The sequence below is a fragment of the Salvelinus fontinalis genome, chromosome 20 (assembly GCF_029448725.1).
Source record: "Salvelinus fontinalis isolate EN_2023a chromosome 20, ASM2944872v1, whole genome shotgun sequence".
Lineage (NCBI taxonomy): Eukaryota > Metazoa > Chordata > Actinopteri > Salmoniformes > Salmonidae > Salvelinus > Salvelinus fontinalis.
This window is the reverse complement of record NC_074684.1, coordinates 34,340,339-34,412,427: the sequence shown is the minus strand read 5'-3', so window position 1 is coordinate 34,412,427 and position 72,089 is coordinate 34,340,339. Positions and strand designations below refer to the sequence as shown.

At 45.1% G+C, this 72,089-nt stretch overlaps 2 protein-coding genes across 2 annotated transcripts; one reads left to right on the top strand and one right to left on the bottom strand.

The window, feature by feature from the left end:
* The first annotated feature begins 5,456 nt into the window (after positions 1 to 5,456).
* On the top strand, positions 5,457 to 9,911 carry LOC129817769 (ER membrane protein complex subunit 7-like). Its single transcript, XM_055873315.1, has 5 exons — positions 5,457 to 5,977; positions 6,569 to 6,688; positions 7,281 to 7,419; positions 8,568 to 8,648; positions 8,970 to 9,911. The coding sequence occupies exons 1-5, from the start codon at positions 5,742 to 5,744 to the stop codon at positions 9,123 to 9,125; spliced, it is 732 nt and encodes a 243-aa protein (XP_055729290.1). The 5' UTR covers positions 5,457 to 5,741; the 3' UTR covers positions 9,126 to 9,911.
* A 5,002-nt stretch (positions 9,912 to 14,913) lies between these two features.
* LOC129817768 (muscarinic acetylcholine receptor M5-like) lies at positions 14,914 to 42,383 on the bottom strand. Its single transcript, XM_055873313.1, has 2 exons — positions 41,855 to 42,383; positions 14,914 to 17,912 (listed from the first exon to the last, which is right to left on the bottom strand). The coding sequence occupies exon 2, from the start codon at positions 17,822 to 17,824 to the stop codon at positions 16,199 to 16,201; it is 1,626 nt and encodes a 541-aa protein (XP_055729288.1). The 5' UTR covers positions 17,825 to 17,912; positions 41,855 to 42,383; the 3' UTR covers positions 14,914 to 16,198.
* Positions 42,384 to 72,089: the final 29,706 nt, after the last annotated feature.

Here is a 72,089-nt window from a genome sequence, read left to right as displayed (position 1 = left end):
TGGGCTTTATGGTAGAGTGGCCAGATGGAAGCCACTCCTGAGAAAGAGGCACGTGAAAGAATCTGAGATAGTAAGGAAAAAGATTCCTCTGGTCTGATGAGACAAAACTTGAACTCCTTAATGCATAGTGCTGATGACCTTACATGCTGACAACGCATGTTGATTTTGTCCCCCCCACACCAGATGACCTTACATGCTGACAACGCATGTTGATTTTGTCCCCCCCACACCAGATGACCTTACATGCTGACAACGCATGTTGATTTTGTCCCCCCCCCACACCAGATGACCTTACATGCTGACAACGCATGTTGATTTTGTCCCCCCCCACACCAGGTGACCTTACATGCTGACAACGCATGTTGATTTTGTCCCCCCCCACACCAGATGACCTTACATGCTGACAACGCATGTTGATTTTGTCCCCCCCCCCACACCAGATGACCTTACATTCTGACAACGCATGTTGATTTTGTGTCCCCCCCACACCAGATGACCTTACATGCTGACAACGCATGTTGATTTTGTCCCCCCCCCACACCAGATGACCTTACATGCTGACAACGCATGTTGATTTTGCCCCCCCCCCCACACCAGATGACCTTACATGCTGACAACGCATATTGATTTCCCCCCCTCACACCAGATGACCTTACATGCTGACAACGCATGTTGATTTTGTCCCCCCCCCACACCAGATGACCTTACATGCTGACAACGCATGTTGATTTTGTCCCCCCCCCACACCAGGTGACCTTACATGCTGACAACGCATGTTGATTTTGTCCCCCCCACACCAGATGACCTTACATGCTGACAACGCATGTTGATTTTGTCCCCCCCACACCAGATGCGAGCAGAACATGCAGGTTGAAGTATCAAAATTAACTCTGGACCAATTATATTAATTTGGCGACAGGTCGATAAGCAAACATTTATGGAAATTTAGCTAGTTTGCTGTTGCTAGCTAATTTGTCCTGGGATATAAACGTTGGGTTGTTATTTTACCTGAAATGCACAAGGTCCTCTACTCTGACAACTAATCCACAGAATAAAGGGTAAACCAAGTTCGTTTCTAGTAATCTCTCCTTCAGGCTTCTTCTTCTTTGGACTTTATATGGTGGTTGGCAACCAACTTTACAGTGCATTACCACTACAAACTGGACTGGAGTGTAGACCTCAGTTCATCTTTCAATCACCCATGTAAGTATATGCTCCTAAAAACCAATGAGGAGATGGGAGAGGTGGGACTTGCAACGCATCAAGCGTCACAAATAGAACCAAGTTCTATTTCAGCGCCTGGCTACGCAGTTGCTCGTAGACGCGTGTGAGCAGTGTGGGTGCAATGGTTGAATAACATGTACAGTGGGGCAAAAAATAATTTAGTCAGCCACCAATTGTGCAAGTTCTCCCACTTAAAAAGATGAGAGAGGCCTGTCATTTTCATCATATGTACACTTCAACTATGACAGACAAAATGAGAAAAAAAAATCCAGAAAATCACATTGTAGGATTTTTAATGAATTTATTTGCAAATTATGGTGGAAAATAAGTATTTGGTCACCTACAAACAAGCAAGATTTCTGGCTCTCACAGACCTGTAACTTCTTCTTTAAGAGGCTCCTCTGTCCTCCACTCGTTACCTGTATTAATGGCACCTGTTTGAACTTGTTATCAGTATAAAAGACACCTGTCCACAACCTCAAACAGTCACACTCCAAACTCCACTATGGCCAAGACCAAAGAGCTGTCAAAGGACACCAGAAACTAAATTGTAGACCTGCACCAGGCTGGGAAGACTGAATTTGCAATAGGTAAGCAGCTTGGTTTGAAGAAATCAACTGTGGGAGCAATTATTAGGAAATGGAAGACATACAAGACCACTGATAATCTCCCTCGATCTGGGGCTCCACGCAAGATCTCACCCCGTGGGGTCAAAAGGATCACAAGAACGGGGAGCAAAAATCCCAGAACTACACGGGGGGGCCTAGTGAATGACCTGCAGAGAGCTGGGACCAAAGTAACAAAGCCTACCATCAGTAACACACTACGCCGCCAGGGACTCAAATCCTGCTTAAGCCAGTACATGTCCAGGCCCGTCTGAAGTTTGCTAGAGAGCATTTGGATGATCCAGAAGAAGATTGGGAGAATGTCATTTGGTCAGATGAAACCAAAATAGAACTTTTTGGTAAAAACTCAACTCGTCGTGTTTGGAGGACAAAGACTGCTGAGTTGCATCCAAAGAACACCATACCCACTGTGAAGCATGTGCAAAGGGACCAGGACGACTGATCCGTGTAAAGGAAAGAATGAATGGGGCCATGTATCGTGAGATTTTGAGTGAAAACCTTCTTCCATCAGCAAGGGCATTGAAGATGAATCGTGGCTGGGTCTTTCAGCATGACATTGATCCCAAACACACCGCCCGGGCAACAAAGGAGTGGCTTCGTAAGAAGCATTTCAAGGTCCTGGAGTGGCCTAGCCAGTCTCCAGATCTCAACCCCATAGAACATCTTTGGAGGGAGTTGAAAGTCCGTGTTGCCCAGCAACAGCCCCAAAACATCACTGCTCTAGAGGAGATCTGCATGGAGGAATGGGCCAAAATACCAGCAACAGTGTGTGAAAACCTTGTGAAGACTTACAGAAAACATTTGACCTCTGTCATTGCCAACAAAGGGTATATAACAAAGTATTGAGAAACTTTTGTTATTGAACAAATATTTATTTTCCACCATATTTTGCAAATAAATTCATAAAAAATCCTCCAATGTGATTTTCTGGATTTATTTTTCTCATTTTGTCTGTCATAGTTTAAGTGTACCTATGATGAAAATTACAGGCCTCTCTCATCTTTTTAAGTGGGAGAACTTGGACAATTGCTGGCTGACTAAATACTTTTTTGCCCCACTGTACGTGTACATTTATTTTGCAGCGCATGCGACACGAGCGGTGTGGTAAGAATGTAAGCATACAGACAATGCAATACTGGAATGGCTTCAGAACAAGAATGTGAAAGTCCTTGAGTGGCCCAGCCAAAGCCCAGACTTGAATCCCATTGAATATCTTTGGGAAGACTTCAAGATTGCTGTTCACCATCGCTCCCCATCTACCTGAACAGGGCTTGAGAAAATCTGCAAATCCAGATGTGCAAACCTAATACTGACATACCCAAAGCTGTAATCGCCGTCAAAGGTGCTTCTACAAAGTACAGACTCAGGGGTGTGAATACTCATGTAAATTAGGTTTTTGTTTTTCATTTTAAATACATTTGCAAACATTTTTAAAAACATGTTTTCACTTAGTCATTATGGGGTATTCTGTGTAGATGGGTTAGAAAATTGTTTATGTCATCCATTTTGAATTCAGGCTGTACCACAACAAAATGTGGACTAAGTCAAGGGGTATGAATACTTTCTGAAGGCACTGTATATGGTGATATGAGAGGGCACTGTATATGGTGATATGAGAGGCACTGTATTTGGTGTTATGAGGGCAAATGTACTGTATATGGTGATATGAGAGTCACTGTATATGGTGATATGAGAGGACACTGTATATGGTGATTTGAGAGGGCACTGTATATGGTGATATGAGAGGGCACTGTATATGGTGATATGAGAGGACACTGTATATGGTGATATGAGAGTCACTGTATATGGTGATATGAGATTCACTGTATATGGTGATATGAGAGGACACTGTATATGGTGATATGAGAGGACACTGTATATGGTGATATGAGAGGACACTGTATATGGTGATATGAGAGTCACTGTATATGGTAATATGAGAGGACACTGTATATGGTGATATGAGAGGACACTGTATATGGTAATATGAGAGGACACTGTATATGGTGATATGAGAGGACACTGTATATGGTGATATGAGAGTCACTGTATATGGTAATATGAGAGGACACTGTATATGGTGATATGAGAGTCACTGTATATGGTGATATGAGATGACACTGTATATGGTGATATGAGAGGACACTGTATATGGTGATATGAGAGTCACTGTATATGGTGATATGAGAGTCACTGTATATGGTGATATGAGAGGACACTGTATATGGTGATATGAGAGGACACTGCATATGGTGATATGAGAGTCACTGTATATGGTGATATGAGAGAACACTGTATATGGTGATATGAGGGCAAATGCACTGTATATGGTGATATGAGAGGACACTGCATATGATGATGAGGGCAAATGCACTGTATATGGTGATATGAGGGCAAATGCACTGTTATGGTGATATGAGAGGACACTGGATATGGTGATATGAGAGGACACTGTTATGGTGATATGAGAGGACACTGTATATGGTGATATGAGAGGACACTGTATATGGTGATATGAGAGGACACTGTATATGGTGATATGAGAGGGGAAATGCATGTGACATGAATAGGTCTGTGTAAAAACATAAACGCCTGGCCCGAGGCATTTTTGTTTAGTTTCTGAGAACAGATATTGCTGGGAAAAGAGACTCACTGCACTCGTTTTAGCTTCTGTTTATGAAAATACCTCAATGGGAAAAGATGTCCATCTGAATCATGCTATACCAATCTGTGTTGACTGCCATGACAAAAAAAGTTTGCACTCTGATAGGAAGAAAATGCACTCTTATGGCTCAGGCAGTAACGTTTGTCATTAAACAACCTCGGATAACGGGACTGTAGCTAGGTGTCCATCCAATTGACGACATTTTCATGCGAATATTCTGAAATCCGCATTTAAGAAATATGCCCATTTCCCCCACTAGTGGCGTTTCCACCAAAGGACTTGTTCCATTTTTTTTTAACAGTTCATGATGACGTAGGGCACACAAAATGTACTTTTTCGCTTAAGTTTACATATACCTTGTAAAAAAAAATCACAAGTTCCGTGTGTTTCCTCTGTTTTCAACTCTACCGATAGTTTTGTCACAAAAACACCTTGCGTTAAATAGCAAATGTGGCTACTCTGGTCTTGACACGTGCGATCTAGCCAACTGGCAGATAGTGCAGGTGGACTGGTCTACATGATGAGATTATTATGGATAAAATACATTTGTATTTGTCAAACCGCACGACACTTGCATTGATCATCATATCACCAGAATCAGACCCTCTATATTAACTGGAAAGGCGCATCAAGATCACCATGCACTTTCATCATAATGTATCTGTCGCCTAATAAACTGCATGATTTCCTGAGTCGTAGTGGGAGGACCACACACGATATCATCACGTGACTCCAAACTTACTTCGATATGATGGTTATTATATTAATATTTGGCCATGGTGGCGTTTTCACTGCCATTTATCGCATCATTAATTTTACCGAACAAAAATATCCCACGATGTCGAACGAACAAATTGTCGGCATTTCCACTTCCTGTTTCCATCACAGCTGTCGTGATTTTTCTTTATACGGTATGGCTTTACTCGCATAAAAACTGTATGGAAACCTGGTTAATGTCTTTGATCTTGAGGGAAAAACAAACTAGCACGTAAATGGCCATTATCATAGACGCTTTGACTATCGACAGATCTCTGTTTAGACAGGGAAGATGCGTATTTCCGGGTGTCAGTAAGTTTTGTTTTTTTATGTAGCAAGGTGACGTCAATATTTCCCGACGGCAGAGACAGCTGATGCAAAACGTACACCTGCTTGTCGGCTACATGATTTCAGCTACTCTATTATAGTTATATAGAAAACGTATCCTTGTTGAAATACTGAAAGTAAACATGTTGCTGCATGGCAGACTATCAGAATTGTGTATTTTTCTACAGGCTATGTTTGTTTTAGCGTGCTGTTTTAGCGATATAGAATCGGGGCCTATCGCGACGAGTGGATCTGCTCAACCAAACGGGGATCGTTTCAAACTCGAGGGTCGGGCAATCGTTCCTGGAGTGAAAACACAAGACTGGATTTCATCAGCCCGAGTCACGGTAGAGGGAGAAGAGTATATAGGCTTTATGAGGTAAGACTTGAGGCTTGAACGAAGAAAAAAAACTAATAGTTACAGCTGTCGGAATGTTGTGCAATTTAAGGGCTAACACTAGCCGGGGCCCTGTGCTGTGGTCACTACTAGCAACCAGCCTCGATGTTGCTAGGTTAGTTTGTTGTGGTACTTTTTACCACAATTTCGTGATATCCAATTGGTAGTTAGTCTTGTCCCATCGCTAGTTTGTAGTTGACAGCTAGCTAACGACGTTATCGGTGTCATCATCCTAGTCTATTTGCAGTCTGGCTTATCAAATGCCTGATAATTGAGATGAAGAATAACTAATTGAGACTTTGCTGAGTGTCCAACTTTTTCATGTGGTAAATTCCAAGTTCCACAGTGCATTGTCAAGGGGTTTAAGTAAATGTTTGCTAGTTAACTAGCAGCACACACAGACTTTGTTAGTTCCCACTCTGGCCAAGGGCCCAATTTGCCAAGGACTCCCAACACCTGTTTATAATGCTACATCAAACTGAACATGGCTGTTACTGTATAATGTTCATTGATTCCTTAGTAAATCCCTAACCTGCAACTTAGAATTTCTCAATCCTCTCTGTCTCTCTGCAGAACTGATGGCAGCTTTGTCGTCAATGATGTTCCCTCGGGATCTTACGTTGTGGAAGTGATCTCACCTGGATACAAATTTGAAGCAGTCCGTGTGGACATCACGTCTAAAGGAAAAATGAGGTACAGTTGTTTTGTTCAGGGTGTGTGAGTCGTTGAGGGAGGTGAACAAAACTGCATTTTTGTACCCTATCAGCATATCTTCATTCATGATCTTCCACATGTATTGTCCACATACTTGGGGCCGATTTCCCAGTGACATTATGAGACTAGTCTTATTCTGTGTCTGGCAGAAGTGCCCTTGATGTCTTGCCTCTTTGCCAGGCTCATAGCTAGTGTACATGGCAGGCTCATAGCTAGTGTACTTGGCAGGCTCATAGCTAGTCTACATGGCAGGCTCATAGCTAGTGTACATGGCAGGCTCATAGCTAGTGTACATGGCAGGCTCATAGCTAGTGTACATGGCAGGCTCATAGCTAGTGTACATGGCAGGCTCATAGCTAGTGTACATGGCAGGCTCATAGATAGTGTACATGCCAGGCTCATAGCTAGTGTACATGCCAGGCTCATAGCTAGTGTACATGGCAGGCGTATAGCTAGTGTACATGGTAGGGAAGGAGACGACTTGATGTCTTGCCTCTTTGCCAGGCTCATAGTTAGTGTACATGGTAGGGAAGGAGAAGACTTGTTGTCTAAGCGGTGGTTGACTTCACAGGGCCCGCCTGGTGAACTTCATCAAGACGTCTGAGGTGATCCGCCAGCCGTACCCGCTCCAGCTGAGGTCCTCTGGGCCACACACCTACTTCATGAAGAGAGAGACCTGGGGGTGGACTGACTTCCTCATGAATCCCATGGTGAGATGATCAGATGTGAATGATGCATAGAATAGTGTTTACTGTGTCCCTTGGCACTTATTCTGAAAGAGGGCCATGCTGTGTCATCAGATTCTAAGTAAATGTGAAGTTGCCGCTTTGTGATTGGAGGAGAGTCCTACTGTGGTAATAGTGTAGTATTAGTGTATTGTAATTGCTTTACTGTCCCATGCAAAGGTATCATACCGGTCCTTCAACACGCATGCCTCCCTAACAGGTGTCATTTAACTAGTGCCTTTTTTTGCATGGTGTTTGTACTAGTGAGTAATACAATAAAAGTCTAGCCAATATCAGAAAAATAATAGGTGGTGCCCTCTGCTGTTTAACATTTGACTGTCATCAAGGCAAAGGGTGGCTACTTTGAAGAATCTCAAATATAATATATATTTAGATTGGTTTAACCCTTTTTTTGTTTACTATGTCATCCCATGTGTGTTATTTCATAGTTTTGATGTCTTCACTATTATTCTACAATGTAGAAAATAGTAAAAAAAATAAAAATAAAGGAAAACCCTGGAATGAGTGGTACTGTGTATGTAACATACACTACCGTTCAAAAGTTTGGGGTCACTTAGAAATGTCCTTATTTTTTAAAGAAAGGCATATAGATACTCAACTAGTCTAAAGAAGGCCAGTTTTATTGTTTCTTTAATCAGCACAATAGTTTTCAGCTAACATAATTTGCAATGGGTTTTCTAATGATCAATTAGCCTTTTAAAATTATAAACTTAGATTAGCTAGCACAATGTGCCATTGGAACACAGGAGTGATGGTTGCTGATAATGGGCCTCTGTACGCCTATGTAGATATTCCATAAAATATCAGCCGTTTCCAGCTACAATAGTCATTTACAACATTAACAATGTCTACACTTTTTCTGATCAATTTTATGTTTTTTTAATGGACAAAAAATGTGCTTTATGTTAAAAAACAGTGACATTTTTAAGTGACCCCAAACTTTTGAGTGTGTGTGTGGATAGAGAGATATTGTAGATATCATTTTTATTTTATTTTACTCTGCATTGTTGGAAAAGGACCCGTAAGTAAGCCTTTCACTGTTAGTCGACACCTGTTGTTTACGAAGCGTGTGACAAATATTTGATTGATTTGATGCGTGTCTGATTCCCCAGGTCCTGATGATGGTCCTTCCTCTGCTCATTATCGTCCTGCTCCCTAAGGTTGTCAACACCAACGACCCTGAGATGAGAAAGGTAAACAAGGACAGCTGTACTCTGACACTATATCTCTCTCTCTCTCTGACACATCTCTAGTCACCTGTCGTGAGTTGTCTGCCATCCAGTACATTCAGTGTTGTTCCATTTAGATAAACTTGCTCATAATCTAAGTGTATATTTCATAGTAAGGGAACTCGCCTCATCCACCACCAATGTGAAGCACCTACATAATCTGTTTGTGCTGTCTTGCCAACTCTCATCGTCATGCCATAGCAGAAACAGATCTGAGACCAGACTATAGGTCAAACCAGTGTCATACTAACTAATCTGGTGTGTTTATTCACTCTACCTTCCCAGGAAATGGAGCAGTCAATGAACATGCTGAACCCCAACCCTGAGCTACCTGACGTGTCTGAGTTCATGACCAAGCTGTTCTCCGGCTCCAAGAGCTCCAGCAGCAAGGCTGTAGGTGGCAGCAAGGCTAGTGGCCGCCCAGCAGTCAAGAGGAGGTAGTACCAGAACATTACATGTACCCCCGGGGCCTGAGGAACCACTCTAACTAGTCATGCCATGGAAATAATACAATTTTTAAAGAGATTTTTCATTTGTCTGTTGTACAGTTGTTTTTTGAGAGGGGTCTTTTCATTTTGGTCTGAAATACAAGTCTGGCTGTCTGATAGTAAGTGGAATGACTGAGGATATGAGAAGGCTTGAGGTTTAATTAGAATTTTTTTTTGCACTGCACTGTTGAAACCCATTTTACTCTTCATTTGATGTTTTGCATTGTACCTGTGAGTGACGTTGTTGTGCCTGCTTGGTCCCTGCTTAAACTCCTTGTTTAACCCTTGTCTCCTTGGATAGATGGGATAACTGTCTCTAACAACCCTTGGGTGTGTGTACTACTTTACTGCGGCATCATACATATATGTCAATTCTAATTCTTCCACTACTTGAATATGAGAGTGCATTAATATTCAGAGATTTTATTTTTTTGAGTTAGGGCCTAGGTCATTGGTATTCAACTCTGACCCTACGAGGTCCGTAGCCTGCTAGTTTTCGGTTCTACCTGGTAATTCATTGCACCCACCTGGTGTCCCAGGTCTAAATCAGTCCCTGATTAGAGGGAAATATATATTATAATTTTTTAAGCAGTGGAACTGGCTTCGGGGTCCAGAGTTGAATATGAGGGGTCCAAGTAATACAACTGTGAATGGACTGTAAAATGGATATAATTTTAATTATCAAGAAGAAAAAAGACTTATTTAAATACCAAGATGAAATAAAATGGTAATGGTGAAACTGTCTCGTTACCAGTTGTGTTCTGTGGATCGTGTATTCCTTGGGGAGGGAACTTGAAACATTTAAAGGAGAGCCACACACTCTAGGAGCTCAGATGCAATAATTGAACCTAGACAAGACAAGATGTCTTCATCAGGGTATAATGACACGCTGTGGGGTGACGACTTTATATAGTGTCAAAGGACAGGTGTCTGTAGTCATGGCTGGGCGTGGCCTGATATCATTGGTTCATTCTCAGATATAAAAATAACATACCTAAAACTTGAATGGATAGCATACGATCATAGATACAATTTGGCTACATAGGCCTACAAAAATTTACAATGAATAGCAAAATCACAATGATCACAAGAATGGCTAATGGCTTCTGATCAATGTCTACAGACAGAAGGGAGCAAGGGTATTTAAATTAAAAGATCCAGGCAGCCTCTCATCTTAACAATACATTTTCCCTCCTGGGGAGGGTGACATGTTCGATGCCGTTACTACATAGGGGTGAAAGCGAGTGATTTGTTTCCAAAAAGTGGGCCGCAACTGGATTAATCGTGTTTTTGCACCTAATGATGCTCTGAGATTTGTGCTTTTAATCGCACTTTGTTTTACCCACACACTTTTTACCACAAGGACATAAGGTAAAGGAAATTAACATACGTGATAACACCTTTTAATTAGTTGGGATCTGTTTCCCTGTTTGGGGGTGTTTTTAAGGATCTACATTCATAAGTTCCATTGCATTGAGCACAGCCATTACACTTGTAGTTTCCAACCAGTAGGGGCACAAATCGACGTTGTGCAGTGATATCTTAGGGTGGTAAATCAGAGTTTACCAATTGATCTCTGAGATTTCTTCTGCCCCGTGAAAATATGACCAGGGGAGGGCCCGAAAACACATTACCAATACTGTCATCGGATCTTAGAATGTGCCAATGTTTGTGAACGATTCCCTTAATTCGTTCAGAGCACTTTGAATAGCGGGTAGATAGAATGCTTATTTTTGTGAGACTCTTTGAAAAAGATCATGTCTCGGTTTGTTTTGAATTTTCTCAGTGGCAGTATTAATCTGACCGTTTTTGTACCCCCTCTCCTTGAATTTTCTTTGCGTTTCAGCCATATTTCTGTCAATCTTTGGGAAGGGAACACCATAAAGACCGTTGACAGTGCTCAGCGGGCGGCTGTCCTGTCGCCTCTGACCATAGAACATCTGCCGTAATTTTCGTGACTACGTGTTGAATCACCACCGTTCGCCTACACACAGCAGTTTATCTACTGGCACGGCCGCTATGGTGTGTTCTCTCTCTTTGACTGTTGTGAATGCTGCGTGTAACACATCCGGTGTCAGGATAAATAAAAAGCAAGGTCTGCTAACTTTCTTTAATTATGTTTAATTACCGCAAACAATGAATGGCAAATGCAATTTTCGTATATACGGGTTCACTGTATCTCCGCGTAGGGTAGATCAGGGAACTGGCAGGAAGTACGTAAACAGCTGTTCTTATACCGTGATGACGTAGTTCGAACGCGTCTGTTGGCCTATCACAGTAGAGGCTGAGCATGGTTTAGACTCTTGCTCCGCCTTTGGGGGCACCCGGACTTGTTGGTCCGGGTGCCCCCAAATATACTTGGTTGCTGGGTAGATTTGCTCCGTCTTGTGTCTCCCCCTTGAATCTTCACTCAAACAATTCCTAATATGGTACTGATCAGTCTCCCAACCTCCCTGGTTGGCCTAGAGTGATGCACCCCTCCCCTCTCCAGACTGACCACAGCTTTTATGGCCCGTGTTGGTCAGTTCTTACACACCTACACACACACCCATCTGTGTTGTTTGTGTGTGTGTGTAACAAAACAATATTCATCTTCAAACAATATGCTAACAGGCTATCGTGCATAAACATAAATCCTAACACTGTCTAAAACTGCCTTATTGGAATGTCTGGCGGTTCTTATGGGGATGTGGAACATCACTGATTAATAAACATTGATAAAAATGTATCAACCAGTCAGTCAGATCCCTATCCTCTAGGTGGTTGTCACTAGTCAGTCAGATTGCTATCCTCTAGGTGGGTGTCACTAGTCAGTCAGATCCCTGTCCTCTAGGTAGGTGTCACTAGTCAGTCAGACCCCTGTCCTCTAGGTGGGTGTCACTAGTCAGTCAGATCCCTGTCCTCTAGGTGGGTGTCACTAGTCAGTCAGATTGCTGTCCTCTAGGTGGGTGTCACTAGTCAGTCAGATCTCTGTCCTCTAGGTGGGTGTCACTAGTCAGTCAGATCCCTGTCCTCTAGGTGGGTGTCACTAGTCAGTCAGATTGCTGTCCTCTAGGTAGGTGTCACTAGTCAGTCAGATCGCTGTCCTCTAGGTGGGTGTCACTAGTCAGTCAGATCGCTGTCCTCTAGGTGGGTGTCACTAGTCAGTCAGACCCCTGTCCTCTAGGTGGGTGTCACTAGTCAGTCAGATCCCTGTCCTCTAGGTGGGTGTCACTAGTTAGTCAGATCCCTGTCCTCTAGGTAGGTGTCACTAGTCAGTCAGATTGCTGTCCTCTAGGTGGGTGTCACTAGTCAGTCAGATCCCTGTCCTCTAGGTGGGTGTCACTAGTCAGTCAGTCAGTCAGATCCCTGTCCTCTAGGTGGGTGTCACTAGTCAGTCAGATCCCTGTCCTCTAGGTGGTTGTCACTAGTCAGTCAGATTGCTGTCATCTAGGTGGTTGTCACTAGTCAGTCAGATTGCTGTCCTCTAGGTGGGTGTCACTAGTCAGTCAGATCGCTGTCCTCTAGGTGGGTGTCACTAGTTAGTCAGATCCCTGTCCTCTAGGTGGTTGTCACTAGTCAGTCAGATTGCTGTCCTCTAGGTGGGTGTCACTAGTCAGTCAGACCCCTGTCCTCTAGGTGGGTGTCACTAGTCAGTCAGATCCCTGTCCTCTAGGTAGGTGTCACTAGTCAGTCAGATTGCTATCCTCTAGGTAGGTGTCACTAGTCAGTCAGACCCCTGTCCTCTAGGTGGGTGTCACTAGTCAGTCAGATCCCTGTCCTCTAGGTGGGTGTCACTAGTCAGTCAGTCAGTCAGATCCCTGTCCTCTAGGTAGGTGTCACTAGTCAGTCAGATCGCTGTCCTCTAGGTGGGTGTCACTAGTCAGTCAGATCCCTGTCCTCTAGGTGGGTGTCACTAGTCAGTCAGTCAGTCAGATCCCTGTCCTCTAGGTAGGTGTCACTAGTCAGTCAGATCGCTGTCCTCTAGGTGGGTGTCACTAGTCAGTCAGATCCCTGTCCTCTAGGTGGGTGTCACTAGTCAGTCAGATCCCTGTCCTCTAGGTAGGTGTCACTAGTCAGTCAGATTGCTGTCCTCTAGGTAGGTGTCACTAGTCAGTCAGACCCCTGTCCTCTAGGTGGGTGTCACTAGTCAGTCAGATCCCTGTCCTCTAGGTGGGTGTCACTAGTCAGTCAGTCAGTCAGATCCCTGTCCTCTAGGTAGGTGTCACTAGTCAGTCAGACCCCTGTCCTCTAGGTGGGTGTCACTAGTCAGTCAGATCCCTGTCCTCTAGGTGGGTGTCACTAGTCAGTCAGATCCCTGTCCTCTAGGTGGTTGTCACTAGTCAGTCAGATTGCTGTCCTCTAGGTAGGTGTCACTAGTCAGTCAGACCCCTGTCCTCTAGGTGGGTGTCACTAGTCAGTCAGATCCCTGTCCTCTAGGTGGGTGTCACTAGTCAGTCAGATTGCTGTCCTCTAGGTGGGTGTCACTAGTCAGTCAGATCCCTGTCCTCTAGGTGGGTGTCACTAGTCAGTCAGATCCCTGTCCTCTAGGTAGGTGTCACTAGTCAGTCAGATCGCTGTCCTCTAGGTGGATGTCACTAGTCAGTCAGATCCCTGTCCTCTAGGTGGATGTCACTAGTTAGTCAGTCAGTCAGATCCCTGTCCTCTAGGTGGATGTCACTAGTTAGTCAGTCAGTCAGACCCCTGTCCTCTAGGTAGGTGTCACTAGTCAGTCAGATCCCTGTCCTCTAGGTGGATGTCACTAGTTAGTCAGTCAGTCAGATCCCTGTCCTCTAGGTGGATGTCACTAGTTAGTCAGTCAGTCAGACCCCTGTACTCTAGGTGGGTGTCACTAGTCAGTCAGATCCCTGTCCTCTAGGTGGATGTCACTAGTTAGTCAGTCAGATCGCTGTCCTCTAGGTGGATGTCACTAGTTAGTCAGTCAGATCCCTTTCCTCTAGGTAGGTGTCACTAGTTAGTCAGATCCCTGTCCTCTAGGTAGGTGTCACTAGTCAGTCAGATCGCTGTCCTCTAGGTGGGTGTCACTAGTCAGTCAGATCGCTGTCCTCTAGGTGGGTGTCACTAGTCAGTCAGATTGCTGTCCTCTAGGTAGGTGTCACTAGTCAGTCAGATCGCTGTCCTCTAGGTGGGTGTCACTAGTCAGTCAGATCGCTGTCCTCTAGGTGGGTATCACTAGTCAGTCAGATCGCTGTCCTCTAGGTGGTTGTCACTAGTCAGTCAGATCCCTGTCCTCTAGGTAGGTGTCACTAGTCAGTCAGATCGCTGAGGTGTCTCTCTGTTCTCTGTAAAACTCCTGGTACATAGGCAGGGTATGAAATGAATCCTGTCATTCACAGGAGAGATCATGTTGATGTGTTCCAGAAACAAAACAGTCGTGATGTGTTAGCGACTGTAGCCCAGGGACCAATGAACCACATGAGTCACCTCAGATCACTGTCTCCTAGGTAGTTGGTGTCCCTTTGTCCTCTGCAAACCCCTCCTGTTACATATGCAGAGGGTTTCAATCATTAATGTTCTATTATGTTATACATGAATAATAATACATAATAATAATTACAGTCTGTGTAATAAAAACAGACTGTGCCCATGTTTCTATTTTAAACAGTTTTGTTCCCATGCTGGGGAACCATGTCCTTAGATGTAACGTCTTCCGTTGAGGTTCTGTTTCTGTAATAATAATACTTTCAACACGTTGTAAACAAAGCATTGTGTTAACAAAAGAGCATTCAGAGAATCTCTACTGATATTTTTCAATTGGTATTATTTCACTGATCAGATCAAAGGGACACAAGCAGCATACTATACAGTAGAGAGCAAGAGAAACATAGATCCAATCACAATGTCAGCGCCATCATGTCCTCTGATCGCAAACACAAGGCACAGAACTCATAGAGGAAACATTTAACATTAGAAAGAACGTATGTTTTTTGCAATAGTATACAGCTTCAAAACCTAACGCAACCTCATGGGTACTTAAGGTACTGCAGGTGAGGAGTGAGCGTCTCACAGTTAGATATGCTGTGTCCAGTGTCCACGTTTTACAGTAGGGGCAATGACTATATGAAATGTAATAGTTGTAGGAGGATGTTATTTTGGGTTGGGATGTGTTTACATCAGTGGAGGCTGCTGAGGGGAGAACAGCTCATAATAATGGCTGGAATGCAGCCAATGGAATCAAACACCTGGAAACCATGGAAACCAAGCCCGTCCTCCCCAATTAACGTGCCACTAACCTCCTGTGGTTTACATGCACGTACGTTGTATAATGTGATTCACCTCTGGCTCTGCTTACAGAGGTAAGAGGAATGATGGTAATGTGTGTGTTCGCGATGAGTGGGCGTGTACAATCTCCACGAAGGCTTCTAATTGGCGTTATATTGAAACTGCAGACCAGCATAACAACCTGTAAACATTGTATAATATTAGCCCTTGGATGCAAGATCAATCTACTTTAACTGAAAGAACACGACTAAAATGAATGAATTACGATTATAAATATTTAACTACTAGAAATGCACAAGGCAAAGTACGTTACATACAACTGTAAGTAAAATATTTACAAAAACTGGAGGAAAATGCTTTTCTTTATACAATACAACAAACATACTTCAATATGTACATTCCATGAGAATCACAGTGATTATTGTGATTATTTAAATCAGCCGTGTAGTGGGGGGGGCTCCCGGGCCAAGTTTGGGAAACCCTGGGGTACATGACAAATGATGAGTTTCGAAAGCCTCCATTTCATGTGCAACTTTTTATAATTTGATAAAAGCACAAATGTATTCACCAGACACTGCTCAAACACTATGCCAGTTTTACGGTTCATAACGTTGGGTCAACTGTGCTCCGTTGATTAGTGCTTGGCACTAGCAACACCAGTTGTGGGTTTAATACCCATATGGGTATTAAACCCATATATGGCTGAACATATCTGCTTACTGTACAGAGAGTAGTGTTTGGATAAACAAAAGGGGTCTGCTGCTGAATGCCCAAATATATATATATTCTCTATTCCGCACCACATCATGTCATCTTGCTGTTGATTGCCGGGTTCTGTCCACACCAGTACAGCTTATCCTCCCCTCTCTTCTTCCTCCACTGACACATCAACAGCATCTTAAAGGTCTTCTGAAAAGTCTTATTACACAACGCATAACACATGGGGTTAATGGTGCTGTTGACATAGCAGAGCCAGTAGCCCAGGTGCCAGAGAGACACAGGGATACAGTCAGAACAGAAGGTGGAGATGAGCACCATGATGTTGTACGGCGTCCATGTTAGGATGAAGGCCAGGAGGATGGCACTGAGGGTCTGGGCAGCCTTCTTCTCCTTGATGAGGACCATCCTCTTCCTCTTGGTGATCTGGCTCTTCAGGACGGGGTCCATGGGCTTGGTGGTGGTTGTGGTGGTGGTGGAGGATGATGGAGAAGAGTTCTGGTGTTGGTTCTGTCCTCCTGTCTGGTCAGACTCAGAGAGACACGGAAGGGCTGTTTTAGGGTCTGTGTTGGGTTTTTTGTCATTCTGAGGGCTGCTGGTATCCTTCGAGACCGGTTTGAACTTGTAGGAGATTCCCTTCTTGCTGGGTTTTTTCGGAGGTGGGGTGGCGGTCGGAAAGTACTCGCTTTCTTCATCATCACCATAACCAGCGGGCGCCTGTCCGTTTTCAGTCTGACCTTGACCTTTGGACGACCCCTGGGAAGTTGCAGCGGAAACAGGATGATGAGTCTCCTCTTCAGATGAGGTGTAGCTGTTGAAGGATATGACCTGGTCGGCCCGGGCCCAGGCCAACTCGTCCGACCGGGTCGTGGTCTTGGTGACGTTACTCTGATTGGACGAGGACCACGAGGCCTGGTTCCTCCTGTCCCTCCTGTCGTTGCTGGAGCTGAAACAGGACCGCAACAGAACTGTTTTCTGGGGTTTATTAGCAGTCTCTGGGTGACCAGATGTGGTGAGGCCCTGCAGCTCAGCCAGGTCCTTGGTGCGTTTCTCTGTCTCCTTGTAGATCTTACAGTAGAGGAAGGTCATGATGGAGACAGGGATGTAGAATGCTGCGATGGCCGTGCCGAACGTAATCACCGGCTCGGAGAAGAACTGGATCTGGCATTGGTCTGCCGGGACAGTCCGACCTCCGACAAAGTACTGCCAGCACAGAATAGGCGGTGCCCAGAGGACAAACGACACTAGCCACGCTAGACCAATCATAATAGCCGCCCTCTTCGGCGTCCTCTTGGCTCTATAGGTCAGCGGCCTTGTGATGGAGAAGTACCTGTCGAAACTGATGACTAACAAGTTCATAACGGAGGCATTGCTGGCCACGTAATCCATGGCTAACCAGAGGTCACAGGCTAGGTTCCCTAAGGACCAATAGCCCATTAGGATGTATGAGGTGTATAAGTTCATGGACAGGACTCCTATTATGAGGTCAGCGAAGGCTAAGCTGAGAAGGTAGTAGTTGTTGACTGTCTTTAGTTGACTGTTGACCTTGAACGACAGCATCACAAGAACATTGCCTACAACTGTTATCAGGCTGACGATGGCTGATACGGTCGCTATGGTGATGACCTCCCATAGGTTGTGTGGGACGGGCTGAATGTCTGATGTGTTGCTTTCGAACGTGGAGTTTTTGATCTGGAGGTCCTTGACGTCCATTTTGAGTGGCTGTCTCTTTATGTTACAGTGAGGCGATAGATAGGGAATTGTCTCTCTGTGGCTCCATTATTATTTACCGTGGGCTCTCCTGAAAGAAACGAAAAAACAAGGATAAGACACACTATCTATATCTTGGTGTATCTTTCATAAATCAGTTTAGGCTTTTTGACTTAAAATAAAAAATCATATGTAATTTGTTGTTTGATAAATGTTCATAACTGAAGTTTTCTATTTGGTTTATAATTATTTAAACAATTGGTCATTCATGTTTTTCATATCTTGTAATTTTGAAGTCATTCAATGATTAATCATTGTTAGGCGGAAACAATGACCCGAGGTGGAGGTGACAGCGGGACCTCGAGTGGTGAACACAAGGTTCGGGGAAGACGGACAATATGGAACGGCAAGGGTCACAAGGGATCATTATAGAGGCCGAGGTGTGCGGCGGGTCACCTGCCACATTTGGAAGGGTGAGGAGCTGGCTAAACTTATCACACTCAAATAGCTGTTGTTGTTGCTGCGATATCGATAATCAGTTTATTAGCTAGCTAGCTGACATGTTGAACATCTCAGGAATGTCTTTGAACTAAAATTGGCTAGTTATCGATCACGTTTTCAAGTGAAACACACGTCATTGGAAGTCAGTCATTGCATGTGTGCAATGTTGTTGGTGTTGCTATGCACAGCGCATGCCGAATGGCCAGTGTGGGACACTTCTCACCTCGGCAAGGATGTAAACATATTGAGTATGTTTTTTGTTTTTTTTACACATTTCGTCAATATCAATGCCCTCATTCAACATAATTTTCACATATGGAAAAAGTTGGAGACAGCTTGAGAGAAGTCCCAAAAAATACTAGAGATGTACAACTCAGTCAAATCTTTGAAATTGTTACATGTTGCATTTATATTTTTGTTCAGTGTAGTTTTAAACATGTCTATTGCAAATTGAGTTACAAAACCATGATGCATCTGCAAAAATCAACTATCAATCTGAAGACCAAGATGTCAAGTTTTTGGCAAAGTATCTTCCTGTCACGTTCGTCATAAGGAATGGACCAAGGCGCAGCGTGCGTAGAGTTCCACATATTTTAATAAATAGAAACTCACCAAACAAAACAAACAAGTACAAACGAAACGTGACGTTCTGGACTACTCACAGGCAGCTGAACAAACACAAGATCCCACAAAGCACAAAGGGGAAATGGCTGCCTAAATATGGTCCCCAATCAGAGACAACGATAAACAGCTGCCTCTGTTTGGGAACCATAACAGGCCAACATAGACATATAAACATCTAGATGACCCACCCTAAATCACACGCCGACCTAACCAACATAGAGAATAAAAGCTCTCTATGGTCAGGGCATGACGCTACCCCCCCCCCGTGCAGGGCGAAGTACCCACTCCGCTCGTGGACACGTCATCGGAGGAATCGGACCGTGGCTCGTCGCCGGGAAGAACTGGGCCGCGGACCGTCGTAGGAGGTTCCGGACTGTGAAACGTCGCCGGAAGCTCTGGACTGTGAAATCTCACCGGAAGCTCTGGACTGTGGAACTGTCGCCGGAAGCTCTGGACTGTGGAACTGTCGCCGGAAGCTCTGGACTGTGGAACTGTCGCCGGAAGCTCTGGACTGTGGAACTGTCGCCGGAAGCTCTGGACTGTGAAATCTCACCGGAAGCTCTGGACTGTGGAACTGTCGCCGGAAGCTCTGGACTGTGGAACTGTCGCCGGAAGCTCTGGACTGTGGAACTGTCGCCGGAAGCTCTGGACTGTGGAACTGTCGCCGGAAGCTCTGGACTGTGGAACTGTCGCCGGAAGCTCTGGACTGTGGAACTGTCGCCGGAAGCTCTGGACTGTGGAACTGTCGCCGGAAGCTCTGGACTGTGGAACTGTCGCCGGAAGCTTTGGACTGTGGAACTGTCGCCGGAAGCTCTGGACTGTGGAACTGTCGCCGGAAGCTCTGGACTGTGGAACTGTCGCCGGAAGCTCTGGACTGTGGAACTGTCGCCGGAAGCTCTGGACTGTGGAACTGTCGCCGGAAGCTCTGGACTGGGAACTGTCGCCGGAAACTCTGGACTGGGAACTGTCGCCGGAAACTCTGGACTGGGAACTGTCGCCGGAAACTCTGGACTGTGGAGGCACACTGGAGGCCTGATGCGTGGGACCGGTACAGGTGGCACCGGGCTGATGACATGCACCTCGGGGCGATTGCGGGGAGGAGGCACAGGATGTAGTGGACTGTGGAGGCGCACTGAAGGCCTGATGCGTGGGACCGGTGCAGGTGGCCCCGGGCTGATGACATGCACCTCAGGGCGAGCGCGGGGAGGAGGCACAGGATGTACTGGACTGTGGAGGTGCGCTGGAGGTCTAGAGCGCAGAGCTGGCACAACCCTTCCTGGCTGGATGCTCACTCCAGCCCGGCAAGTGCGGGAAGCTGGCACAGAACGCACTGGGCTGTGAAGACGCACTGGGGATACAGCGCGTAGAGCCGGCGCAGAATATCCTGGTCCGAGGAGGGGTACTGGAGACCAGGAGCGCTGAGCCGGCACAACCCGTTCTGGCTGGATGCTCATTTTCGCACGGCAAGTGCGGAGAGCTGACACCGAGCGCACCGAGCTGTGAATACGCACTGGAGGCACAGTGCGTATCACCGCATAACACGGTGCCTGAACGGTCACACGCTCCTTAAAGCGAGTGCGAGGAGTTGGCTCTGGTCTGATACCTGGCTCCACCAACCACCCCGAGTGGCTCCCCCGAAACATTTTTGGGGGCTGCCTCTCGTTCTTGCGTATTGGTTGCGAACCCCCGGAGTCGTCATTGATCCTCCTTCGCTGCCTCCGTCTGCTTCCCCGGTAGGCGTTCATATCTCTCCAATACCTCCTCACAACTCCAGTCTATTCTCTCCTCAACCTCCTCTATAGACCAGGATGCCATCTCCTCCCGAGCACGCTGCTTGATCCAGTTGAGGTGGTGGGATCTTCTGTCACGTTCGTCATAAGGAATGGACCAAGGCACAGCGTGCGTAGAGTTCCACATATTTTAATAAATAGAAACTCACCAAACAAAACAAACAAGTACAAACGAAACGTGACGTTCTGGACTACTCACAGGCAGCTGAACAAACACAAGATCCCACAAAGCACAAAGGGGAAATGGCTGCCTAAATATGATCCCCAATCAGAGACAACGATAAACAGCTGCCTCTGATTGGGAACCATAACAGGCCAACATAGACATATAAACGCCTAGATGACTCACCCCCCGACCTCACCAACATAGAGAATAAAAGCTCTCAATGGTCAGGGCGTGACACTTACTTTAAAAACATTTTACATTTTTGCCTGAATTTTGTAAGTTTTCACCCCAAAATTCTCAGGTCATTTTATACAATTTTACTTTAGAAAAAATGCATTTATTTGAATTAAACAAAAAAAATATGTTGCTGTAGTTTGTCCATAAATCATACAAACTAGTTGAATTCGCTTATATGCGTTCAGAATGAGGTTCTTATTCTGATCAAAAAACATATTTTTATAAAATAGTTAAGTACAGATACTAATCTCAGTCCCCCAACTTCGTAAAAAAAATGTAAGTTTCATGACCTAGGTAAGGAATGCCTGACATTTTCCTTTTAAATGACCTAGCCAGTGTGGTCCTGACAACAGATTTAGCTCTGTCCTGACTGAGAAAGTCATTCAGAATATTCTTGCTTGTATTACAAGCTTGAGCTTTGATGAACAGTGCTGTCAGTCCCGCCTGTCAGTTAGGCTAGTCTTACAACTTGTGATAGTTTCAGAAGACATGTCTTTCTCTGTCCTTATGTAGCCTATCCAGAACCGAGTAAATGTGCCTTGGAAAGGCATATCATATTCCTTAGTAACAGCACTAGATTGGCTCATGCTTGAAGAATGAGAGGTAGGCATACTATATAAGATGGGCATTGGCCATTGGGGTGAAAGGGGTGAAAGAGTATACTCTGTTGAAAGTATAATTACACATCATGTAAATTACAAAGCCATTATTGACCTCTGTTAGCAAACCTGAAACCTTTTTACTAACTCATAACTGTTTAACTACGACCTATTATTAGGAAGAGTTCCTTCTCTCAAGCCTGCCTGGTTGAATATAAAAAAGCTCTCCCTCAACCTAGAATAGTAAACATTTAGGACACGAGAGAGAGAGGTACTAGGGCTGGAGCAATGCTCTGATAAGGCCTCTGTGTGGAGGACATGAAGGTTAGGTAGACTTAAGTGATTTTATAACACAATGTCTTTCTCTTTCTTCTACCCCAGCATATCTCTCTATCCTTTCTACCTTGTTCCATTTGCCTTTCTCTCCCTCTATCTCCCTGCCCCTCTCTCCCCCTCTATCTCCCTGCCCCTCTCTCCCCTTCTATCTCCCTGCCCCTCTCTCCCCCTCTATCTCCCTGCCCCTCTATCTCCCTGCCCCTCTATCTCCCTGCCCCTCTCTCCCCCTCTATCTCCCTGCCCCTCTATTTCTTTGCCCCTCTTTCCCCCTCTCAGTGTCAGAGTGTTACTGTGGTGATGTGGCTTGGTGGCTCCAGTGCTTAATTTGAAACTGATCCTGCTGGAACAGGATTCGTCACCTCTCAGTTTTATGGACTGTTTCGTTCCAGAACCTATTTACCAGGATCCAGTACCTCTCATGGCATGAAACATCATTTTCACTGTTTGCAATGTAAATTCATAATTCAAGTTGCCTCCTCTGTAATTCTCCTGCCCCCTAAAAAAAAGCGTAGCCTAATGTGAAAATGTAGATTTTCTGCCAGCGCCTGATATTCTAAGAATTTATTTGGTTTGGGCCCTGCCCAGGTTTATGGTTTACACACCACTGTAGCCTAGAGACCAGTTGCTGTGTGCCTGTATCTCTCACAGAACAAGAATGAAATTCACTTTCTATGATCTCTTTCCCTCTCTCTGCTCTGATAGTGACGAGCCTGCAACTCTCATCTCTCCGTAGTTGTACTTTATCATTTGTTTCCTGATAGAATCATAGTCGTGGGAGGGGTCTTGGTGGGGAAGCAGCACCGCTGATAAATTAAAATACATTTGCCAAAGTTATAGAGTTATATTTCTTTTCAGAAATAAATTAAATAATTCATAATACTACACCAGGAGTAGCCTATAATTTAGTCACAGAGGATCAATAGCTGTGGATTGTGTGTAGTCCAATCACAAGGCACGCCTACAGCCGAGAACATGTGGCAAATCTGTCAGTGAACAGTATGCAGCCAAAACAGGCCTTATATTTTATATTTTATCAATTTCCAAATAGCCCTATTGATCGAGCAGCATTGTTTTTACAAATGAAAACGAAAGAGAGAGGCTCTGGCCCCAGCACATCGGCCTCTGCCGGTGAGTGAGCTGCTCATCATTGGGTGAGTCATTTGAAACTGTAAAGATTTTTTGGATTGTAATTTCCTCTTCATATTGTACAATAGGTGTCTCCTCCACACACCGAGACTATTGACGGATTCAATACAAGGTCGATATTAATGATATTCTCAGTTTGTCAGTGTCAAGGTAGCCTGACATTTCTATCATATTAAAAAAAAGATTCTGCTAAAGTCTCCAGTCATGTGAAATTACATAGAATTGCATGAAATGTGTTTACAAAAGGCCCAATTTTTCCCAGACCCTAGGCTGCAAAGAAATGTATGCATCTCTACTCTAGACTAGACCACGACGCAAATGTTAAGATATGCATTCAATGTTTTTTATAAGAGTGATTTTCCGGTATCTCAGAGCTCCCCAGGTCACCCCCCTCTCACTTTTTGTTCTGGCACATCCCGATTTACAAATTAAGAACTGAGTGGCCTCTCTCCTCTCAGATATTTACTGTGGTGAGGTGTTGGCCTGGTGGCCCCTCTCTCCTCTCAGAGGGTTACTGTGGTGACGTGTTGGCCTGGTGGCCCCTCTCTCCTCTCAGAGGGTTACTGTGGTGACGTGTTGGCCTGGTGGCCCCTCTCTCCTCTCAGAGGGTTACTGTGGTGACGTGTTGGCCTGGTGGCCCCTCTCTCCTCTCAGATATTTACTGTGGTGACGTGTTGGCCTGGTGGCCCCTCCCTCCTCTCAGATATTTACTGTGGTGACGTGTTGGCCTGGTGGCCCTTCTCTCCTCTCAGAGGGTTACTGTGGTGACGTGTTGGCCTGGTGGCCCTTCTCTCCTCTCAGAGGGTTACTGTGGTAACGTGTTGGCCTGGTGGCCCCTCTCTCCTCTCAGAGGGTTACTGTGGTAACGTGTTGGCCTGGTGGCCCTTCTCTCCTCTCAGAGGGTTACTGTGGTAACGTGTTGGCCTGGTGGCCCTTCTCTTCTCTCAGAAGGTTACTGTGGTGACGTGTTGGCCTGGTGGCCCCTCTCTCCTCTCAGAGGGTTACTGTGGTAACGTGTTGGCCTGGTGGCCCTTCTCTCCTCTCAGAGTGTTACTGTGGTGACGTGTTGGCCTGGTGGCCCCTCTCTCCGTGTTTTGCCCACACTGAAAGATTAGTCACTGTAGAGAAGAGAGAGGAGCAGCAGTCCACAGCTCTCCAGAGGACTCTTCGTGGGCGGAAATGTGTTTAGGAGACGCTTTTCTGGGCAATTAGTGTATCCATGAAATCAGGAATTGTGTCCACATAATGAGCCCCCACCCCCTTTTCACACTCTCTTTTTCTCATTCTCTCTCTGCTCTTTTTGTATTTCTCACTCTCTCTCAACCCCCCCCCCCCCCACCCCCCCTTGACTGGTGCCTGCTCTGTAGCAGCTTTAACTGTGTGGTCATGCTGTATCCTAACCTGACTGTTGTAAATCCGAGGCGTTGTGTTGGAGTATCCACTTGTGTTTGTTATGCCGGGAGAACAGGACAAATCGTGACGATCTGGAGGCCGGTAGGTCACATCACATCGGGCTCCTCCAACTCTCATAGCTTGCACATAACTTTTCACTATGTTCACTAAGTAGCCGACACATTTGTTAAAATAAAAACTAAAAAACCATCAGTATTCTTTTATGTAAGAGGAAAATGAGAATATAGGGGCCTAGCAGGGCAGCATGTACAGTATGTCTGACTGATCCAGACTGCCAAATATGTATCTTAATGTCAAACTATGAAGCTACATTTGTATTTATTTAACAAGGCAAGTCAGTTAAGAACAAACTATTATTTACAATGACAGCCTACACCAGCAAAACAACGCTGTGCCAATTGTGCGCCGCCCAATCACAGCAGGGTGTGTTGCAGCCTGGATTCGAACCAGGGACTATAGTGACTCCTCTTGCACTGAGACGCAGTGCTTTAGACCGCTGCATCACTTGGGACCCCCCTAAATGAGACCTTGTCACGTTACCATCCTACAGAAGCACATGTTGATTAGCTGGATGCCAGCTTGAGGATGACATTTTTAGTTTGAACTTTGACCCATGTTTCTCCCCAATTTCGTGGTATTCAATTGGTAGTCACAGTCTTGTCCCATCGCTGCAACTCCCGTACGGAGGCGAAGGTCGAGAGCCATCCGTCCCCCGAAACAGGACCCTGCAAAACCGCACTGCTTCTTGATACACTGCTCGCTTGAATTGGAATTTCAGTTTAGGTCAAATCCTGAATTGAAATGGGAATTGACCCCAACCCTGGTAGCTATTCTTCTCTGGCTGTGTGCTCAGCTGTGGGTCAAGGAAAATAGAGGTGAGCCTCTGTTATCTTACCTTAACTATGTAAGAATGTTACTGTGACTTTACAATGACTTTACACTAATCATCATGCATCTAGCAGCACGAGGACAAGAAGCATGACTTCATACAGGACAATCTACAAATGTCAGGGGCGGCAGGTAGCCTAGTGGTTAGAGTGTTGGGCCAGTAACCGAAAGGTTGCCCGATCGAATTCTCGAGCTGTCAATGTAAAAATGTGTTGTTCTGCCCCTGAACAAGGCAGTTAACACACTGTTCCCCGGTAGGCCGTCATTGTAAATAAGAATTTGTTCTTAACTGACTTGCCTAGTTAAATAAAGGCTAAATTAAAAAGAGTGTCTACTTAACTGCAATCATCACTTTGTAAAACTGCTTCTCCCACTTTTGAGAGAGGGAGACAGAAATGGGGTGGAAAAGAGGGCGAGACATACACACACCTGAATACCTGCATCCCATCTAGTGTTCTGTTCAGACTCTGTATAGTCCATGACCTACTGCTCTAATAATAATACATTTTATTACTTTCTAGATTTAAGAATAAAATAAAATATTAAAATGGATATTAGCTTTAAAGCTGCAACAACAACAAAAAATTCTCAGCCCCATGTCAAAATGTGTAGAATTGCAGGAAATTAGTTTGAAAATGGCAAAATGTTCTCTCCGATGACAAGAGGTGGGCCTTGAAAATGTTTCTTCCAAGGGCCCGAGACTTGCTTCGTCCGGCCACGCACTGCCAAAGTCATAGTAAAACTCATTGTTTGCTATTTTTATATCACTCGAGTTATAAATGCGTCTCGGATGAATTTGCTATCACAAAAGGGGTCCTCGGACCCGAAAAGTTTGAGAGTTCCCTTACACAATAGGAAGATAAAATGAAAGAACTTCTAGATCGAGGTTTAAAACTGAAACTAATTCCCCAGAACAACTCTGTCATCCACATCTGCTGTGAAATCAACTGTAACCAGGGGACTGCTTGACTTTTATCAGTTCTAGACCTTCATTAAAATAACCCTCTCCTGTTCAAAGCTCTTATGCAATACACAGTCATCTAAAGTGGAACATCGTACAGTAGGTGAAACTATCAGAACATAAGTTTTAGTTGGAGTTTTATTTCCTGTCGTAGGACTATACAGAGGCCTGAGTCATACGTAAAGCATGTGATGATCAAATCAAATTGTATTAGTCCCATGCGTCGAATACAACAGTGAAATGCTTACTTACAAGCCCCTAACCAACAATGCAGTAAAAATAAGAATAAGAAGTAAAGTAACAAGTAATTAAAGAGCAGCAGTAAAATAACAATAGTGAGGCTATATAGAGGAGGGTACCGGTAAAGAGTCAATGTGCGGGGGCACCGGATAGTCGAGGTAATTGAGGTAATATGTACATGTAGGTAGAGTTATTAAAGTGACTATGCATAGATGATAACAACAGAGAGCAGCAGTGGTGTAAAAGGGGGGGCAATGCAAATAGTCTGGGTAGCCATTGGATTAGATGTTCAGGAGTCTTATGGCTTGGGGGTAGAAGCTGTTTAGAAGCCTCTTGGACCTAGACTTGGCGCTCCGGTACCGTTGCCGTGCGGTAGCAGAGAGAACAGTCTATGACTAGGATGACTGCAGTCTTTGACAATTTTTAGGGCCTTCCTCTGACACCACCTGGTATAGAGGCACTGTATAGAGGTCCTGGATGGCAGGAAGCTTTGCCCCAGTGATGTACTGGGCTGTACACACTACCCTCTGTAGTGCCTTGCGGTCGGAGGCTGAGCAGTTGCCATACCAGGCAGTGATGCAATCAGTCAGGATGCTCTCGATGGTGCAGATGTAGAACCTTTTGAGAATCTGAGGACCCATGCCAAATCTTTTCAGTCTCCTGAGGGGGGAATAGGTTTTGTTGTGCCATCTTCACGACTGTCTTGGTGTGCTTGGATCATGTTAGTTTGTTGGTGATGTGGACACCAAGGAAGCTCTCAACCTGCTCCACCTCATGAGAATGGGGGCGTGCTCTGTCCTCGTTTTCGTGTAGTCCACAAGCATCTCCTTTGTCTTGATCACGTTGAGGGAGAGGTTGTTATCCTGGCACCACACGGCCAGGTCTCTGACCTCCTCCCTATAGGCTGTCTTGTCGTTGTCGGTGATCAGGCCTACCACTGTTGTGTCATCGGCAAACTTAATGATGGTGTTGGAATCATGTCTGGCCGTGCAGTCATGAGTGAACAGAGAGTACAGGAGGGGACTGAGCAGGCACCCCTGAGGGGCCCCTGTGTTGAGGGTCAGTGTGGCAGATGTGTTGTTACCTACCTTTACCACCTGGGGGTAGCCCGTCAGGAAGTCCAGGATCCAGTTGCAGAGGGAGGTGTTTAGTCCTAGGTTCCTTAGCTTATTGATGAGCTGTTGAACACTAAGCTGTAGTCAATGAATAGCATTCTCACATAGGTGTTCCTTTTGTCCAGGTGGGAAAGGGCAGTGTGGAGTGCAATAGAGATAGCATCATCTGTGGATTTGTTGGGGCGGTATGCAAATTGGAGTCTAGGGTTTCTGGGATAATGGGATAATGGTGTTGATGTGAGCCATGACCAGCCTTTCAAAGCACTTCATGGCTACAGACGTGAGTGCTACGGGTCGGTAGTCATTTAGACAGGTTACCTTAGTGTTCTTGGGCACAGGCACTATGGTGGTCTGCTTAAAACATGTTGGTATTACAAACTCGGACAGGAAGAGGTTGAAAATGTCAGTGAAGACACTTGCCAGTTGGTCAGCGCGTGCTTGCAGTAGACGTCCTGGTAATCCGTCTGGCCCTGCGGCCTTGTGAATGTTGACCTGTTTATTAAAGGTCTTACTCACATCGGCTGCGGAGAGTGTGATCACACAGTCTTCCGGAACAGCTGGTGCTCTCATGCATGTTTCAGTGTTATTTGCCTCGAAGTGAGCATAGAAGTAGTTTAGCTAGTTTGGTAGGCTCGTGTCACTGGGCAGTTCTCTGCTGTGCTTCCCTTTGTGTTTGCAAGCCCTGCCACATCCGACGAGCATCAAAGCCAGTGTAGTAGGATTCGATCTTAGTCCTGTATTGATGCTTTGCCTCTTTGATGGTTCGTCGGAGGGCATAGAGGAATTTCTCATAAGCTTCCAGGTTAGAGTCCCACTCCTTGAAAGCGGCAGCTCTAGCGTTTAGCTCAGTGCGGATGTTGCCTGTAATCCATAGCTTCTGGTTGGGGTATGTACGTACGGTCACTGTGGGGACAACGTCATTGATGCACTTATTGATGAAGCAAATGACTGATGTGGTGTACTCCTCAATGTCATTGGAGGAATCCCGGAATATAGTCCAGTCTGTGATAGCAAAAGAGTACTGTAGCTTAGCATCTGCTTCATCTGACCACTTTTTTATTGATCGAGTTACTGGTGCTTCCTGCTCTAATTTTTGCTTGAAAGAAGGAATCAGGAGGATAGAATTATGGTCAGATTTGCCAAATGGAGGGTGAGGGAGAGCTTTGTATGCGTCTCTGTGTGTAAAGTAAAGGTGGTCCAGAGTTTTTTGTCCCTCTGGTTGCACATTTAACATGCTGATAGAAATTTGGTAAGACCAATTTAAGTTTCCCTGCATTAAAGTCCCCGGCCACTTGGAGTGCCACCTCTGGGTGAGCGTTTTCCTGTTTGTTTATGGTGGAATACAGCTGATTGAGTGCAGTTTTAGTGCCAGCCTCGGTCTGTGGTGGTATGTAGACAGCTACGAAAAACACAGGTGAAAACTCTCTAGGTAGATAGTGTGGTCTCCAGCTTATCATGAGAAACTCTACCTCAGCCGAGTAAAACCTCGAGACTTCCTTAGATATTGTGCACCAGCTGTTATTTACAAAGATACATAGTCCGCCGCCCCTTGTCTTACCAGACGCCGCGTATCCTGCCGATACAGCGTATAACCAGCCAGCTGTATGTTGATAATGTCGTCGTTCAGCCACGACTCCGTGAAGCATAAGATATTACAGTTTTGAATGTCCCGTTGGTAGTTTAATCTTCCGCTTAGGTCATCAATTTTATTTTCCAAAGATTGCACGTTTGCTAGCAGAATGGAAGGTAGTTGGCGTTTATTCGATTGCCTACGAATTCTCAGAAGGCAGCCTGCCCTCCGGCCCCTTTTTCTCCGCCTTCTCTTCATGCAAATGACGTGGATCTGGGCCTGTTCCCGGGAAAGCCGTATGTCATTTACGTCGGGCTCGTCGGACTCGTTAAAGGAAAAAAATTATTCTGCCAGTTCGTGGTGAGTAATCGCAGTTCTGATTTCCAGAAGTTATTTTTGGTCATAAGAGACGGTAGCAGCAACATTATGTACAAAATAAGTTTTAAAAAAATGTTACAAACAACGCAAAGAAACACAATTGGATAGGAGGACGTAAAACGTCAGCCTTCTTCTCCGGCACCATCTTAACTCAGTCGGTGGTGATGATGATGATTGCATTCTGAATATAACTGGATGGAAAGAGTCTGGCGTTCTAGAGGAAATGGACATAATATCCACTTCAAGGTTGAACCTTTGTGTGGTCGAAGATCTTAGATTCTATTGAATAGAATGTTTTTGTATATGCAGTGCACACGTTACTGTCTGCAAGGATAACTTCCCAGATCTTGTCATTGTGCTAGTCTGGAGTGACAGGAAAAACGTATAAGACTTAGATATTGATTTATCTGAATGAAACTCATCATGTCAATGTATTGAGTTCAACAGATGAAAAGCTCAATAGCTTCTGGCCAGGCTGATGTAGGCTTAACAGTCTAATTGTGTCCATCCTCATCTCTATCAGATTTGTTTGTTCATAGGCACCACAATGCACTTGTTCCTGGGCTATTTAACCTCTTTAGCACCTTGCCTCATCTGTAATACCGTATGCACGGAAGCACAGACAGACACACACACCTCATCGGTCTATCTGTATACATTAACACTGAGGATCAATTGAAGCCCTGCAGGCCGTAGCACTACTAATGGAGGATCTATCATAGTGAGTCAAACTGTGTGTGTGTGTGTGTGCGTGCGTGCGTGCGTGCGTGCGTGCGTGTGTGTGTGTGTGTATGTGTGTGCGTGTGATTACATTAGGTCTTTGATGATTCACAAGAATGATTCACATAACATAACAAGATTGACAATCACTACCAGGACATGTTCTCTTGCTTAACCAAGATTGATCTGAATTTCAATCCCCAAACGACAGTAATGTTGGCCTACAGCCTACTTTTTAGTGTTGTAATTACGAACGCTTGGTTACACTTCAATAGCAGTGTGTGGAGAGAGAAGACAGATCAATTAGGTAGATCGTTGGTCTGCTAAAAGATGGAAATAGAGCTGGTCTAGGCTAATTACACTGAATTATATTGAATGTACCAGGGTTTAGACTGAGATACCAGGACACTCCAGGTTGAGGTTGCCCATGCTAAATGAGCTAGCTCCTAGTTGAGTCGAGGCTGTCGCAACAGCTAGTTCTTAGTTGAGTCGAGGCTGTCGCAACAGCTAGTTCTTAGTTGAGTCGAGGCTGTCGCAACAGCTAGTTCTTAGTTGAGTCGAGGCTGTCGCAACAGCTAGTTCTTAGTTGAGTCGAGGCTGTCGCAACAGCTAGTTCTTAGTTGAGTCGAGGCTGTCTCAACAGCTAGCTCTTAGTTGAGTCGAGGCTGTCGCAACAGCTAGTTCTTAGTTGAGTCGAGGCTGTCGCAACAGCTAGTTCTTAGTTGAGTCGAGGCTGTCGCAACAGCTAGTTCTTAGTTGAGTCGAGGCTGTCGCAACAGCTAGTTCTTAGTTGAGTCGAGGCTGTCGCAACAGCTAGTTCTTAGTTGAGTCGAGGCTGTCGCAACAGCTAGTTCTTAGTTGAGTCGAGGCTGTCGCAACAGCTAGTTCTTAGTTGAGTCGAGGCTGTCGCAACAGCTAGTTCTTAGTTGAGTCGAGGCTGTCGCAACAGCTAGTTCTTAGTTGAGTCGAGGCTGTCGCAACAGCTAGTTCTTAGTTGAGTCGAGGCTGTCGCAACAGCTAGTTCTTAGTTGAGTCGAGGCTGTCGCAACAGCTAGTTCTTAGTTGAGTCGAGGCTGTCGCAACAGCTAGTTCTTAGTTGAGTCGAGGCTGTCGCAACAGCTAGTTCTTAGTTGAGTCGAGGCTGTCTCAACAGCTAGCTCTTAGTTGAGTCGAGGCTGTCGCAACAGCTAGCTCCTAGTTGAGTCGAGGCTGTCGCAACAGCTAGTTCCTAGTTGAGTCGAGGCTGTCTCAACAGCTAGCTCTTAATTGAGTCGAGGCTGTCTCAACAGCTAGTTCTTGGTTGAGTCGAGGCTGTCGCAACAGCTAGTTCTTAGTTGAGTCGAGGCTGTCGCAACAGCTAGTTCTTAGTTGAGTCGAGGCTGTCGCAACAGCTAGTTCTTAGTTGAGTCGAGGCTGTCGCAACAGCTAGTTCTTAGTTGAGTCGAGGCTGTCGCAACAGCTAGTTCTTAGTTGAGTCGAGGCTGTCTCAACAGCTAGTTCTTAGTTGAGTCGAGGCTGTCTCAACAGCTAGTTCCTAGTTGAGTCGAGGCTGTCTCAACAGCTAGTTCTTGGTTGAGTCGAGGCTGTCGCAACAGCTAGTTCTTGGTTGAGTCGAGGCTGTCTCAACAGCTAGTTCTTGGTTGAGTCGAGGCTGTCTCAACAGCTAGTTCTTGGTTGAGTCGAGGCTGTCTCAACAGCTAGTTCTTGGTTGAGTCGAGGCTGTCTCAACAGCTAGCTCTTGGTTGAGTCGAGGCTGTCGCAACAGCTAGCTCTTAGTTGAGTCGAGGCTGTCTCAACAGCTAGTTCTTGGTTGAGTCGAGGCTGTCTCAACAGCTAGTTCTTGGTTGAGTCGAGGCTGTCTCAACAGCTAGTTCTTAGTTGAGTCGAGGCTGTCGCAACAGCTAGCTCTTGGTTGAGTCGAGGCTGTCTCAACAGCTAGCTCTTGGTTGAGTCGAGGCTGTCTCAACAGCTAGTTCTTGGTTGAGTCGAGGCTGTCGCAACAGCTAGTTCTTAGTTGAGTCGAGGCTGTCGCAACAGCTAGCTCTTAGTTGAGTCGAGGCTGTCGCAACAGCTAGCTCTTGGTTGAGTCGAGGCTGTCTCAACAGCTAGTTCTTGGTTGAGTCGAGGCTGTCTCAACAGCTAGTTCTTGGTTGAGTCGAGGCTGTCTCAACAGCTAGTTCTTGGTTGAGTCGAGGCTGTCTCGACAGCTAGCTCTTAGTTGAGTCGAGGCTGTCGCGACAGCTAGTTCTTAGTTGAGTCGAGGCTGTCGCGACAGCTAGTTCTTGGTTGAGTCGAGGCTGTCGCAACAGCTAGTTCTTGGTTGAGTCGAGGCTGTCGCGACAGCTAGTTCTTAGTTGAGTCGAGGCTGTCGCGACAGCTAGTTCTTGGTTGAGTCGAGGCTGTCTCAACAGCTAGTTCTTGGTTGAGTCGAGGCTGTCGCAACAGCTAGTTCTTGGTTGAGTCGAGGCTGTCGCGACAGCTAGTTCTTAGTTGAGTCGAGGCTGTCTCGACAGCTAGTTCTTAGTTGAGTCGAGGCTGTCTCAACAGCTAGTTCCTGGTTGAGTCGAGGCTGTCTCAACAGCTAGTTCTTGGTTGAGTCGAGGCTGTCGCAACAGCTAGTTCTTGGTTGAGTCGAGGCTGTCTCAACAGCTAGTTCTTGGTTGAGTCGAGGCTGTCTCAACAGCTAGTTCTTGGTTGAGTCGAGGCTGTCTCAACAGCTAGTTCTTGGTTGAGTCGAGGCTGTCTCAACAGCTAGCTCTTAGTTGAGTCGAGGCTGTCGCAACAGCTAGTTCTTAGTTGAGTCGAGGCTGTCGCAACAGCTAGCTCTTGGTTGAGTCGAGGCTGTCTCAACAGCTAGTTCTTGGTTGAGTCGAGGCTGTCGCAACAGCTAGTTCTTAGTTGAGTCGAGGCTGTCTCAACAGCTAGTTCTTGGTTGAGTCGAGGCTGTCTCAACAGCTAGTTCTTGGTTGAGTCGAGGCTGTCTCAACAGCTAGTTCTTGGTTGAGTCGAGGCTGTCTCAACAGCTAGTTCTTGGTTGAGTCGAGGCTGTCTCAACAGCTAGTTCTTGGTTGAGTCGAGGCTGTCTCAACAGCTAGTTCTTGGTTGAGTCGAGGCTGTCTCAACAGCTAGTTCTTAGTTGAGTCGAGGCTGTCGCAACAGCTAGTTCTTAGTTGAGTCGAGGCTGTCGCAACAGCTAGTTCTTAGTTGAGTCGAGGCTGTCGCAACAGCTAGTTCTTGGTTGAGTCGAGGCTGTCTCAACAGCTAGTTCTTGGTTGAGTCGAGGCTGTCTCAACAGCTAGTTCTTGGTTGAGTTGAGTCTGTCTCAACAGCTAGTCTCGACAATGACTGTGTTTTCCTTATGTTTATTTAGCAGCGGTGAGCCTCCAGTCTTCTTGGGTATGACGCTACAAGCTTGGCACACCTGTATTTGGGGAGTTTCCCCCATTCTTCTCAGCAGATCCTCTCAAGCTCCGTCAGGTTGGATGGGGAGTGTCGCAGCACAGCTTTCTTCAGGTCTCTCCAGAGATGTTCGATCGGGTTCATGTCCGGGCTCTGGCTGGGCCACTCAAGGACAGTCATAGACTTCTACGGTGTCTTGGCTGTGTGCTTTGGGTGCCTTTTACTGAGAGTGGCTTCCTTCTGGCCACTCTACCATAAAGGCCTGATTGGTGGAGTGCTGCAGAGATGGTTGTCCTTCTTGAAGGTTATCCCATCTTCACAGAGGAACTCTGGAGCTCTGTCAGAGTGACCATCGGGTTCTTTTTCACCTCCCTGACCAAGTTCCTTCTTCCCCGATGTCTCTGTTTGGCCGGGTGGCCAGCTCTAGGAAGAGTCTAAAATGACTTAAACCAGATATGAAGTATGTAGAACAGATAATGGAGCAATATTTATTTTTTAAGTTGCACTATGCAGCAATCGCTCTGCCATTTCCTGGTTGCTAAAATTCTAATAGTTCACCTAATTTCAATTTCACCTAATTTCAGTGTGATAAAATAAGCTGGTAATGTTTAGAGAAGCATTGTACCATCTAAACCGCTGTGAAATATATTTTTCATAACCAAACATGTTGTATTTTCAGCTGTTTGAAGCTGGTGTACAAAAACTAAAGTAAGACGCAAAAAAAAACGAAACATAAGAACAGGAAGCATAGAAATAGAGCACATAGAACAGATCTACCGATTCTTAGACTTGCTTTCAATGAGAGTGACAGCGCTACAACATACATTTCTATGTGAATTTGGTCAGGTCACCCAAAAGTTACATATTTCAGCTTTAAATAAGATCATCTTTGAGAACTAACAAATCACCTAAATAAAAAAACTAGACAGTCAGGTCTAGTTAAAACAATAGCATGGGGCTCCCATTGACTTTGTTATAATGTTTGAGTCGCTCCGATAGCATAAGAACATGACGTATGCCATGGCAAAATGTGTAGAATTGCAGGAAATTAGTTTAAAACAACAAAAATGTTGTCTCCGCGGCCACTACCACACACCACTCCCCCCACATTTGCCAACACTGCTGAAAACAAATTCCCTAAGGGAAATACTGCAATGAACCACGAGCGGTGAGTCTGTAACGACGAGTCTCCAAATGCCTCTGTGTGGCTGGATGTCTGTCTCCATTGTTTTAAAGATGCTTCCTCTTTAGAAACTCACCTCTCTAAACCCTTTGTCAGTTCGAGGTTTATTTTTTATTTATTTTTTATTTCACCTTTATTTAACCAGGTAGGCAAATTGAGAACACGTTCTCATTTACAATTGCGACCTGGCCAAGATAAAGCAAAGCAGTTCGACACATACAACAACACATAGTTACACATGGAGTAAAACAAACATACAGTCAATAATACAGTGAAAAATAAGTCTATATACAATATGAGCAAGTGAGGCGAGATAAGGGAGGTGAAGGCAAACAAAATATATATATAAATAAATAAAAATATAAAAAGGCCATGGTGGCGAAGTAAATACAATATAGCAAGTAGAAAAACACTGGAATGGTTGGTTTGCAGTGGAAGAAGGTGCAAAGTAGAGATAGAAATAATGGGGTGCAAAGGAGCAAAATAAATAAATACAGTAGGTAAAGAGGTAGTTGTTTGGGCTAAATTATAGATGGGCTATGTACAGGTGCAGTAATCTATGAGCTGCTCTGAAAGCTGGTGCTTAAAGCTAGTGAGGGAGATAAGTGTTTCCAGTTTCAGAGATTTTTGTAGTTCGTTCCAGTCATTGGCAGCAGAGAACTGGAAGGAGAGACGGCCAAAGGAAGAATTGGTTTTGGGGGTGACCAGAGAGATATACCTGCTGGAGCGCGTGCTACGGGTGGGCGTTGCTATGGTGACCAGCGAGCTGAGATAAGGGGGGACTTTACCTAGCAGGGTCTTGTAGATGACCTGGAGCCAGTGGGTTTGGCGACGAGTGTGAAGCGAGGGCCAGCCAACGAGAGCGTACAGGTCGCAGTGGTGGGTAGTATATGGGGCTTTGGTGACAAAACGGATGGCACTGTGATAGACTGCATCCAATTTATTGAGTAGGGTTTTGGAGGCTATTTTGTAAATGACATCACCGAAGTCGAGGATTGGTAGGATGGTCAGTTTTACAAGGGTATGTTTGGCAGCATGAGTGAAGGATGCTTTGTTGCGGAATAGGAAGCCGATTCTAGATTTAACTTTGGATTGGAGATGCTTGATGTGAGTCTGGAAGGAGAGTTTACAGTCTAACCAGACACCTAGGTATTTGTAGTTGTCCACATATTCTAAGTCAGAGCCGTCCAGAGTAGTGATGTTGGACAGGCGGGCAGGTGCAGGCAGCGATCGGTTGAAGAGCATGCATTTAGTTTTACTTGTATTTAAGAGCAATTGGAGGCCACGGAAGGAGAGTTGTATGGCATTGAAGCTCGCCTGGAGGGTTGTTAACACAGTGTCAAAAGAAGGGCCAGAAGTATACAGAATAGTGTCGTCTGCGTAGAGGTGGATCAGAGACTCCCCAGCAGCAAGAGCGACATCATTGATGTATACAGAGAAGAGAGTCGGTCCAAGAATTGAACCCTGTGGCACCCCCATAGAGACTGCCAGAGGTCCGGACAACAGACCCTCCGATTTGACACACTGAACTCGATCAGAGAAGTAGTTGGTGAACCAGGCGAGGCAATCATTAGAGAAACCAAGGCTGTTGAGTCTGCCGATGAGGATGTGGTGATTGACAGAGTCAAAAGCCTTGGCCAGGTCAATGAATATGGCTGCACAGTACTGTTTCCTATCGATAGCGGTTAAGATATCGTTTATGACCTTGAGCGTGGCTGAGGTGCACCCATGACCAGCTCTGAAACCAGATTGCATAGCGGAGAAGGTATGGTGGGATTCGAGATGGTCGGTAATCTGTTTGTTGACTTGGCTTTCGAAGACCTTAGAAAGGCAGGGTAGGATAGATATAGGTCTGTAGCAGTTTGGGTCTAGAGTGTCTCCTCCTTTGAAGAGGGGGATAACCGCAGCTGCTTTCCAATCTTTGGGAATCTCAGACGACACGAAAGAGAGGTTGAAAAGGCTGGTAATAGGGGTGGCAACAATTTCAGCAGATAGTTTTAGAAAGAAAGGGTCCAGATTATCTAGCCCGGCTGATTTGTAAGGGTCCAGATTTTGCAGCTCTTTCAGAACATCAGCTGACTGTATTTGGGAGAAAGAGAAGTGGGGAAGGCTTGGGCGAGTAGCAGAGGGGAGGGCAGTGCTGTTGACCGGGGTAGGGGTAGCCAGGTGGAAAGCATGGCCAGCCGTAGAAAAATGCTTATTGAAATTCTCAATTATAGTGGATTTGTCGGTGGTGACAGTATTTCCTATCTTCAGTGCAGTTGGAAGCTGGGAGGAGGTGTTCTTATTCTCCATGGACTTTACAGTGTCCCAGAACTTTTTTGAGTTTGTGTTGCAGGAAGCAAATTTCTGCTTGAAAAAGCTAGCCTTGGCTTTTCTAACTGCCTGTGTATACTGGTTTCTAGCTTCCCTGAAAAGTTGCATATCACGGGGGCTGTTCGATGCTAATGCAGAACGCCATAGGATGTTTTTCTGTTGGTTAAGGGCAGTCAGGTCAGGAGAGAACCAAGGGCTATATCTGTTCCTGGTTCTAAATTTCTTGAATGGGGCATGCTTATTCAAGATGGTGAGGAAGGCATTTTTAAAAAATATCCAGGCATCCTCTACTGACGGGATGAGATCAATATCCTTCCAGGATACCTCGGCCAGGTCGATTAGAAAGGCCTGCTCGCTGAAGTGTTTCAGGGAGCGTTTGACAGTGATGAGTGGAGGTCGTTTGATCGCTGACCCATTACGGATACAGGCAATGAGGCAGTGATCGCTGAGATCTTGGTTGAAAACAGCAGAGGTGTATTTGGAGGGCAAGTTGGTTAGGATGATGTCTATGAGGGTACCCGTGTTTACGGAATTGGGGTGATATCTGGTAGGTTCATTGATAATTTGTGTGAGATTGAGGGCATCAAGCTTAGATTGTAGGATGGCTGGGGTGTTAAGCATGTTCCAATTTAGGTCGCCTAGCAGCACAAGCTCTGAAGATAGATGGGGGGCAATCAGTTCACATATGGTGTCCAGAGCACAGCTGGGGGCAGAGGGTGGTCTATAGCAGGCGGCAACAGTGAGAGACTTGTTTTTAGAGAGGTGGATTTTTAAAAGTAGGAGTTCAAATTGTTTCGGAACAGACCTGGATAGTAAAACAGAACTCTGCAGGCAATCCTTGCAGTAGATTGCAACACTGCCCCCTTTGGCCGTTCTATCTTGTCTGAAAATCTTGTAGTTAGGGATGAAAATGTCAGAATTTTTGGTGGTCTTCCTAAGCCAGGATTCAGACACGGCTAAAACATCTGGGTTGGCAGAGTGTGCTAAAGCAGTGAACAAAACAAACTTAGGGAGGAGGCTTCTAATGTTAACATGCATGAAACCAAGGCTATTACGGTTACAGAAGTCATCAAAAGAGAGCGCCTGGGGAATAGGAGTGGAGCTAGGTACTGCAGGGCCTGGATTCACCTCTACATCACCAGAGGAACAGAGGAGGAGTAGGATAAGGGTACGGCTAAAAGCTATGAGAATTGGTCGTTTAGAACATCTAGAACAGAGAGTAAAAGGAAGTTTCTGGGGGCGATAAAATAGCTTCAAGGAATAATGTACAGACAAAGGTATGGTAGGATGTGAATACAGTGGAGGTAAACCTAGGTAATGAGTGATGATGAGAGAGATATTGTCTCTAGAAACATCATTGAAACCAGGTGATGTCATCGCATATGTGGGTGGTGGAACTGAGAGGTTGGATATATAGTGAGCAGGGCTAGAGGCTCTACAGTGAAATAAGCCAATAAACACTAACCAGAACAGCAATGGACAAGGCATATTTACATTAAGGAGAGGCATGCTTAATCGAGTGATCATAAGGGTCCAGTGAGTAGAGGTTGGTTGGGGTCACGGCGATCCAGACAGCTGGCCGGGTAGCTGGCTATCGGTAGCAAGATAACATAGGATGGAGGTCTGTTTTTTTTTATTATTATTATTTTTTTATTATTATTATTATTTTTTCACCTCGTTCGTTTCCGTCGGTAGATTAGTGGGGTTCCGTGTGGTAGAGGGGATCGATCCAATTGGCAAAATAGATATAGTGACCCAAGAAAAAAAAGAAAAAAATTGTCGGGTATATTTATTTAGATAGCAGCCGATAAGACAGCTAATAATTAGCAGATGGGTATTCAGAAACGTCGCAATGGAAAAGCCTGTTGAAACCACCTCGGACAATTACGTCGGCAGACCAGTCGTGATGGATCGGCGGGGCTCCGTGTCGGCAATAAAGGGTCCAGTCCAATTGGCAAAAGAGGTATTGTAGCCCAAGAATTCGCAGGTAGACCTCTTCGGCTAGCCGGCAGATGGGCCTAGCTCAAGGCTAGCTCAAGGCTAACTGGTGCTTGTTTCGGGACAGAGGTATTAGCCAGTAGTAGCCACTTGGTCGCAGCTAGCTAGCGACGATGATCCGGTGTAATTGTCCAGATCTTGCGTCAGGAATCCGGTGATGTGGTAGAGAAAAAGCAGTCCTATATTCTCTGGGTTGATATCGCGCCTGCAGACTGGCATGTATTGGCCAGAGCTGAAGCTGGCTGGTGTCCGAGTTAAGGGTGAAGACCGCAGCAGTGGCTAACTGACTACTAGCTAGTAGCTAGTTATCTGGCTAGCTTCTGATTGGGGTTACGGTTCTAAAGTATTAAAAAAAATAGCAGATCCGTACCACATTGGGTGAGGCGGGTTGCGGGAATGTATATTCAGTTCCAAGATGGAAAGTGAAAATTAAAATATATACGAAATGTATACAAATGTATACAAAAAATACGAGGACTATTTACGCAGGACAAGACGGGACAAGACAAACACACGTCCGACTGCTACGCCATCTTGGAAGGTTGAGGCAAGTTAAACGACTATCAGAGTTCCAAACACGTGCGCACAGCAGCGTTGTAGAATATTGGACTGTTGTCTTTCACACTTTTCACATTTTCAGAGCAGCTCTTTCTCCAACTGTCTGGTGGGAATGTGATGAAACAAGTCGCATCCACTAGATTCCTCTGAGTTCTAAGTGATGAAAAGTTATCCTGGAAAGATCATATTCAATTTGTCTGTAGCAAAGTGATACAATCTGTTGGTATCTTCAGGAAGATTAGTGTTTTGGTTCATCAGGCTTGCTTCCTAACTTTATACTATAGCTTAATGTACCCATATCTCCTTTACTGTACTATTGTCTGGGCCAGTACATGTACCTCCTACTGACACAAATTACTCATCATACAAAATACATTTGCAAGACTAGCCACCTCCTCTAATTACATGGCTCCATCTGCACCTCTGTTTAAGAAACACAATATCTTGTCTATTTACCACATTAATGTACGCCAAATTATGCACTTTTATCTACACATACTCATACCTCCCAGACAGTTTACCTAAACCCTTCAATGGATTCTTCCAGATGAATTATGAAATCCATCTATACAACACAAGACACTGCAATAACCTTCACCCTCCCCACTGCCGCACTTCACATAGTCAATTCTCTATCAGATACAGAGGAAACATACTCTGGAATTCTTACCTTCACTTTGGATTCCTGAGTGGCGAAGTGGTCTAAGGCACTGCATCTCAGTGCTAGAGGTGTCACTACAGACCCTGGTTCGAGTCCAGGCTGTATCACAGCTGGCCGTGTTTGGAAGTCCCATAGGATAGCGCACAATTGGCCCAGGTTTGTTTGGGGTAGGCCTTCATTGTTAGTAAGAATTTGTTCTTAACTGACTTGCCTAGTTAAATAAAGGTAATTTTTTTTTGCCAAAACCTCATCATCGCTCAATATCTTCAAGCGAAGACTGAGGGTCAGCCTGATTCACCAAATTACCCAATAATCCCCTCCATGAAGACTGGGGGTCAGCCCAATTAACCAAACTACCCAATAATCCCCTCCATGTAGCCTAACTCTCATTCGCACACACGCACACACATAATCAAACATGGGTTTTCTTGTATAGTATATCATGTACAATTATAATTAATATGCTTTGTTTAACTGATTTAACCAACTATTATTTTTTGTACTTATATTTGTGGTGTGGTTTTCATACCAGCCCTTTTGGGCTTCCAACCTCATCTGCACACCGTTTTTACCAGGTTTTAAATCTGTACTGTTTTGTCTTTCACTTATTTTCTTTGCTGTGAATAAATTAAACCTAACCGTCAACACATTCAAATGAATAGAGGGCGCGTATGCGGAGCCGCTTTGGTTGGGAATTTCGGGAGGTGTGCGCTCGGGCTGTGCGTCCCCCCTACGGATGGTGGTTTTAGAGCCGCATAGCTATGTCACAATGGGACGCCGTACTATCGCTTCTCAGTATCTGTGGACTCCGAATTACGCTTTAGGCTCTTAGCGTTTAGGCGCACAATCAGGCATAGGCTGCATAAAGGAGAGGAGGGCATACCCATAAAAATAGAATTGTATCTCTTTCTAATTATAGAGGTAACCTATAGCTTACTTTCTATTTATTTTTTTGGTTTTTCTCAGAAAGAAATCTAAGTGTAAATTGTGCAATATTGTCATCAAATATTTATCAGAGAGAGAAGAATTGCCAATCTACCTCATCATATAATCTAATTCAGGATAAACTCATTAAATATTGACAAATTCTTCTCATATCGGTCTTTTTATTATACCAGAGCAATTTCACTGTTTAAATCAAACACTAGCAGCAGGCATACTATAGTTCAGCAATTCCCTTGTTCAGTGTTTAATTTCCTGAGTCATTAAATGATGTGAAAGACAGGCTACTCACAGCTGGTATCTCAGTCGTCTCCCAGATATGGTGTCTCTCCAGCACCAGAAGGACATCCACACAGTCACTCTCCTCTTCAATATGATGCTAATCCTTTACCTCTCCTCCAGGTGAGCTTTCTGTCTCTCTCTCCTTGTTTATCTCGCTGTTCCTCTCTCTCTCTCTCTTAATGCCTTCACTGCTTCCTTTACCTCTCCTCCTTTCTCCCTCTCTCTACTCTTCCTCTCCCTTTCAATTCCTATGTCTCCCTCCTCTTCTTCACCCTCTCTCTCGCTCTCCTTTTCAATCTCTTTCTCTAAGTATTAGTCTCTTTTTCTCTTTTGTCTTCCTCGTACTCCACTCCCAAACCAGGTCAGAATGACCCCAGTAGAAAGGTAAAGGTATTCACTCTGACCTCATCCATATCAGGTAGTCAGTGTTCAGTGACTCCACTATTTCAGAGCAGCATGACCTGTTTACAGTACCTCCAGTCTGTAAGTGACAGACAGCCTCTCAGAGCCCACGCTGAATGGAGGCAGAGCGGTTCTCTTCCCTAGTGGCCAGTAGAAGAACTTCCCCAGTTGTAGCTGTGACATCCTCCTTTACAGCAGGGAGGAGATGTTGAAATGGGATGTCTTCTCTGTAGATCTGCTTTTACAATTGAAAGGGAAGAAGGATGATGTCTTCTCTCTGTGCATGCCAGTGAGATCCCCCAGTCTGTCAGCTGATGTCCTTCTGGGAGAAGTGGAGTGTGAGCTAGATTACCTCTCAAAATAAATTGTGCAGATAGTCAGCTGTCCTCTGGATCTCTCTCTGTTAAAGTTTGAACAGCTCTGCTGTGGAGTGTGAGGGAGTGTGTCCGAGGTTCCTCAGGCTGTGGCTCCTCCAGTGACTGCCTGATGCTCTGACTGCTGCTTTGGCTTAGAGAGAGAGAGAATGTGTGTGTGTGTGTGTGTGTAATTTTTGCTAATTGACAGAAATTCGGAAAGTATTCAGACCCCTTCCCTTGATTGGAGTCCACCTGTGGTAAATTCAATTGATTGGACATGATTTGGAAAGGAATACACCTGTCTATATAAGGACCAACAGTTGACAGTGCATGTTAGAGGAAAAACCAAGCCATGAAGTCAAAGGAATTTTCCGTAGATCTTCAAGACGGGATTGTGTCGAGGCACAGATCTGGGGAATGGCACCAAAACATTTATGCAGCATTGAAGGTCCCCAAGAGTACAGTGGCCTCCATCACTCTTAAATGGAAGAAGTTTGGAACCATCTAGACTGTTCCTGTACTTGTCCGCCCGTCCAAACTGAGCAATCGGTGGTAAATGACTTTGGTCAGGAGGTGACCAAGAACCCGATGGTAACTCTGACAGAGTTCCAGAGTTCCTCTGTGGAGATTGTATAACATTCCAGAAGGACAACTATCTCTGCATCACTCCACCAATCACGCCTTTATGGTAGTGTCACATCTGCTCCTGCAACACCCTCTACTGCTCATCCTGTGTCTCATTGACCTGCCGCCACTCTCCCAGTATTCTCCCCCTTTCCCTCTCTCTCTCTGTATGTGTGTGTGTGATTGTGTGGGCGGAGACAGGTGTGCTGGAGTCAGAGCAGATCCCCACCAGCTGCAACCTGTTCCATAACCAAGACCTCTACAAATACTCAGTCCTGCCACTTCCACGGTGCCAGATTGTAATCTCTGCTCAGTCTGTCTACGTTTCTAGCCGTTTGTTGCTATTCAGATCCTGTTATCCTGTTATTCCTGTATCCTTGCCTGATGCTGTTTTCCTCTCCGCTACAGTTCTGCCTGCTCTGACTCTAGTCCCTGTCTCCAGTCCCACGTCTCGTCATCCTGCTACTCTGTCCTGGATTCCCCACTCTACAACTCCCTTGGATTCCCCTCCGGACCTGCTTACCCTGTCTCAACCCCTCTCGCTCCAGCCTCAGCCTCCGGACCTGCTTACCCTGTCTCAACCCCTCTCGCTCCAGCCTCAGCATCCGGACCTGCTTACCCTGTCTCAACCCCTCTCGCTCCAGCCTCAGCATCCGGACCTGCTTACCCTGTCTCAACCCCTCTCGCTCCAGCCTCAGGCTCCGGACCTGCTTACCCTGTCTCAACCCCTCTCGCTCCAGCCTCAGCCTCCGGACCTGCTTACCCTGTCCCAATCCCTCTCGCTCCAGCCTCAGCCTCCGGACCTGCTTACCCTGTCTCAACCCCTCTTGCTCCAGCCTCAGCCTCCGGACCTGCTTACCCTGTCTCAACCCCTCTCGCTCCAGCCTCAGCCTCCGGACCTGCTTACCCTGTCCCAATCCCTCTCGCTCCAGCCTCAGCCTCCGGACCTGCTTACCCTGTCTCAACCCCTCTTGCTCCAGCCTCAGCCTCCGCACATGGATTCCAGCAACACGCCCAAGCTTCCCCTGACCTGCACTCCATCTCCCCCTTGTGTTTCAATAAATACCTTGATTACTTTATCCCAGTCTCCTCGTCTGAGTCTGCCGTTGGGTTCCCCTGTTCAACTCCGCGTAACAGCTAGTGTGGCCAGACGGAAGCCATTCCTCAGTAAAAGGCACAGGACAGCCCGCTTGGAGTTTGACAAAAGGCCCCTAAAGACTCTCAGACCATGAGAAACAAGATTTTCTGGTCTGATGAAACCAAGATTGAGCCAGAATGCCGAGCTTCACGTCTGTTGGAAACCTGGTACCATCGGTGAAGCATGGTGGTGGCAGCATCATGCTGACGGGATGTTTTTCAGCGGCAGGGAGACTAGTCAGGATCAAGGGAAAGATGAACGTGCAAAGCACAGAGAGATCCTTGATGAAACCTGCTCCAGATTGCTCAGGACCTCAGACTGGGGGGCGAACGTTCACCTTCCAACAGGACAACGACCCTAAGCACACAGCCAAGACAACGCAAGAGTGGCTTCGGGACAACTCTCTGAATGTCCTTGAATGGCCCAGCCAGAGCCGGGACTTGAACCCGATCGAACATCTCTGGAGAGATCTGAAAATAGCTATGCAGCGACGCTCCCCATCCAACCTGACAGAGCTTGAGAGGATCTGCTGAGAAGAATGGGAGAATCTCCCCAAATACAGGTGTGCCAAGCTTGTAGTGCAATACCCAAGAAGACTCGAGGCTGTAATTGCTGCCAAAGGTGCTTCAACATAGTACTGAGTAAAGGGTCTGAAAAAATATATGAACCCTTTGGAATTACCTGGATTTCTGCATAAATTGGTCATTAAATTTGATTGGATTTTCATCTAATTCACAACATTAGACAAACACAGTTTGCTTAAACTAATAACACTCAAATTATAGTATTTTTCTTGTCTATATTGAATACAGAATTTAAACATTCACAGTGTAGGTTGGAAAAGTGTGTGAACCCCTAGGCTAATGACCTCTGAAAGATAATTGGAGTCAGGAGTCAGCTAACCTGGAGTCCAATCAATGAGACGAGATTGGAGATGTTGGTTAGAGCTGCCTTGCCGTATAAAAAACACTCACAAAATTTGAGTTTGCTACAAGAAGCATTGCCTGATGTGAACCATTCCTCGAACAAAAGAGATCTCAGAAGACCTTCTATTAAGAATTGTTGGCATAAAGCTGGAAAGGGTTACAAAAGTATCTCTAACGGCCTTGATGTTCATCGGCTCACGGTAAGACAAATTGTCTATAAATGGAGAAAGTTTGTTGCATTGTTGCTACTCTCCCTAGGAGTGGCCGTAAGGGAAAGATGACTGTAAGACCACAGAGCAGAATGCTCAATGGGGTTAAGAAGAATCCTAGAGTGTCAGCTAAAGACTTACAGAACTCTCTGGAACATGTTAACATCTATGTTGACGAGTCTACGATACGTAAAACACTAAACAAGACGGGTGTTCATGGGAGGACACCAAGGAAGAAGCCACTGCTGTCCAAAAAAAACATTGCTGCACGTCTGAAGTTTGCAAAAGTGCACCTGGATTTTCTACAGCGATACTGGCAAAATATTCTGTGGACAGATGAAACTACAGTTGAGTTGTTGCAAGGAACACATAACACTATGTGTGGGAAAAAAAGTCTGAATAACCTCTCTCTCTCTCTCACTCTCTCTCTCTCTCTCTCTCTCTCTCTCTCTCTCTCTCACTCTTACTCTCACTCTCACTCTCACTCTCCAGTTAATGTCACCTCTCCCCCCTTTTACACCTACCATGACACCTAAACCGACCGACACTGGACGTCCATGGACGTTGAAAAGTAGTTCAAATTTGATCAGTCCGCCGTGGTCTTGATTTCAACGTCCACAGAAGTACGGACTTCATTTGCCCCAAACATAGACGTCTATGATTGGTTCAGATTTGATCCGGACCGGACATAATCTGAACCAATCATGGACGTCTATATTTCACAAATTTGGACAGCACAGTAAAGAAAAGTAGAGTGTACACTACCGTTCAAAAGTTTGGGGTCACTTAGAAATGTCCTTGTTTTTGAAAGAAAAGGACATTTTTTGTCCATTTTAAAATAACATCAAATTGATCAGAAATACAGTGTAGACATTGTTAATGTTGTAAATGACTATTGTAGCTGGAAACAGCTGATTTTGTTTTGGAATATCTACATAGGTGTTCAGAGGCCCATTATTAGCAACCATCACTCCTGTGTTCCAATGACGCGTTGTGTTAGCTAATCTAAGTTTATAATTTTAAAAGGCTAATTGATCATTAGAAAACCCTTTTGCAATTATGTTTACACAGCTGAAAATTGTTGTGCTGATTAAAGAAGCAATAAAACTGGCCTTCTTTAGACTAGTTGAGTATCTGGAGGATCAGCATTTGTGGGTTCGATGACAGGCTCAAAATGGCCAGAAACAAAGTACTTGACGCCATCTGTCAAGCATGGTGGAGGCAATGTGATGGTCTGGGGGTGCTTTGGTGGTGGTAAAGTGGGAGATTTGTACAGGGTTAAAGGGATCTTGAAGAAGGAAGGCTATCTATCACTCCATTTTGTAACACCATGCCATACCCTGTGGACGGCGCTTAATTGGAGCCAATTTCCTCCTACAACCGGACAATGACCCAAAGCACAGCTCCAAACTATGCAATAACTTTTTAGGGAGAAAGCAGTCAGCTGGTCTATAATGGAGTGGCCAGCACAGTCATCAGATCTCAACCATATTGAGCTGTTGTGGAAGCAGCTTAACCGTATGGTATGTAAGAAGTGCCCATTAAGCCAATCCAACTTGTGGGAGGTGCTTCAGGAACCATGGGGTGAAATTTCTTCAGATTACCTCAACTAATTGACAACTAGAATGCCCAAGGTCTGCAAGGCTGTAATTGCTGCAAATGGAGGATTCTTTGAAGAAAGCAAAGTTTGAAGGACACAATTATTATTTCCATTAAAAATATTTATTTATAACCTTGTCAACGTCTTGACTATATTTCTTATTCATTTTGCAACTCATTTCATGTACGCTACCGGTCAAAAGTTTTAGAACACCTACTCATTCAAGGGTTTTTCTTTATTTTTACTATTTTCTACATTGTAGAATAATAGTGAAGACATCATAACTAAGAAATAACACACATGGAATCATGTAGTAACCAAAAAAAGTTTTAAACAAATCAAAATTTGTTGCAATTTGAGATTCTTCAAATAGCCACCCTCTCAACCAGCTTCACCTTGAATGATTTTTCAATAATCTTGAAGGAGTTCCCACATATGCTGAGCACTTGTTGGCTGCTTTTCCTTCACTCTGCGGTCCAACTCATCCAAATCCATCTCAATTTGGTTGAGGTCGGGGGATTGTGGAGGCCAGGTCATCTGATGCAGCACTCCATCATTCTCCTTCTTGGTAAAATAGCCTGGAGGTGTGTTGGGTCATTGTCCTGTTGAAAAACAAATGTTAGTCCCACTAAGCCCAAACCAGATGGGATGGCGTATCGCTGCAGAATGCTGTGGTAGCCATGCTGGTTAAGTGTGCCTTGAATTCTAAATAAACCACAGACTGTTTCACCAGCAAAGCACCCCCACACCATAACACCTCCTCCTCCATACTTCATGGTGGGAAATACACATGAAGAGATCATCCGTTCACCCACTCTGCGTCCCATAAAGACACGGCGGTTGGAACCAAAAATCTCCAATTTGGACTCCAGACAGGACACATTTCCACCGGTCTAATGTTCATTGCTCGTGTTTCTTGGCCCAAGGAGGTCTCTTCTTATTATTGGTGTTCTTTAGTAGTGTTTTCTTTGCAGCAATTTGACCATGAAAACCTGATTCACGCAGTCTCCTCTGAACCGTTGATATTGAGATGTGTCTGTTACTTGAACTCTGTAAAGAATTTATTTGGGCTGCAATTTGTGTGGTAACTCGAATGAACTTATCCTCTTCAGCAGAGGTAACTCTGGGTCTTCCTTTCCTGTGGCGGTCCTCATGAGAGCCAGTTTCATCATAGCGCATGATGGTTTTTACAACTGCACTTGAAGAAAATAGGGCTATCTTCTGTATACCCCCACTACCTTGTCACAACACAACTGATTGGCTCAAACACATTAAGAAGGAAAGAAATTCCACAAATGTACTTTTAAGAAGGCACACCTGTTAATTGAAATGCATTCCAGGTGAGTACCTCATGAAGCTGGTTGAGAGAATGCCAAGAGTGTGCAAAGCTGTCATGGTTACTACATGATTCCAAATGTGTTATTTCATAGTTTTGATGTCTTCACTATTATTCTACAATGTAGAAATTATTCAAAATAAAGAAAAACCCTTGAATGAGTAAGTGTTCTAAAACTTTTGACCAGTAGTGTATGTTTTCATGGAAAACAAGGACATTTCTAAGTGACCCCAAACTTTTGAACAGTAGTATAGTTCTCTACTGTACAGTAGAACAGCGTGGAGTAGAGTTCAATACAGTGTACATATAATTAGGAATAAAGTGATAGATAATAAACAGTAGCAGCAGTGTACTGTGAAGGACCTTGGCGTTACTCTTGACCCTGATCTCTCTTTTGACGAACATATCAAGACTGTTTCAAGGACAGCTTTTTTCCATCTACGTAACATTGCAAAAATCAGAAATTTTCTGTCCAAAAATGATGCAGAAAAATTAATCCATGCATTTGTTACTTCTAGGTTAGACTACTGCAATGCTCTACTTTCCGGCTACCCGGATAAAGCACCAAATAAACTTCAGTTAGGGCTAAATACGGCTGCTAGAATCCTGACTAGAACCAAGAAATTTGATCATATTACTCCAGTGCTAGCTTCCCTACACTGGCTTCTTGTTAAGGCAAGGGCTGATTTCAAGGTTTTACTGTTAACCTATAAAGCGTTACATGGGCTTGCTCCTACCTATCTTTCCGAGTTGGTCCTGCCGTACATACCAATACGTACGCTACGGTCACAAGACGCAGGCCTCCTAATTGTCCCTAAAATTTCTAAGCAAACAGCGGGAGGCAGGGCTTTCTCCTATAGATCTCCATTTTTATGGAACAGTCTGCCTACCCATGTGAGAGACGCAGACTCGGTCTCAACCTTTAAGTCTTTACTGAAGACTTATCTCTTCAGTGGGTCATATGATTGAGTGTAGTCTGGCCCAGGAGTGTGAAGGTGAACGGAAAGGCTCTGGAGCAACGAACCGCCCTTGCTGTCTCTGCCGGGCCGGTTCCCCTCTCTCCACTGGGATTCTCTGCCTCTAACCCTGTTACTGGGGCAGAGTCACTGGCTTGCTGGTGCTCTTTCATGCCGTCCCTAGGAGGGGTGCGTCACTTGAGTGGGTTGAGTTACTGACGTGAACTTCCTGTCTGGGTTAGCGCCCCCCCCCCTTGGTTGTCCTGTGGTGGAGACCTTTGTGGGCTATACTCGGCCTTGTCTCAGGATTGTAAGTTGGTGGTTGAGGATATCCCTCTAGTGGTGTGGGGGCTGTGCTTTGGCAGAGTGGGTGGGGTTATATCCTTCCTGTTTGGCCCTGTCCGGGGGTTTCTTCGGATGGGGCCACAGTGTCTCCTGACCGCTCCTGTCTCAGCCTCCAGTATTTATGCTGCAGTAGTTTATGTGTCGGGGGGCTAGGGTCAGTTGGTTATACCTGGAGTACTTCTCCTGTCTTATCCAGTGTGAATTTAAGTATGCTCTCTCTAATTCTCTCGTTCTCTCTTTCTCTCTGAGAACCTGAGCCCTAGGACCATACGTCAGGACTACCGGGCATGCTGACACCTTGCTGTCCCCAGTCCGCCCGGCCTTGCTGCTATTCCAGTTTCAACTCTTCTGCCTGCGGTTATGGAACCCCTACCTGTCCCAGACCTGCTGTTTTCAACTCTTAATGATCGGCTATGAAAAGCCAACTGAGATTTATTCCTGATTATTATTTGACCATGCTTGTCATTTATGAACATTTTGTAAATCTTGGCTCTCTCTAATTTTCTCCTTCTCTCTTTATTTCTCTCGGAGGACCTGGGCCCTAGGACCATGCGTCGGGACTGCCGCCCGTGGTGACTCCTTGCTGTCCCCAGTCCGCCTGGCCTTGCTGCTATTCCAGTTTCAGCTGTTCTGCCTGCGGTTATGGAACCGCCACCTGTCCCAGACCTGTTGTTTTTCAACTCTTAATGATCAGCTATGAAAAGCCAACTGAAAATTATTCATGATTATTATTTGACCATGCTTGTCACTTATGAACATTTTTGAACATCTTGGCATAGTTCTGTTATAATCTCCACCCGGCACAGCCAGAAGAGGACTGGCCACCCCTCATAGCCTGGTTCCTCTCTAGGTTTCTTCCTAGGTTTTGGCCTTTCTAGGGAGTTTTTCCTAGCCACCGTGCTTCTACACCTGCATTACTAGCTGTTTGGGGTTTTAGGCTGGGTTTCTGTACAGCACTTCGAGATATTAGCTGATGTACGAAGGGCTATATAAAATAAAATTGATTGATTGATTGATATTGGATGAGTCACAGAAGTTAGTGCAAAAAGGGTCAATGCAGATAGTCCAGGTAGCTATTGGTTAACTATTTAGCAGTGTTATGGCTTGGGGGTAGAAACTGTTCAGGGTCCTGTTGGTTCCAGACTTGGTGCATCGGTACCTCTTGCCGTGCAGTTGACAATTTTTAGGACCTTCCTCTGACACCGCCTGGTACAGTGGCTTGTGAAAGTATTCACTCCCCCCCCCCCCCCCCCCCCCTTGGCATTTTTACTGTTTTGTTGCCTACAACCTGGAATTAAAATGGGTTTTGGGGGGGGTTGTGTCATTTGATATACACAACATACCTACCACTTTGAAGATGCAAAATATTTTTTATTGTGAAGCAAACAAGAAATTAGACAAAAGAACTGAAAACTTGAGCGTACATAACTATTCACCCCAAAGTCAATACTTTGTAGAGCCGCCTTTTGCAGCAATTACAGCTGCAAGTCTCTTGGCGTATGTCTCTATAAGCTTGGCACATTTGGCAACTGGGATTTTTTCCCCATTCTTCAAGGCAAAACTGCTCCAGCTCCTTCAAGTCTGATGGGTTCTGCTGGTGTACAGCAATCTTTAAGTCATACCACAGATTCTCAATTGGATTGAGGTCTGAGCTTTGACTAGGCCATTCCGAGACATTTAAATGTTTCCCCTTAAACCACTCAAATGTTGCTTTAGCAGTATGCTTCGGGTTATTGTCCTACTGGAATGTAAACCTCTGTCCCAGTCTCATATCTCTGGAAGACAGAAACAGGTTTCTCTCGAGAATTTCCCTGTATTTAGCAACATCCATCATTCCTTCAATTCTGACCAGTTTCCAAGTACCTGCCGATGAAAAACATCCCCAGAGCATGATGCTGCCACCACCATGCTTCACTGTGGGGATGTGGTTCTTGGGGCGATGAGAGGTGTTGGGTTTGTGCCAGACATAGCGTTTTCCTTGATGGCCAAAAAGCTCAATTTTAGTCTCCTCTGACCAGACTGCCTTCTTCCATATGTTTGGGGTTTCTCCCACATGTCTTTTGGCAAACACCAAATGTGTTTGCTTATTTTTTTTACTTTAACTTCTACCGACTCAGAAACCCGGATCCGGGAGCACCCCCCACCTCCCCCACCAGTAAAAAAGCTGAATAGCATAGCTAGCATAGCGTCACAAGTAAATACTAGCATCTAAATCACAAGTCCAAGATACCAGAGGAAATATCCACTTCTTGTGAATCCAGCAATCATTTCTGATTTGTAAAATGTTTTACAGGGAAGACACAATATGTAAATCTATTAGCTAACCACGTTAGCAAAAGACACCATTTTTCTTTGTCCACCATTTTTTCTCTCCACCAGTAGCTATCACCAATTCGGCCAAATAAAGATATTGATAGCCACTAACCAAGAAAAACCCTCATCAGATGACAGTCTGATAACATATTTATTGTATAGGATAGGTTTTGTTAAAAAAAATTGCATATTTCAGGTAGAAATCATAGTTTACAATTGCACCCACTATCACAACTCGACTAGAATAAATACAGAGAGCAACGTGTATTACCTAATTACTAATCATAAAACATTTCTTAACAATACACAGCGTACAGTAATTGAAAGACACAGATCCTGTGAATCCAGACAATATTTCAGATTTTCTAAGTGTCTTACAGCGAAAACACAATAAATTGTTATATTAGCATACCACATGTGCAAACATTACCCCAGCATTGATTCACGGCAAAAAGAGCGATAGCATTATCACCACCAAAATGTATTAATTTTTTCACTAACCTTCTCAGAATTCTTCAGATGACACTCCTGTAACATCATATTACAACACATATATAGTTCGTTCGAAAATGTGCATATTTAGCCACAAAAATCGTGGTTATACAATGAGAAAAGTAGCCAAGCTGGTCAGAAAATGTCGGGCGCCATATTAGACAGTGATCTAGTCTAATGAATAAATACTCATAAACTTGACTAAAAAATACAGGGTGGACAGCGATTGAAAGACAAATTAGTTCTTAATGCAGTCGCTGAATTACATTTTTTAAATTATCCTTACTGTGCAATACAGGGTGCGCCAAAGCAAAGCTACCCCAAAGAAAATGGCGGAATATGCGTTTAACATTTTTCGACAGAACAACGATTTATCATCATAAATAGTTCTTACTATTAGCTGAACTCCCATCAGAATCTTGGGCAATGTATCCTTTCTCCGGTCTAATCGTCTTTTGGTCGAAAGATGTCCTCTTGTCCCGTCGAAATGGCCACTAACGTTCAGCATGTACTGGAAAAGTGCCCAACTCTTGGAGGTGCGTCACAAAGAAATGTCAGAAAATCGCACTAAACAGATATAAATTGCTAAAAAACGGTTTAAATTAACTACCTTATGATGTTTTTAACACCTATAACAAGTAAAAACATGACCGGAGATATATTACTGGCTAAACAACAGCTTGGAAGGAGGCCAGTCCGACGTCCATCGTGCGTCAGGCGCAGGGAGGAAAAGAAATGTACTTCCACTCTTTGGTCTTTTATACAGGCCCTGATTGCGCAATCGACTCCATTCAAATTGTCACCACTTACTGACATCTAGAGGAAGGCGTAGGCAGTGTTTGTATCCCCATAGCATTCACAGGGACATTACAACTGACCTGGGAACAGGGGCCAAGATTTCTGAAATCTCACTCCCTGTCATGAAAAGTGCTGTAGAATGAGTTCTGTTTCACTCAGAGACATAATTCCAACGGCTATAGAAACTAGAGAGTGTTTTCTATCCAATAATAATAATAATATGCATATTGTACGAGCAAGAATTGAGTACTAGGCAGTTTAATCTGGAGACCAATTTATGCTAAGTCGAAACAGCACCCCCTATATTCGCAAGAAGTATTAAGCAATGGCTTTTTTTCTGGCCACTCTTCCGTAAAGCCCAGCTCTTGTGGAGTGTACAGCTTAAAGTGATCCTATGGACGGATACTCCAATCTCCGCTGTGGAGCTTTGCAGCTCCTTCAGAGTTATCTTTGATCTCTTTGTTGCCTCTCTGATTAATGCTCTCATTGCCTGGTCTGTGAATGTTGGTGTGCGGCCTTCTCTTGGCAGGTTTGTTGTGGTGCCATATTCTTTCCATTTTTTTATAATTTTAATCTTGTGCAGCCACAGGTGCTCCGTGGGATGTTCAAAGTTTCAGATATTTTTTTATAAACCCAACCTTGATCTGTACTTCTCCACAACTTTGTCCATGACCTGTTTGGAGGGCTCCATGGTCTTCATGGTGCCGCCTGCTGGTGGTGCCCCTTATTTAGTGGTGTTGCAGACTCTGGGGCCTTTCGGAACAGGTGTATATATACTGAGATCATGTGACAGATCTTGTAGCAATTAGATTGCACACAGCTGAACATTATTTAACTAAATATGTGACTTCTGAAGGTAATTGGTTGCTTCCATGTCTTATTTAGGGGCTTCATAGCAAAGGGGGTGAATACATATGCATGCACCACTTTTCTGCTTTTTTATTTATTTTTTATTTATTTATTTATTTAATTTCACTTAACCAATTTGGACTATTGTGTGTATGTCCATTACATGAAATCCCAAATAAAACTCTATTTCAATTACAGGTTGTAATGTCAGAAAACAGGAAAAACGCCAATGGGGGATGAATACTTTGCAAGGCACTGTATAGAGGTCCTGAATGACAGGGAGCTTAGCCCCAGTGATGTACTGGGCCGTATATGCACTACACTCTGTAGCGCCTGAAGGCCGGCTGCCAAGCAGTTGCCATACCAAGCGGTGATGCAGCCAGTGAAGATGCTCTCAATTGTGCAGCTGTATAACTTTTTGAGGATCTGAGGGCCCATGCCAAATATTTCCGGCCTCCTGAGTGGGAAGAGGCATTGCCGATTCTGTCTTTGGACCATGATAGGTCTTGAACTTGAGGAACTTGAAGCTCTCGACCAGCTCTACTACAGCCCCATCAATGTGAATGTGGGCGTGCTCGACCCTCCGTTTCCTGTAGTCCACAATCAACTCCTTTGTCTTGCTGACGTTGAGGGAGAGATATTTGTCTTGGCACCACACTGCCAGGTCTCAGACCTCCTCCCTATAGGCTGTCTCATCGCTGTCGTGTTGTCGGCAACCTTAATGATGCTGTCGGAGTCTCGTGCAGCCACAGAGTTGTGGGTGAACAAGGAGTACAGGAGGGGACTAGGCATGCACCCCTGAGGGGGCCCGGTGTTGAGGGTCAACATGGCGGATGTGTTGTTGCCTACCATCACCACCTGGGGGCGGCCCGTCAGGAAGTCCAGGATCCAGTTGCAGAGGGTGTTGTTCAGTCCCAGGGTCCTTAACTTAGTGATGAGTTTTGAGGGCACTATGCTGTTGAACGCTGAGCTGTACTCAATTAACAGCATTGCCACATAAGTTTACCTCTTGTCCAGGTGGGAAAGGGCAGTGTGGAGTGCAATAAAGATTGTGTCATCTGTGGATCTGTTGGGGTGGTATGCCCCAGGGTGTCTGGGATGATGGTGTTGATGTGAGCCATGACCAGCCTTTCAAAGCAGTTCATGGCTCAGATGTGAGTGCTACAGGGCCACAGTCATTTAGACAGTCCCTTTGTCCCAGAACGCCAAGGTAACCTATGAATCATGTAGGTACTACAGACTGGGTCAGGGAGAGTTTGAAAATGTCAGTGAAGACACTTGCCAGCTGGTCAGCGCATGCTCTGAGTACGTGTCCTGGTAATCCATCTGACCCTGTGGCCTTACTCACATCGGCTACGAAGAGAGTGATCCCACAGTTGTCCGGAACAGCTGGTGATCTAATGCATGGTTCAGTGCTGCTTGCTTCGAAGCGAACATAGAATGCATTTAGCTCATCTGGTAGGCTCATGTCACTGGGCAGCTCGCGGCTGGGTTTCCATTTGTAATCCATGATAGTTTGCAAGCCCTGCCACATCTGACGAGCATCAGAGCCGGTGTAGTAGGATTTGATCTTATTCCTGTATCGACCCTTTGCCTGTTCGATGGTTTGTCTGAGGGTGTAGCGGGATTTCTTATAAGAGTCCAGATTAGTGTTCTGCTCCTTGAAAGCGGCAGTTCTAGGATTTAGCGCAGTGTGGATGTTGCTTGTAATCCATGGCTTCTGGTTGGGATATGTATGTACGGTCACTGTGGGGACGACGTCATTGATGCACTTATTAATGAAGTCGGTGACTGATGTGGTAAACTCCTCAATGGCATCGGATGAATTGTGAACATATTCCAGCGAAACAGTCTTGTAGTTTGGCATCCACTTCATCAGACCACTTCCGTATTGTGCGCCTCACAGGTACTTCCTGTTTGAGTTTTTGCTAATAAGCAGGAATCAGGAGGATAGAGTTATGATCAGATTTCCCAGAACGACAAGACTCTGTGGAGAAGAGAAGACAAAGTCCGAAAAGAAAGAAGATGCCCGACCCTCAACACCGCAATGGAAATGCACTGTTTTTCACCAGAATATGAGATTCTTTTGTTTTCAGCATCAACTCACTCTCCAGGCTGGCCAGTGTCTGAAACAGACGGAGTTCACACCACCCTCCACAGGGGGAGAGAAAAGCTCCTGTCACACCAGATACTGTTTTTGGCAAGATGGCTGCCAGGGGAGAAGGGAGGAGAACCCACTGACTCTCCGGCTGTCTCAATCTTCATGTCCTTGAGCTTGGGAGTGAGATACTAACTGATACTGATGGAGAGTCAGTGACACTGCACCTGGAAGTAGGTTCTCTCACTTCTCAGTACTGTCTCGCCACACGCTGTGTCACCTTGGTCTCAGGCCTGAGGTCTGTCCTCGTCTCTCTGTCACCTACAGCTGAGTCCGTCATCATCCGTCATCACCCACGTCAGTCAGTCAGGACTAAATAGATGCTTGGTTGCTCACAGTATGGCTTTGGGTGGATAACACTGAGTCCATAACACTTTATTTGGAAAATCGCCTGCAGACGATCTTCAGATATTCAACTAACTTCACGAATCAGCAACAACAAAAAAACGCATGATCCAATTACAACATTGTTTGACTGAGGAAAGTTATATTTTGGCGAGGTTAACCTGTGCACAACACAATATTTTAAAGCTTCGGAGGTTGTAGCCATTTCGTTTCTAACATTCCACTTTTTTCCCCCATCCTATACTCATCCATAAATATATACAAATTGTGATGACATAAAATCAACCTTTTTTTTAAAAGCTGCACCAACACCAGTTAAGTGTTATTCCTAAAATTAGACAATAGACAACCAGAATGGTTGTGTGCTTCAATTAAAGATAATTGGGATGCGAGCGAGGCTCCCATTCCATCCCATCCGCCCACACTGTATCCAGCTCTGTCACTATCTATTGGTTGTAACTAACTTGTTGTAGCTGTTGATAATGATGGTCCATTAGGTCCTCTTGATAGTCTACATCATGGGCACTATACAACACTCTACACCTCCAGACAGTGTGGTGAGATCACAGAACAAAGAAAAACACACACACACAAAAACATGGACACACACACACAAGTCCTGACACATTAACACAAAACAAAATGTCATAATACAACACACAACTCAGAAATCACGACGTGTCTCCTGCTCATTTGCGATGGCTATCCAAATGTGACATTTTAAGACTCAAATTGGCAATTTAAAACAAAATACGAGACAGTCAGATACGCTTAGAGAATCTCTCAGAAAGCCCACAAACAGACCTGTTAACTCTAACGATCTGGAATAACCTTCTGGAATAAACAATACTAAAGATTCTTAATTAAACATTTCCCCTCCACTCACTGAATGCATTTGATTGATACTGTAGCTTTTGCCTAAACCTGGTAGTTCTCTCCCCAGTTTATAACAAATTATCAATATAATCTGGACGATCAAAGTGTAACGGTCCTGACCTGTTTTATGTTGTTTTTTGTATGTGTTTAGGTCAGGGCATGTGTTTTGGGTGGGCAGTCTATGTTATCTGTTTCTATGTTGGTTTTGGGTTGCCTGGTATGGCTCTTAATTAGAGGCAGGTGGTTTGCGTTTTCCTCTAATTAAGAGTCATATTTAGGTAGGGTGTTCTCACTGTTTGTTTGTGGGTGATTGTCTTCCATATCTGTGTTATGTCTTGCACCATACGGGACTGTTCGGTTGTTCGTTTCGTTTCGATGTAGTCTGTTCCTGTCCGTGAGTTTTACGTTTTAGTTAAGTAAGTTCATGTTCAGGTTTTTTCGTCTACATCGTTTTCTTGTTTTGTATTTTTGAAAGTGTTTTGTTTTTCGTGTTGCCATCATCGTGTCAAATAAAGAGATGGCTTATTTCCCTAATGCTGCATTTTGGTCTGATGATCCTTCTCTCCTCTCCTCATCCGAGGAAGAGGAGAACGACAGCCCTTACACAAAGGACTGTGATTCTGAGTGTATGTCAAGGAATTGGCCCAATTATCGTAGTTTGCGATTGGATACTTCCATGAGTTTATAGATATTTTTCACCTCATTGTGAAAATACATATTTCACCTTGCAGCTCGTTCTGCCACTGAGTGTTTAGGCTACTATGGAAATGGAACTGGACCTCAAACTGCCGACGGAGAAACAACATGGAACCTCATTCTGCCCCTGAGTCATGTTGACTATGGGAAATAAAATTTGACCTCAAACTGCAGAGGGGGAGAAACAGGGAGTAGACATCTCTTACCTCGTTCTGCCCCTGACAGTGTTCTACTATGGAAATGGAACTTGATCTTAAACTTAAGCGGCAGTATAAACAAGATGGATGTTAGTGATTAGTTGCCTCAGAGTGAAGAAGTGAGAGTCTTGACTGCAGGGGGTTCTGTGTAGTGACAGCTGCTGAGGACAAGACGGACAGCCCTGTGAAGAACAGACCCCCTGTCGTGAAAACAACAGAGACGGGGATCTGTTTATCTGCTCTGATGCTGTTCGCTTTGTCTTGATTCCATTGCGATCGCTGTTCATTCTCTCCATTTGCTGGAATTGCAGTTTGTTAGAATTGCCATTTGCTGGAATTCTCATTGGTTGGAATTAGCATTAGTTAAGAATTGCCATTCGATTCCTTTCCCCAAATACAGCTCTCCCTACACAAAAAAAGGGTCATGAAATAGACCTAACTAGTCTTTGAAAATATCTGTAAGGTAAGAAGTGCCCTCATCCGCAGAGGGCTATTCAGTCAGTCAGTCTGTCGGTCATGCTTGCTACAGTACAGTCGTGGCCACAGGTTTTGAGAATGACACAAATATAAATTTTCACAAAGTCTGCTGCCTCAGTTTGTATGATGGCAATTTGCATATACTCCAGAATGTGATGAAGAGTGATCAGATGAATTGCAATTAATTGCAAAGTCCCTCTTTGTCATGCAAATTAACTGAATCCCCAAAAAACATTTCCACTGCATTTCAGCCCTGCCACAAAAGGACCAAAAGGATCACATCATGTCAGTGATTCTCTCGTTAACACAGGTGTGAGTGTTGACGAGGACTAGACTGGAGATCACTCTGTCATGCTGATTGAGTTCGAATAACAGACTGGAAGCTTCAAAAGGAGGGTGGTGCTTGGAATCATTGTTCTTCCTCTGTCAACCATGGTTACCTGCAAGGAAACACGTGCCGCATCATTGCTTTGCACAAAAAGGGCTTCACAGGCAAGGATATTGCTGCCAGTAAGATTGCACCTAAATCAACCATTTATCGGATCATCAAGAACTTCAGGGAGAGCGGTTCAATTGTTGTGAAGAAGGCTTCAGGGCGCCCAAGAAAGTCCAGCAAGCGCCAGGACCGTCTCCTAAAGTTGATTCAGCTGCGGGATCGGGGCACCACCAGTACAGAGCTTGCTCAGGAATAGCAGCAGGCAGGTGTGAGTGCATCTGCACGCACAGTGAGGCGAAGACTTTTGGAGGATTGCCTGGTGTCAAGGAGGGCAGCAAAGAAGCCACTTCTCTCCAGGAAAAACATCAGGGACAGACTGATATTCTGCAAAATGTACAGGGATTGGACTGCTGAGGACTGGGGTAAAGTCATTTTCTCTGATGAATTCCCTTTCCGATTGTTTGGGGCATCCGGAAAAAAGCTTGTCCGGAGAAGACAAGGTGAGCGCTACCATCAGTCCTGTGTCATGTCAACAGTAAAGCATCCTGAGACCATTCATGTGTGGGGTTGCTTCTCAGCCAAGGGAGTGGGCTCACTCACAATTTTGCCTAAGAACACAGCCATGAATAAAGAATGGTACCAACATGTCCTCTGAGAGCAACTTCTCCCAACCATCCAGGAACAGTTTGGTGACGAACAATGCCTTTTCCAGCATGAAGGCAAACGTGATAACTAAGTGGCAAACAGTGATATCTTGGGTCCATGGCCAGGAAACTCCCCAGACCTTAATCCCATTGAGAATTTGTGGTCAATCCTCAAGAGGCGGGTGGACAAACAAAAACCCACAAACTCCAAGCATTGATTATGCAAGAATGGGCTGGCATCAGTCAGGATGTGGCCCAGAAGTTAATTGACAGCATACCAGGGCAGATTGCAGAGGTCTTGAAAAAGAAGGGTCAACACTGCAAATATTGACTTTTTGCATCAACTTCATGTAATTGTCAATAAAAGCCTTTGACACTTATGAAATGCTTGTAATTATACTTCAGTATTCCATAGTTACATCTGCCAAAAATATCTAAAGACACTGAAGCAGCAAACTTTGTGGAAATTAATATTTGTGTTATTCTCAAAACGTTTGGCCACGTCTGTATATCCTCTTCTGTGACCCAGAGAATTGTCAACCACTTTTCTCTCACTTGGCTCTCTCAAGCAAACACAATTATCACCCTCTTTCCGCCCGTGTCTGCAAGCAGACAGTTTCCTTGACCCACATTACCACATGGGGCAGAGGCCTGACACCAGGGGCCACCCTAGTGGTGCTGGAGGCACAAAATGTCAGACAACATTTGGCAAGGCATTGTTTCGGAAATTTACAACACATTGACAATGATGGAATTCCAGCCTTTAGTGTTTATGGTGTATAAACCTTTGTGGACTTCAACTGACCTTTACCTTCTTTCCAGGCTGGCTGCATGTAGCCTACAGGCCTATAAGCCAATTCGTTTCTGCTATCTTGGGTTTGCTTGTCAAGCAGACAGTGGGTGGCTTAATATCATATTTATGTGACTTTGTGTCACGACAGTCTATTTAGAGGCAGGTGTCATCTATTCCTGATGTGTCTTTTATTTAAAAAAAATATATATAACCTTTATTTAACTAGGCAAGTCAGTTAAGAACAAATTCTTATTTACAGTGACGGCCTACCCCGGCTAAACCCGGACGACGCTGGGCCAATTGTGCGCCGCCCTATGGGACTCCCAATCACGGCCGGATGAGATTCAGCCTGGATTTGAACCAGGGTGTCTGTAGTGACACCTCTTGCACTGAGATGCAGTGCCTTAGACCGTTGCAATGGCCACCTGGACTATTTACATTGACAACCCCCCCCCCCCCCCCCCCTTTTTTTACACTGCTGCTACTCACTGTTTATTATCTATGCATAGTCACTTTACCCCTACCTACATGTACAAATTACCTCAACTAACCATTACCCCGGCACACTGACTCGGTGTCGGTACCCCCTGTATATAGCCTCGTTATTGTTATTTAGTGTTACTTTTTATTTTATTTAGTAAATATTTTCTTAACTCTATTTCTTGAACTGCATTGTTGGTTAAGGGCTTGTAATAAGCATTTCACAGTAAGGTCTGCATTTGTTTTATTCGGCTCATGTGGCAAATAAAATAAAATTGGATTCGATTTTGTATTTCTCTGTATCTATTATCTAAATTACATAATATATTCATAGCTGTCCTCTACCGACTTGCTTCCATGACTCCAGAGTTTAATTGCAATTATCTTTGCAGTGATTTATTGATGGCTAAGTCCCGCTACAGAGTCGCACGGTGTTTATTACTTTGATTGGGGTGGCAGGGTAGCCTAGTGGTTAGAGCGTTGGACTAGTAACCGAAAGGTTGCAAGTTCAAACCCCCGAGCTGACAAGGTAAAAAATCTGTCGTTCTGCCCCTGAACAGGCAGTTAACCCACTGTTCCTAGGCCGTGATTGAAAATAAGAATTTGTTCTTAACTGATTTGCCTAGTTAAATAAAGGTAAAAAAAATAAAAAAGGTGCGATTAAGAAGCATGTTGGAGGTAGCCTTCAAAAGATTGCTTGGTTTAATAGAAGGCCAGGGCTTTAGTGGTGATGATCGCTGCTTGGTTTAATCGAAGGCCAGGGCTTTAGTGGTGATGATCGCTGCTTGGTTTAATAGAAGGCCAGGGTTTTAGTGGTGATGAGCGCTGCTTGGTTTAATAGAAGGCCAGGGTTTTAGTGGTGATGAGCGCTGCTTGGTTTAATAGAAGGCCAGGGTTTTAGTGGTGATGAGCGCTGCTTGGTTTAATAGAAGGCCAGGGTTTTAGTGGTGATGAGCGCTGCTTGGTTTAATAGAAGGCCAGGGTTTTAGGAAGGCCAGGGTTTTAGTGGTGATGATCGCTCCCTTATTTAATAGAATGCCAGGGTTTTAGTGGTGATGATCGCTGCTTGGTTTAATAGAAGGCCAGGGTTTTAGTGGTGATGAGCGCTGCTTGGTTTAATAGAAGGCCAGGGTTTTAGTGGTGATGATCGCTCCCTTATTTAATAGAATGCCAGGGTTTTAGTGGTGATGATCGCTGCTTGGTTTAATAGAAGGCCAGGGTTTTAGTGGTGATGATCGCTGCTTGGTTTAATAGAAGGCCAGGGTTTTAGTGGTGATGAGCGCTGCTTGGTTTAATAGAAGGCCAGGGTTTTAGTGGTGATGAGCGCTGCTTGGTTTAATAGAAGGCCAGGGTTTTAGTGGTGATGATCGCTGCTTGGTTTAATAGAAGGCCAGGGTTTTAGTGGTGATGAGCGCTGCTTGGTTTAATAGAAGGCCAGGGTTTTAGTGGTGATGATCGCTGCTTGGTTTAATAGAAGGCCAGGGTTTTAGTGGTGATGATCGCTGCTTGGTTTAATAGAAGGCCAGGGCTTTAGTGGTGATGATCGCTGCTTGGTTTAATAGAAGGCCAGGGTTTTAGTGGTGATGATCGCTCCCTTATTTAATAGAATGCCAGGGTTTTAGTGGTGATGATCGCTGCTTGGTTTAATTGAAGGCCAGGGTTTTAGTGGTGATGATCGCTGCTTGGTTTAATAGAAGGCCAGGGTTTTAGTGGTGATGATCGCTGCTTGGTTTAATTGAAGGCCAGGGTATTAGTGGTGATGATCGCTGCTTGGTTTAATAGAATGCCAGGGTTTTAGTGGTGATGATCGCTGCTTGGTTTAATAGAAGGCCATGGTTTTAGTGGTGATGATCGCTGCTTGGTTTAATAGAAGGCCAGGGTTTTAGTGGTGATGAGCGCTGCTTGGTTTAATAGAAGGCCAGGGTTTTAGTGGTGATGATCGCTGCTTGGTTTAATAGAAGGCCAGGGTTTTAGTGGTGATGATCGCTGCTTGGTTTAATAGAAGGCCAGGGTTTTAGTGGTGATGATTGCTGCTTGGTTTAATAGAATGCCAGGGTTTTAGTGGTGATGATCGCTGCTTGGTTTAATAGAAGGCCAGGGTTTTAGTGGTGATGAGCGCTGCTTGGTTTAATAGAAGGCCAGGGTTTTAGTGGTGATGAGCGCTGGATTCTTTGAAAATTCTACCATCTATCCGTCGTCGCATTGCAACAACCACTGCTCGAACAGAACTCTGACTTAACTCCCGGTTTACAAAGTCTATGATCAGTAGGCTATTTACTCGGAAGGAAGGAAGGAGAAAAAGGAATGGTGTATTATTAAAGTATTGTATCAGGTCCTGCCTCACTTTGTCTCAGAAAGACCGTTTAGCAGAGAGACCTGCTGCTGTACAATAACATCAATGTATACCTCTCTCTCGACGACAGGCTTTGCTTACACAGAGGGTGCGGCCTGGTTAACGTGTGTGTGTGTGTGTGTGTGTGTGTGTGTGTGTGTGTGTGTGTGTGTGTGTGTGTGTGTGTGTGTGTGTGTGTGTGTGTGTGTGTGTGTGTGTGTGTGTGTGTGTGTGTGTGTGTGTGTGTGTGCGTGTGTGTGTGCGTGTATCACATCCAACAGGATGTGACATGCTCTGCTGGTCTGGCTGTGCACTGCAGGGGGCAGGCGATTTGAGGGTTTGTGTGAGTATGAAACCGGACATCAGCCCAGGACTGAAGACATACACATAACAGGATATCACACCAGGCCTCCCAGTGTGCTTCCCACTTCTGGGGATTAAAAAATTGAAAAAAAAGAAACATCAAAAATTATATATATATAAATAAATAGATAAATGTTTTCTTGTCACATACACCGGATAGGTGCAGTGAAATGTGTTGTTTTACAGGTTCAGCCATAGTAGTACAGTGCCCCTGGAGCTAATTAGGGTTAAGTGCCTTGCTCAAGGGCACATCGACAGATTTTTCACCTTGGTTCCTGGGAAAGTCAGGGATATTTATGTCTCTAATCTATATACCTTTTAATGCTCATGGCTTCACAGCAGAGTCCTGTAACTTATTGTTCCATCACTATCTACTGTTAAGTTATTTAGTGCATTACTTTTGACCAGAGCCCATAGAGCACTTTGTAGGGAATAGGATGCCATTTGGGACAAATGGTAAAACAGGCCACAAACAGAGGTCAGAGGTCAGAGCAGAGCTACAGGGCTGCCATGCTGTCTGACGGTGGGTCAGAGCAGAGCAAGCTACAGGGCTGCCATGCTGTCTGACGGTGGGTCAGCGCCACATCAAGCTACAGGGCTACCATGCTGTCTGACGGTGGGTCAGCGCCACATCAAGCTACAGGGCTGCCATGCTGTCTGACGGTGGGTCAGCGCCACATCAAGCTACAGGGCTGCCATGCTGTCTGACGGTGGGTCAGCGCCACATCAAGCTACAGGGCTGCCATGCTGTCTGACGGTGGGTCAGCGCCACATCAAGCTACAGGGCTGCCATGCTGTCTGACGGTGGGTCAGAGCAGAGCAAGCTACAGGGCTGCCATGCTGTCTGACGGTGGGTCAGAGCAGAGCAAGCTACAGGGCTGCCATGCTGTTTGACGGTGGGTCAGCGCCACATCAAGCTACAGGGCTGCCATGCTGTCTGACGGTGGGTCAGCGCCACATCAAGCTACAGGGCTGCCATGCTGTCTGATGGTGGGTCAGCGCCACATCAAGCTACAGGGCTGCCATGCTGTCTGACGGTGGGTCAGCGCCACATCAAGCTACAGGGCTGCCATGCTGTCTGACGGTGGGTCAGCACCACATCAAGCTACAGGGCTGCCATGCTGTCTGACGGTGGGTCAGCGCCACATCAAGCTACAGGGCTGCCATGCTGTCTGACGGTGGGTCAGCGCCACATCAAGCTACAGGGCTGCCATGCTGTCTGACGGTGGGTCAGCGCCACATCAAGCTACAGGGCTGCCATGCTGTCTGACGGTGGGTCAGAGCAGAGCAGAGCTACAGGGCTGCCATGCTGTCTGACGGTGGGTCAGCGCCACATCAAGCTACAGGGCTGCCATGCTGTCTGACGGTGGGTCAGAGCAGAGCAAGCTACAGGGCTGCCATGCTGTCTGACGGTGGGTCAGCGCCACATCAAGCTACAGGGCTGCCATGCTGTCTGACGGTGGGTCAGCGCCACATCAAGCTACAGGGCTGCCATGCTGTCTGACGGTGGGTCAGCGCCACATCAAGCTACAGGGCTGCCATGCTGTCTGACGGTGGGTCAGAGCAGAGCAAGCTACAGGGCTGCCATGCTGTCTGACGGTGGGTCAGAGCAGAGCAAGCTACAGGGCTGCCATGCTGTCTGACGGTGGGTCAGCGCCACATCAAGCTACAGGGCTGCCATGCTGTCTGACGGTGGGTCAGCGCCACATCAAGCTACAGGGCTGCCATGCTGTCTGACGGTGGGTCAGCGCCACATCAAGCTACAGGGCTGCCATGCTGTCTGACGGTGGGTCAGAGCAGAGCAAGCTACAGGGCTGCCATGCTGTCTGACGGTGGGTCAGAGCAGAGCAAGCTACAGGGCTGCCATGCTGTTTGACGGTGGGTCAGCGCCACATCAAGCTACAGGGCTGCCATGCTGTCTGACGGTGGGTCAGCGCCACATCAAGCTACAGGGCTGCCATGCTGTCTGACGGTGGGTCAGCGCCACATCAAGCTACACGGCTGCCATGCTGTCTGACGGTGGGTCAGCGCCACATCAAGCTACAGGGCTGCCATGCTGTCTGACGGTGGGTCAGCGCCACATCAAGCTACAGGGCTGCCATGCTGTCTGACGGTGGGTCAGCGCCACATCAAGCTACAGGGCTGCCATGCTGTCTGACGGTGGGTCAGCGCCACATCAAGCTACAGGGCTGCCATGCTGTCTGACGGTGGGTCAGCGCCACATCAAGCTACAGGGCTGCCATGCTGTCTGACGGTGGGTCAGAGCAGAGCAGAGCTACAGGGCTGCCATGCTGTCTGACGGTGGGTCAGCGCCACATCAAGCTACAGGGCTGCCATGCTGTCTGACGGTGGGTCAGAGCAGAGCAAGCTACAGGGCTGCCATGCTGTCTGACGGTGGGTCAGAGCAGAGCAAGCTACAGGGCTGCCATGCTGTCTGACGGTGGGTCAGCGCCACATCAAGCTACAGGGCTGCCATGCTGTCTGACGGTGGGTCAGCGCCACATCAAGCTACAGGGCTGCCATGCTGTCTGACGGTGGGTCAGCACCACATCAAGACTTACAGCAGGGCAGAACACCACACTTTACAGCAGGGTTACCCAACTGGCGGCCCGCGGGCCGTATTTGGCCCGCGAGTGGTTATATTTGACCCTGCAGTTTTTCTGAGCAAAAGAAAAAGTTGTATTTAAATGTTTTTTTTAAATCTTTATTGTTGTACATAAAAGACTGTAAAAACAAAATGAGCTCCAAGTGATTTTAATTTAATAAATCTGTTCCCAAGTATTCCCACACATAGAGAGAGACACGTGATCATATACAAGAGACACGTGATCGTATACAAATGTAAGAAAGGTTTGAAATGATTAGGTTTTAGTCAAACAATATATCTGTTTGGTCATCTTGCAGTAAGTATGCAGTCTTCAAATTATTTGTAATTATAAACTAGGTGGTTCGAGCCCTGAATGCTGGTTGGCTGACAGCCGTGTTATATCAGTCAGTATACCACAGGTATGAAAAAACATTTATTTTTCCTACTCTAATTACGTTGGTAACCAGTTTATAATAGCAATAAGGCACCTTGGGGGTTAGTGGTATATGGCCAATATACCACGCCTAAGGGCTGTGTCCAGGCACTCCGTGTTCGACATGCGTAAGAACAGCCCTTAGCCGTGTTATATTGGCCACACCCCCTCGGGCCTTTTTGCTTAATTATGTTCCGACTCCCCGACCATTTGCTCAATAAAAAAATCGCCACGTGGCTGAATCTAGTTATGCCTGCTTTACAGCATGTACAGACCCAGCCAGTGTAGATCACATTACGTACGTGTGCACTTAACCATACATCAGTCATTTAAGTCATTTACTCACATAGGCCCAACATTAAACTATTATCTGAATCATCGTGTTTACATAGTATTATGACAGTGCGTCTTATGTGAATCATACAGGTAACCGCCAAAATAAAGGAAACTCCAACATAGTGTCCTAATAGGGTGTTATACCAGAACAGCTTCAATGCACCTTGTCATAGATTCTACAAGTGTCTGGAACTCTATTGGAGTGATGTGACACCATTCTTCCACGAGAAATTCCTTCATTTGGTGTTTTGTTGATGGTGTTTGAAAACACTGTCTCAGGCGCCGCTCCAGAATCTCCCGTAAGTGTTCAATTGGGTTGAGATCTGGTGACTGAGACGGTCATGGCATATTGGCTTTACATCGTTTTCCTGCTCATTAAACCAATCAGTGACCACTCGTGCCCTGTGGTTGGGGGCATTGTCACCCTATGGGGGCATAGCCGGGATATCTAAAATAATGGCCTGCCCAGCATTTTCAAACATGACCCTAAGCATGATGGGATGTTATTTGCTTAATTATCTCCGGAACTACACCTATGTGATAACACTACGACAGTGGCTTTGATATAAACTAGGTGGATGTTTACATGTATCCTATTTCACACATATACAAGTGTGTATTATACATGTGTGAATTGGACATAGTTGTTTTTGCATATCCCACTCCACCTAACCAATTAGGGTTAAGTGCCTTGCTCAAGGGCACATCAACAGATGTGTTACCTATTCGAACAGGCAACCTTTCGTTACTGACCCAACGCTCTTAACCGCTAGGCTACCTGCCGCCAATCATATGCCAATTCATCTAAGACACGTTTAATTCAACTGAAAGAAACTGACCGATGCTTTGTCCAAGTAATGCAGAAACATATGAGAGACAGAGACCGTGCAGGGAAGACGAGACAGAGGATTTAAATCATTTGAAGTCAGTTTGGATGAAGCAAGGCGATGTGTCATGGAGCAGTGGTGGAAAAACTATTCAATTGTCAAACTTGAGTAAAAGTAAAGATACCTTAAAATAGAAAACGACTCAAGTATATTTTAGCAAGTCCATTTACTTTTGACACTAAAGTATATTTAAAACCAAATACTTTTAGACTTTTACTCAAGCAGTATTTTACTGGGTGACTTTCACTTAAGTATCAAAAGTAAAAGTATTAATAATGTCAAATTCCTTATATTATGCAAACCAGACAGCACAATTTGATTGTGTTTTTTACATTTACGGATAGCCAGGGGCACACTCCAACACTCCAGATCAGAGGCAGTAGGGATGAGCAGGGATGTTCTCTTAATAAGTGTGTGAATTTGACAATTTTCCTGTCAAAATGTAATGAGTACTTTTGGGTGTCAGGGAAAATGTATGGAGCAAAAAGTACATTATTTTCTTCAGGAATGTAGTAAAGTAAAAGTAAAATTTGTCAAAAATATAAGTAGTAAAGTACAGTACAGATAAGTACTTAAGTAGTACTTTAAAATATTTTTTACTTAAGTACTTTCCACACTGCAATGACATCTCGCTCTCCTCTCATCTCATCCCCCCTCTCTGGAACTCTGACAGCACTGTCTCTCATCGTCTTGGCAGCTGTTGCCATGGTTCTGTCACCGTCGGCTACGACGTCGCAGCGTGAGCCGCAGAACAAACTGGATGTCATGTCCACACAGATCAGGTTGACACCGGTCTACGTCTCCACGGTGATGACGTTGTGGGGTTCTGAAGCGTCAGCTCAGCAGTTGCCTTATCAACGGAGCTGTCCGCTGTGGAATGGAGGAAGACTTTAGAGGGAAGGAAGGAGCGAAAGAGAGGCAAAGAAAAAAGATGCTGGCCACCTGATCCAGTACCTGTCAATCCAACTCCTCATCTGTCCTGTCCAGTGTTGTAACAGAAGACAAATATTGACCATTGGCAATGGATTGATTGGTAAAAAAAAACCAGCCTATTAGCCGTCTGCATTGACTATATCAGTAATTCACCCGTCGCTAAACCCCGTCTCTCTTGGTTACAGTCGCAATCTTGAACAACATTTTCCGGTGAAGCACAAATCCCCATCACAATGATCTCAAACTGTGTGTCTAATTCACAATGAAATTTAACACAGACTACTCCTCGCTAATCAGGAAACTATTGGGTATGTTGTGGCGGACTGTCATTACAATTACAATCGTGACCTGTTAATTTATTTTTCCATTTAAATATGTATATATATTTTTTAAGCTCGTGTATCATACATAATCACTATATATGTATTATTTATTTGACAAGACATGATCAATAAATAGTGTACATTTATCAAATTGTGAGTTTCTTGACTACAAGCACAATCTATCACTTCGAGCCGTGATGACTCAAAGCAGTTACAGCCTCCGTTCCATGTGTAGTAATGACCTCTGGTGGCACCGTTATGATAATTTCACACAATGTTTCGCAAACAGGTGTGTAATGAAATAAGCCACATCTTCCCCCAACCCCATTTTAGAGCGACACGGCGCACCCCCATTACTCCTCCAGCAGGTGGCAGAGATGGAACGCGTGATGTCTTCAGCTTGATTTTGTTAGAACGGGAAGAAATTAAACTTTCTGTTAGTATATAAACACAGATATTTTTTTTTGCGCAACTTGTAAAGTGTTGTTTCATGAGCTGAAATATAATATCCCTGAAATGTTCTATACACACAAAAGCTTTTTTCTCTCAAATGTTGTGCACACATTTGTTTACCTCTCACTTAGTGAGCATTTCTCCTTTGCCAAGATAATCCATCCACCTGAGGGGTGTGACATATCAAGAAGCTGATTAAACAGAATGATCATTACACAGGTGCACCTTGTGATTGGGGTCAATAAAAGGCCACTCTAAAATGTGTAGTTTTGTCACACAATACAATGCCCCAGATGACTCAAGTTTTGAGGGAGCGTGCAATTGGCATGCTGACTGCAGGCATGTCCACCAGAGCTGTTGCCAGATAATTTAGTGTTAATTTCTCTACCATAAGCCACTTCCAACATCATTTTAGAGAATTTGGCTGTACGTTCGAAGCGGCCTCACAACTGCAGACCACGTGTATGTCATTGTGTGGGCGAGTGATTTGCTGATGTCAACATTGTGAACCCGAGTGTCCCATGGTGGCAGTGGGGTTATGGTATGGGGAGGCATAAACTATGGACAACGAACACAATTGCATTTTATCGATAGCAATTAGTGCACAGAGTTACCGTGACGAGATCCTGTGACCCATTGTCGCACCATTCCTCCGCCGCCATCCCCTCATATTTTAGCATGATAATGCACGGCCCAATGTCACAAGGATCTGTACACAATTCCTGGAAGCTGAAAATGGCCCAGTTCTTCCATGGCCTGCATACTCACCAGACATGTCACCCGTTGAGCAAGTTTGGGATGCTCTAGATGGATGTGTATGACAGCGTGTTCCAGTTCCCGCCAATATCCAGCAACATCACACAGCCATTGAAGAGGAGTTGGAGAACATTCCCACAAGCCACAATCAACAGCCTGGTCAACTCTATGTGAAGATGTGTTGCGCTGCATGAGGCAAATGGTGGTCACACCAGATACTAACTGGTTTCTGATCCACGTCTCTAGCTCTTTAAGGTGTCTGTGACCAGCAGATGCAGATCTCTATTCCAGTCATGTGAAATCCATAGATTAGGGCCCAATTCATTTATTTCAATTGATGGATTTATGACTGTAACTCAGTAAAATATAGCGTTTATATTTTTGTTCGGTGTGTGTGTCTATATATATATGTAATAGGTGACCTGGAAAGTATATTTTTGTTGGCGTAATTAAGGTCAAGTGTACATAACACTGAGCTAGCAAACAATGTAACAAAAGTATCATTTGCGATTTGAAAAATCCTCTAACGGGCTCTGCATTTCAGGAATCACAGTAGTCCAGGTGCACTTTTCAATTATTTATCCATTTAAACATGCGATTTACGTGTGAGGTTGACCAATGTGTCGGACTCGACAACAGTTGCTATCCATTGGAACGCTGTGATTGGTTGCCCAATATTCTGGGGCGGGGCATAGCGAAGGGTCAATTATGCCTCTTTCTTTCCTTAATGTTTTTTGACATGACCTTATTCATGCATAAATCACCTCAGTCAGTGTGTCTCATTGACATAGAGACAAAAGCCCTGCTCTTCGGTTTCCCTCTCTTGACAATGTTTAGGGATAGAGGGTTAGGGAGAGAAGCTGTGCCTAAAAGACTGTTTGAAGGGAGGGTTAGGGAGAGAAGCTGTGACCTTGGGACTGTTCTGCTATCTCTAGTCTACCTCACTCTGACCAGGGTAGCTGTGGGTGACGGCAACATTATTATCTATTAGAAGTTAAGCTAATTGATAAAGCTAATTGGACAATTTAATTAATAAATATTGTATCTAACATCCGTTTCGGACCAAACTTCTTTCTAACAATGAGTAAGACATGAGGAATCCAAATAAATAGTCAAAAGCTACCCACAGACCCCCCCACAAAAATCCCACCCTAACAACCAATATACAGTATCAGTTCTCTATGTCCGGCAGGTAGTATAGAGCTATGACTATAAATATTGTTTTTTCATCCTATGTAATGTATTCTTAGTGAATATGGTAGAGGTTCTTTTCCCCCTCCTGTTCAGAGAAATTAGTCATTGAAGTTGTTAGGCTTATATCCAATCCTACTGTTACCAGGTTCGGACCACTAGATGGTGCTGTTCCTGCTATTAGGTGAACACTGTAATGTATTTA

Bases quoted from the DNA above. Each gene is read 5' to 3' on its own strand.
- LOC129817768 (XM_055873313.1), bottom strand. From the start codon at position 17,824: ATGGACGTCAAGGACCTCCAGATCAAAAACTCCACGTTCGAAAGCAAC.
- LOC129817769 (XM_055873315.1), top strand. From the start codon at position 5,742: ATGTTGCTGCATGGCAGACTATCAGAATTGTGTATTTTTCTACAGGCT. The intron at 5,978-6,568 runs GTAAGACTTGAG...GTCTCTCTGCAG, and splicing joins GAGTATATAGGCTTTATGAG to AACTGATGGCAGCTTTGTCG. The intron at 6,689-7,280 runs GTACAGTTGTTT...TTGACTTCACAG, and splicing joins ACGTCTAAAGGAAAAATGAG to GGCCCGCCTGGTGAACTTCA.